The sequence below is a fragment of the Acinonyx jubatus genome, chromosome B3 (genome assembly GCF_027475565.1).
Source record: "Acinonyx jubatus isolate Ajub_Pintada_27869175 chromosome B3, VMU_Ajub_asm_v1.0, whole genome shotgun sequence".
Classification (NCBI taxonomy): Eukaryota; Metazoa; Chordata; class Mammalia; order Carnivora; family Felidae; genus Acinonyx; species Acinonyx jubatus.
The window spans coordinates 11,438,576-11,510,509 of NC_069386.1; the positions used below are offsets into that span (position 1 = coordinate 11,438,576).

A 71,934-nucleotide genomic window follows, 5' to 3' on the forward strand; every position below is an offset into this window, starting at 1 on the left:
CCGCTCTCCCCAGTCCTTCTCTGCCCCCTGAAGACGAAGTTCAAGGCTTTCAGACTCCTGAGTCCCTTGGGTCACCAAGCTGCTTTCAGGAAGCACCTTATGGTGCTTCCCTTTGGTAGCCCCACATTGTGAATCTGAGGTTCTTTATAGATGGGCCCATATCCACTCTCTGCCCCGAGTGCAGTGGCCACACCCTTCCCAGTCGAGACACGGGTCAGGTGTACTGTGACCGCCCCCCCCCCCCCAACACACACACCCTGGCACCCTTGCCTGGACAGGGTGGGAAAACAATGAGGCATAGGTGTAGAAGAAAGAACTGGAAGAAGAGGAGGGGCCTCCTGCTGAGTCTTGCTTAGGGCTCTGGGTGCAGGTAGCCGGGCCTCAGAAGGAGCTTGCCCTCCTGTGGAGGCAAGAGTTGGAATTCCCATAAACTCTAGGACCCCAAGTCTCCTCAAGTGTATGTAGCACGAGGACACTGGACTCCATGACCCCAAGTAACAAATCCCCCCATGTCCTCCTGTTCCGCAGTGCAGGACCCTCTAGCACAGACTTCAGGTGGGACCTAGGACCTAGTACCAGGACAATTACCAACACCATGGAGCTAAGCTAAGCAAAAGCTTTCAACAGAAAACTTTGACATAGAACTTAGTATATACTACCACAGAGGTGACTGTCTCAAGTCAGTGTCTGAGGGACAACTAGATGGAAAACAGGTAAGATGGAATCCCAACCTCACACAACAGCTGTTTTCAGGGCCAGGCAGAGCCCAAGAAGACTGGTGGTTCTGGACCCAGCGTGCACATCAGAACCACCGGGCGCTCCTCATGGGGCGATACCTATAGGGGGACAGGCTGGCGGAGCTCTGAGGGGTTGGGGGCTTCAGCTCACTTTGGCCACAGAGCCCTCCCTGGGCAGGCTCCACGTGGCCGGCAGCTGACCCTCCACAGGCTCCGGTCAGTGAGGCACAGATGGCCACTGAGTGGCCGTCCACCAGGGGAAGGACAGAAGAGGGTCAGGACCACACACAACCCAGTGGTGACTGTGGGCCCGGCAGCGAGCTGAAGCCCCCTGGTCACGCAGAGTTAAGGACGGACAGCGGTGGGTCAAGTTTCACGCTCACACAGGCTTCAGCCTCCTCTTGGCCAGGCTGAAATAGTTGGAAGGGGCATAAAGGGGAGGAAAGAGGAGGAGGAAAGGAAACTAGCCATTATCTGGGCTCCACTTGGGGGCCAGTGCAGACCCCAGAGGCCTCACTCCCTGTACCTGGTGCTGGGGCCTCTCCCCTCCTCAGCCAATGGAGGTTAGGGACAGGGTCACTCGGTGGCAATCCTACAAAATCCAATTCTAAGGCTCCCATTTAAACAATTGTCTTAACTATTTACGAACGCACCGGAAACACTCATCATATTGAGTCTAGGGGCGCCTGGGTGGCTCAGTCGGTTGAGCGTCCAACTTCAGCTCAGGTCACGATCTCACAGTCAAGTGAATTCAAGCCCTGCATCGGGCTCTGTGCTGACAGCTTGGAGCCTGGAGCTGCTTCAGATTCTATGTCTCCCTCTCTCTCTCTGCCCCTCTCCCATTCTTGCGCACATGCTCTCTCTCTCTCTCTCTCAAAAATAAACATTAACATTTTTTAAATAAATAATTGTCTTAAATATTTACAGATGCCAGAAATGCTCATAATAGCAGCACCAAAAATGCTCATAATACTGAGTGCAAAAATCCAGTGCTATGCCACAATGTTGTAAAGAAGAATGTGAAGGTCACCCCCACACAAGTCCAGAGGTCACTCATCATCCAAGCAGAGCTGGTCCCTCCCTTGTCAGGGCTTCTGAGTCCCCACCCCAGCCCCCAGTGCCTGTCACAGCCCTTTCTTCTCCATCATCCCGGAAGTCCTAGATCTGGTCTTTCTCTAGACTCAACTTCTTGAACCTCCCAACTAACACAGAGCCTGGCATAAGTGGGCATTCAGTAAATGTTTGCAAATGATGAGTGGATAAATGATGGATGGAGGGAAGGAAGGAAGGAAGGGAAAGGGAAGAGGGGAGTGAGGAGGGAGGGAGGGGAGAGGAGGAGCCAGAAAGGAATGAAGAGGAGGGTAGAGGAAGGGAAGGAAGGGAAGGGAAAGAGAGAAGGGAAGAAGTGGGGGAGGGGAGGAGACAGGGGTAAATTCAGAGGAAAACACAACCGAAATGTCGAGGGTTACTATTCTCTGGCTAACTTATTTTGCCTCCTTTTCAATTACCTGTCTTCCAAAATGTCACCAATTTTTTTTTAAATCACTTTTATAATAAATCCACTTTTTATCAAAATTCTATTTAAGTCGTTCTGAAATGTTTTCTCATAACATTCCAAGTCCTATTTTAGGTGAGTCGAGAAGACACTGGCGCTAGGTGATGTCTATATGGTGGCCACATGTTCCAGAGCCAATACTGGAAAACATGATCCACAAGTTCCCAAATGCTCAGAAAAGATATGGAACAGAGTAGCTGGATTCTGGGCAAGACCCCCACATCTGAGGAATAGGCATGCCCCTCGAGAAAGAAAGTAGTACCCCTGGGGGCTGTGGGATCCCTTGGGATGATGGACCAGTCTCACCCTGAGGTCGGCTGCCCTGAAAGGCCCATGGCAAGGATGGAGAGAGGGAGACGTTAAGGAAGAAGACACCCTACCCGGGTCCGATCTTCCTTCCAACCTACTTTGCGTCCCCAAGGCTGAACTCATTCTGCTTTTAGGAAATCACTCTCATCCCAGAGGAGGAGCTGGATTTTCCAAGTAAAGACAGACCCTCCAGTCCCCACCCCACCCTCCCTTCTCCCCTCTGCCCAGGTGCTACACCTGTGGACCCCACTGTCCCAAGCATGAGCACCTGTGGCCACGAACGCCCTGCCCAGGGGGAAAGAAAGCGGCCTCAGGAGAGCCCTAGGGGCCCGCACCCTCTCTGGGCCTCTGGAACCGTGTGGCTGCAGCGGGACCTCCAGGCAGCAGGCCCTGGTTGGAACGTGGCCTCCCGGGCTGGGACTGAGACCCAGCACCGGGTAGCGACGCAGCACTTTGCACAGCACTCGGGGCTTTGGACCTGGGCACGTCCACTACCATACTTCGGGTTCCTAGCTTGTGGAGCAGAAAGGATACCAGAAGCTACTTGAGTGGTGCCAGACACATGAACACATTAGTGCTGATGACACGCCCACTTTGCAGCACCCCGAGGAGGCGGGTGCTACTGTGCCCCTTTTACAGATGAGCAGAGGGGCTTGTGGGGAGGTCAGAGCAGTGCCCCCGAGGTCCCGTGGCTGGTAAATATTAGAACCAGGACTCGAGTCTGGCTCCAGAGCCTGAGCTCGCAAGACGGCGTCTAGAAGCTGTTTAAAGCACGACCAATAGTAGCTGATGCTCTGGTGTTGCAGATGTCTTAGTAAAGCAGAGGGTGGCCAAGGTGGGGCTCTGTGTGCCAACCGCTTCCTTCTACTCTACCAGCCTTCCAAGACAGAAGCATGTCTGGACCGTTCACCTCCGTGGCCCAGCAGACCCCCCATCGTGCCTTGTGGCTCCCTGAACACCCGCTGCACAGGTAATACAATGACACATTTATCAGGCACCCACCACATGCACCTTATCTCATTCAAATCTCTCTCTCCCTCCCTCCCCCACCCCTCACACACACACACACACACACACACACACACACACACGGTGTGGGCAGCTGCCTCAGCCAAAGGGTCCAAGCTAGGTGCTGGGCATCCCCAGGCTGGCCTGCCTGACCTTGCAGCCTCTCCACGAGCGAGGGGTGAACGTGGAGGGATTCTCGAGGCAGAGCAATGTGCCCCTGGGGTAGCTTTCAAATGAAAATGAGATGATCCCATTTCTATAGCATACAACTCCGTTGTTCTTCACTTTCTATTCCATAACATGCCCAGCAATTATTTCCACGGATAGTGATTCCAAGTAAAATAAGGAAAGAAAAGTACACAGCTGCCCTCCAAGACCTCGAGGGACTTGGGAGGGAGAGTGAGGGCATCAGAAAACAAGGGCTGATGTCAAGGCCAGCTGAATCAATAATGGTCTCACATCTTATAGTGAGAGAGTCATTATAAAGAAAAACAACGCTATCTCAAAACAGTGGCAATATCAAAGCACAACCCTACTACATCTTTGATTTGATTCCCAAAAAAAAAAAAAAAAGGAGACTGGGAAGATCCCTTGAGAACCCGACTCCAATCTAGCAAATGGTCCATCCTAACGGCACGGGCACCCAGAGCAGCCTCGTCATCACGTGTGGGCGTCCGCTGGTCTCCCCGCCATTGGTTCTCATGTCGCACAACAACGCTCACAACAAGGATGGAGACCACACACACAGTTTTCCCCGATGCACAGCCGGTGTCAGTCCCCCAGACTGGGCCCACCCGCTGCCGACATCTGCTGCATCCAGGTCAGGATTTCAGCAGAGGGTCCCGGCCCCCAGCCTGTTCCCCTTCCCTTGCATCCCTGCCTGGTCTGCATCGTGAGGGGCCCTGTGCACACCTGTGGACACTGCAGCCTGCACACCCCCATCCCTAGCTGCTCAGCCAAGGTGTAGGCACACCAGGGGCCCAGGCAGGATGCCCGGAAGCCAGGGACATTGAGGCAGAGAATTCAACCGTGAGATCTGAAAAGGGAAGGTCATGGGCCCGTGAAGAGGCCACAGACAGAAGGGGGCCTTCCAGAGTGTGGGGTGCCTATTGGGACGTGTGCCTTTCAGTGTTCTTGACCCAGAGTTCAGACGTCTTAGGCCATCCCGCGAGTAAGCTGCAATGGCCTCTGAAGAGAAGCTCCCTGCCTCCTTCCCTCAGGGGAAAGTGCTAGAGAGCCCAGGAGACTCACAGCCCAAGATCTGTCCCCTTTAACCAGCAGACCCCGCAGTGACAAGACCTTCCTGATCCTGGTCCTCTAGAAGACCAAGACCATCCCCAGGCTCCCCACGTGGTTGGCCGCACTCCCAGGCTGTTAAGGCACTAGGCCAACAGGAGACTTGTTTTCCAACGGGGATCCCGGGAGGAGGAGGTGTGGCTCTGGATGGGAACAGCCCAGGGTCCGTGGGAAGGACAGCGGAACCCCAAGTGGGTTCCAGGAAGGACACCTGCAGAAAGGACTCTCCAAAGAACTGAACAAGAGAGTGGATGCAAACGCACCTGGCCCACAGGAGGGACTCGAACGCCTCTGGTGACGTGGCTGGCAGCAGCGACATTGTCTTGAGTGACTCTGTGCCAGGCACCTGCAGTGTGCGCTTTGCTAGATCATTCCTTTGATCACAACAATCAGAGGAGCTTTGCTCTCATATGGCCGTTGAGAGGAGTGAGGCCAGGATCCCCCAGCTGGTCAGCAGCCAGGCCAGGAATCGCACTGGGGTGCGTCCGTCTGCCTCCCAATCCTCCTTCCAGTCCCCAACCCCGCCACACCACGCTCAACGCCTCAGCTGGTCTTCCTGCAGACTGTGAGGAGAACCCCACACACGCCTACCTGCCCCCAGCTCCCAGGACAGGCTGGAGGTTAAACAACGAGGCCAAGACTCCAGGCCCCCTGCTTTGCCAACACCCTAGAGCTCTCTGTGCTCCTGTCCTGTGCGCAAAGCTCCTGGAAAGCCCATCCCCAGGAGGACGGAGCTTGCAGATAAGCCAACCAACCACACCCAGAAAAGACCCAACAGTGTTTCACCTCAGCACGTTTTTTTTTAAGTTTATTTATTTTGAGAGATATGAAGACCACGCGAGTGGGGGAGGGCAGAGAGAGAGGAAAGAGAGAGTCCCAAGCAGGCTCCACACTGTCAGTGCAGAGCCAGATGCGGGGCTCGAACCCGTGAACCTGTGAGATCATGACCTGAGCCAAAACCAAGAGTCTGATGTTTAACCGACCGAGCCACCCAGGCGCCCTTCACCTCACCAGGCACACATTTTGAGTATACTTTACAAGGAGACCCACAGCCAGCTACTTGGTGGACCAAAGACTCGGGTAACAATATAGGGTATGGCTCACAACCACCTGAGTCTGTCTGGTTCCCCAAAATCATGCAAAATAGACCCTGTTTTCACTACTGTGTGTGTGTGCCCTTGAGTCCACATCAAGTGCTCTTGAATTCACTCATAAAATCACAAGAACATTTCAAGATGCCAGCACCACCAGGCCCAAGGTCAGCCCTGGCCCCCACATTTCTCAGCAGGAGCCATCTGGGGGGCTTCCTGGGGGAGACCCTTTGTCTGCACTGGGTGAAGGGGGGGGCTGCAGCAGACACCTCCCCAGGCCCCAGAGCTCACTCACCCCTGGCCCTGGTGGTTTCACAGGATGAAACCACCTAATTGCCTAAGACAAGACCTAACCCCGAGCCCTCAGAAGACCCAGGGAACTGTTAGTGGGGAGAAATGTACGGAATACTGGGTCCTGCAAATTCACGGTTCCGGGGCCCTGGGAAGAGGTGTGCAGGGGGGAAGTGGCTGCAGGCGACTCTACCAGGGAGGACTGCCCGGTGCCGAGTCCCCTCCCCTGCCCTGCCCTCCCCTTTTCTCCAACTCCTTTCTCCCTTCTCCCTCCTCCCTTCTCTCCTCCCCTCCCCTTCCCTCTTCAGGAAATGATACCACCAATGTCCACTCTGCTGACATGGTTGCCACAGTCTCACCGGCAGGTCTGGGGCATGGGCACACCCTATTCCCTCGGATCTTGCTCTTCTGGATCCTCTCCCCCTGATCGCACTTAAATGGTATCCAAACACAGGAATCCCACTGAACAGGGCAGGGAGGGGAGACAAGACTTTCAGGGACGATGTGCCAATTCGTCACAACACGTCATTTTGCAACAACGCCCCAAACTTTCCCGCACACCACCCTCCGCCCCCGGCCCTGGCCACAACGTGAGAACAGCCATATAATGACTACGTTCAGGACAGCACACATGGGCGGTAGAGGGAAGGGGTTGATAATTATGAGTCTCCTTTCCCTTCATGCTTTCTGTAGGTACCGACGGCACACTGGGAAGGGCAGGTTTTCTTTGTGTAGAAGGGGGCGCACTGCGGGGGTTGATCCCCAACTGAATCCCCCAAAATAGAAGGTTAGGTGAGGTGTCGGCCAACCCTGGGGGCCTCCTGCCAACTCTGGAACACGCCTCCTCTCCGCACCCCCAGCCCGGCCCCTCCCTGGGTGCCCACAGGACCCTACCCCACAGGAGACCCTCCGCCACGGCACCTTCCCTGCAGCCCTGCTGGGAGAAAGAACCGCCCCGGACGACTGCAGCTGCAAGAGACGTGAAGAGCAGGGCAGACCACCCCCCCCCCGCCCCAGCTTCTCCAGAACGTCTAAGGACACCACGTGAGGACGGAAGCAAATAGCCAGCTTTCCTTCCCGGCGCTCACTCGGGCAGGCGGACCCAGCCTGGACTTGGCCCGTTCCTGCCCCTCCAAGCCAGGTAGGTAGGAGGCAATAACAAGCCAGCACGTTCTGACACTCTCTTCCCTGGAGACACCCCCAAGATTCTCCAAAATCCCCACGGCAGCTCCCAGGAAATGACCAGATGTGCCTACACGTATGTGCACAAACACCGCACGCCCGCCTCTCCCCCAGCACCATTCCCGTTCTCAGCTTTTCCCTAAACCACCAGCACCAGGTGCCTCCCCCTTAGCCCTCCGCCTCTGCCCTCCTCCAGGCCTTGTGCCCGCGCCCCTGATCACCAGAAGGCACCTCGCTGGCCTCCGGCTTAGAAAACATCCAACGCAACAAACCGACGCATGCATGGGTCATGCCAAAAGGGTCGTTTTTTCGTTTGTTTGTTTTTTAATTTGTTTTTATTTAAAAGCCTGCAGCGCTGCAGCTCTGGAATTTGGAAGGTCATTCCTGGCGGCCACGCCTGCCAGGCCCGGTGAAAGGCACCTGGAAGGCGGCACGAGGGTTTCTGTGTAAGGCGGAAGAATCCGGCTTCCCCGCACAGGGTTCCAGTCCCAAGGTTCAGAGGGCACACAGCTGCTAGGCGCCGGTCCCACTGAGTCACCGCTCTGGCCCTCGAGTACCCTGTGGGGGGAGAGGTGAAGCAGGCCCGCCCCAGGGACAAACAGGGCGGAGAAGAGCAGGAGGAAAGTCAACAAAGGACGTGCGAAAGAGGGAACAGAGGCACAGCTGGTTGTACAGGCAGGCTCTGCACCACGCCCTTGCCCCAGCAGTCTCCCCAGACACCCCCCTCTCTCCTGCAGAGGCCATCGCACCGTCCCGACAGCCAGGGCCTGGGGAACCCTTGGACCCTGACAGCCCTTCTCCGGAAACTGAATAACCTGAGAACAGGCGAGTCAGAAACGGCTACAGTTTTCACCCACAGCAGTGGTACAGGCCATAAGCAGGCCAAGTGCACGAACCCTGCAGAATGCCAGAAGAGAGGGGATAGAAAACGCAAAACCCCTCTCCAGAGAGAACAGAATCCCAGAGCCCCAAAGGCACTGCTCAAGCAGCTAATCTCAACCTCGGGAAAAGAGCAAGACGGAAGGTCTCCATCCACCGGAGAGGTCAGCCCAAGGCCCTGTTTCCGGAAGCCAGCACATGTCTGGGCACACAGCTCTGAAACGAGCCAGCCCCCCCAAAACCCCTGATCCACACCTTCAGGAGGGGCCTTCCTGCTGTCACCTCCTGGGTCCCGGTGGGTGTCCGGTCCAGCCTGGCCTAGAACAACTTCAAACGTGGTCCCCGACACTGTGCCTTTTTCAGGCAACCAAATCCCCATCCCTCTGAATCACCACGGTGATTTTCTAAAATTACATTTCCAAGCCCCAACAGTGTAGAACAGGGCAGAGAAACACACGGAGGATGTTACTAACCAAAGGCTGCCTCGTGCTGTCTTTTCCTCCCAGAAAGGGAGAAGTTATTTCACATGTGCACACGCGTGTGCACACACATGTACGCATACACGCACATACATATAGGTTTTTCCCTGATACACAAAATTCTTTGTGAACTAGCTATGTCTAATTCTGCTGGACCCTTTTTTTGAAAAAGGAGAGAAAAGGAGCCACAAACACCAGTATATTTCTGCTAGGGCTGGCTGGCTCTAAACATTTCAACTTTGAACTTTCACATAGCTGTCACCAAAGGCCAGAACTTGGCCAAGCCCAAAAGACCACTGAAGGGTCAGATGTCTAGAATGTCGTAGATCCAGGAGAGCAGAATATCAGAAATTAGAAGCTGAATATCCTCTAGGCTTTTTTTTTTTTTTTTTAGGTTCCTGTTAACTTCTGATCTCTTTACTTTTGTGAACAGTTGCCTTAAAGTTACTTTTTTTAAGTCAAAATGTTTCTATCCCTTGCCCCATAGCAAGGCAAAAACCCTCTTGAGGAAGACAGGGTGACATTTTAAAGGGGCATCCAGAGGGTAGCAGAGGCGACTCTCCTGCAGTGATATTCTGAGCTGATGTGCGACACACACAACTGTGCCAGAGTTTCATAGTGTTTGTTTTGGTTTCAACATCTCAGACAAGACAGCTTCCAGATCCTTCACATCCCAGGCTGCAGCTGAACAATGTTCCACAGGGTGCCAACATGCTGGATATAGATTTTACCTAAAAGAAAAAGAAGAACCAGTCAATGCTCTCGGCAGAACCCTGCATCCATTCTGACCCTCACAGTCTCCATCCCATAGGCCACACTCACCCAACCACAGGACCTTTGAACATGCTATCTGGAAGGTAACTCCTTCTGTCCCTTCAGCTCCTCGCTCAGGATCCTAGCTCCCCATGCAGACCCCCTAGTACAGAGCTGCTTTTCTCCTTGTACTCCTCCTTCCTAGCAGTGCTACTGGTGTTTACTCCAGGGCTCCACAAAATTTTTCTGTCGAAATCCAGACAGTAAACATTTTCAACTTTGTGGGCCCTACATTCTCTGTGGCAACTACTCAACTCCACCCCTGTGGAACAAAAGCCACTGTGGATAATAGAAACATGCTTGAGCATGGCTGTGCTCCAATAAAACTTTATTTGTGGACACTGAGATTTTATTTGCAAATTTTTACAGGTCATGAAATGGTAGCCTTCTTTTAATTCTTTTTCAACCAGTAAAAATCATTCTTGGCTCACGAGCTGTGCCAAAACCAGGCAGGCAGCCATATTTAGCCCATGGGCCATAGTTTGCAAATCCCTGGTTTATGCAATTATCTGATTCACGTCTGGCTCTTGCTTAGGCTGGGGGCTCCTTGTAGGCAAGACCCATGTCTGAGCTCACTCATCTTTAAACCCCCGGCACCAACCACAATACCAGGAGTGAAAGAAAGCCTGGAAACTAAATCCACTCAAGACATCATCCAAAGAGACTCAGGAGAGGAGGGAAAATCTGTGAGGTCAGAGCCACCAATGTCCTCTGCTCATGTTTGATCATGGGCATCAAAAAATCATACATGTAAAAATAGTGGGGATTTAGGAGAATTTACAAAATAATGAATTTCTTTTCATAATGTTACATGACCCCAAATATAAATATTATCATCATCAGGTAACTATTTTCTAAAAGATAACAAACATCCTATTTTTAGGAAATACACACTTAAGTATTTGCCAGAAAGGAACATGATATATGTAACTTACCCTCAAATGGTTCAGGAAAAAAAAAAATCTGTATGTACACACACACAGAGCCATCATAAGGCGACTGAGGTGAAACATTATACCAGGAAAATTTGGGTAAAGAGTATACTATTTTGGGGAGCACCTGGGTGGCTCAGTCGGTTGAGCATCCGACTTCGGCTCAGGTCATGATCTCACAGAGACTTCAAGTCCCGCATTGGGCTCTGTGCTGACAGCTCAGAGCCTGGAGCCTGCTTCAGATTCTCTGTCTCCCTTGCTCTCTGCCCCTCCCCCACTTGAGTTCTGTCTCTCTCTCCAAAATAAACATTAACAAAAAAATGTTTTAAAAAAGAGTATACTATTTTTGTTTTTGCAACTTTTTTTAGGCTTGAAATTATTTAACAAAAGCTTTCAAGAAAAAAGAAAAAACCAGGGGCTCCTGGGTGGCTAAGTTGGTTAAGCATCTGAGTCTTGATTTCAGCTCAGGTTGTGATCTCACAGTTCACGACTTTGAGCCCCACACTGGGCTCTGTACTGACAGCACAGAGCCTGCTTGGGATTCTCCCTCTCCTCTCTCTCTCTACCTCACCCCCACTGTCTCTCTTAAATAAAAAATACACTTTTAAAAAAAGAAAAAACACAAAGATACACTCATATTGGCCACGAGGATACCCTACGCAGCAGACTGGTGGGCGGAAAAGACAAGTTGCCACAGCCGTGTCCAATCTGTGCAGGGTGGCTTTTTTCCAGCATCCACATGTGCCCTCCTCCCTTGGGCTGGGGAGTGGGAGCTAATCTCCCCCAAGTGACATCCACGGAGCCCAGATGCTCACCCCACTCTGCAGATGCAGACTGAGGACCTCAGATGTAAAGACACCCACCGGGGCTGCCCCCCTCCCACAAGAGTCAGGCTACATCCACCGCGGGTTCAATGTAGGGGGGCCAAGGGACTGGGGACCGAGCTTTCAAAGCTTCCAAAGACCAAGAAAGGGACCCGAGTGAAGGGACTGGATTCCCAATGGCTCCCCCGAAGCGGCCGTGCCTAGGAAGGGGAGCAGACTTGAGCGCTGGCCTGCTGAATCTGGGAGGAGCAGAGCATGAGGAGTCACAGAGGCACGGACTTCACGTAGGGCACACAGGCCGGAGACTCACCTTCTGATCCGGGGACATACATCTCAGGGATGCCGCGAGACCACACCCAGGGTCGTCCGCCAGGCCCCTGTCTGTGCCCACGCCCCCGGGCAGCCGCGAACACCCCTGTACTTATAGAATAAATGTGCTCAAAGGACGGAGTGGGACGGGGCGGGCGCAGGGGGCCCCCCATGAATCACCACGCTCTGCACAACTACTCAGCTCCTCCACAGCACAGTGGGACGGGGGGAAAGGAAACAAGAGTTTACACACACCTCCAGAGGGGAGCAGTCACCCTGGGTGCCTGCGATCGCCCTCAGGGGGGTCACCAGCTCTCCCCATCACAAGTCTGGGCCGTGGGGTTGGCTTCAGACTCTCCGGTGACGCTGTGACTCGGGAAGCTCCAGGGACCGTGGACACGGACACTAGGGCTCTCTGTTTCATCTCCCTGCCTCCCCAAGGCCATGCAGATTTGGGGTTCTCCCCCAGAGGGCCCCGTGGGGTGGGGGATAAGCTCACGGCTACAGCTTCCCTGGCTCTCCCTCCACTCGCGCAAACCCACACACATCACACATGCTGTCGACTCTCCCCCTCACTCCTCCCCGCCCCTCAGTCCGCCTTGGGCTGCTTCCTTTCAAACCCACCATGAGCTTCACCTCCTCTGGAAAGAGCTTCCTGCCCCGGCAAGGTAACCCTCCTGGCTGTCCACAGCACCCCGTTCTTTCCTCCCAGCGGTGCCCAGGTTTCTGGCTGTCCCTCCCCAACCCCTGCCCCGGGCTCAGCACAAGCTCCTGGGGCACAGGCCAGGTTCACCCAACCTCACTCACAGTGAATGGAATTAGCAGGCTCGTGAGCCGGACACACAGAGGTGGGGGATGCGCAGAGATTTCTAGAAGGACTCTCTCAGCCTCTTTCTCTCCCCCAGAACAGCCAAACTGCTAACAACACTCCTGCTTCATCAAGAAGAGAAACCCGGGAGAGTCTCAGAGCTGAGCCCCCCACCCTCCCTGGCAGCTCCCTGAGAAGTGAAGACACATTTGGGCTCCATACCCCATGCTTATTCCTTTCAAACCTCCAAGCATCCTGTGCAACGACACTGGGTTATAACCATCCCGGAGAAGGCGAAGAGCATGTCCCAACCTGTCTGTGTCCTGTGCTTTGTCTGTCAGCAGAAAAAAGCCCTCGGGGCGCCTGGGTGGCTCAGCCAGTGAAGCATCCGACTTCCGGCTCAGGTCATGATCTCAGGGTTTGTGGGTTCGAGTCCTGCATGGGGCTCCGTGCTGACAGCTCAGGGCCTGGAGCCTGCTTCGGACTCTGTGTCTCCCTCTCTCACTGCCCCCACCCCCCAAGAATAAATAACATTTTAAAAAAGAAGAACCCTCAACACACAGGGTGTTGCATCTCTGTACCTGTGAGCACCTAGCAGCCGACCTCTCTGCACAGCGGTCCAGGACACCTCAGGGAGGTGAGGCGAGGACCACCACTGCATGTCAACCGTGCTCCCACTTTCATCCAGGACACCAACCACAGTAAGGAGCAACCAAACAATGTGGCCAGCTTTTGCAAAAACATTGCTAAGATTATTTGTGCTAGGTTTTGGGTTGTTTCGTGGGTTTTTTTTTCCTTTGTTCTTTTCACTTGATTCTTCTGTAGCCCTATAAGCTCTGGTGTGTGTATGTGTGTGTGTGTGTGTGTACATGTGTGTAGGCAGGAGACAAGTCACATTCACTTAGTGGTAAATTCTCATCGCCATGCAAATTCCTGTTGGTATAGGTTCTCTGCTCAGAGACCTAAAACTCAAATAGTTTTACGGTGCATGATACCTTAGCGGAGGACTGCCCCCAGATGGCCAATACTGCTCTTCAAAGAAATAGAAACGTCCTCTGACATGCCCGTCTTTCAGACAGAAGCTCAGCCTGTACAGAAGAGGGCTGGCAGAGCATCGTCCAAGCAGGTAGGGGGGTGACCCCCTGCTGTTGTCTGAGGTCCAGGTAGGTTACTCTGGCATCCTCAGGGGAACCTGTGGGTCGCTGATTCCTTCCCGGCCTCAGAAGCTCACCATACCCCATTGCCCCCACAGCTGCCCACATGTTGATGCTCCTAACAGCTTCGTTCCTCACTCTAGAACCTTCGTTCCAGAAGACGAGGAAGCAGGGAACAGAAGGGCCATTTGAGCCCAACCTTCAAGAAGTCACTGCTCTGGGGCACCTGGGTGGTTCAGTCCATTAAGCATCTGACTTCAGCTCAGGCCATGATCTTACGGTCCATGAGTTTAAGCCCCGCATCGGGCTCTGTGCTGACAGCTAGGAGCCTGGGGCCTGCTTCAGATTCTGTCTCCTTCCCTCTCTCTGTCCTTCCCCAACTCTCTCTCTCTCTCTCTCAAAAATAAGTAAACATTAAAAAAAAACATTTTTTTAAGTCACTACTCTGTGCTTAGCAACTTCCATAAGGTGCCCAGGACTCTGAGCCCCAGGCTCAGTCTAGCACAAGTAAGTCAATCTGCTTTCTCCTGCTCCCAGCCTTGCCTCCAGGGGCCTCTTGCTGCAAACAGCCACCTAATGCCCTTTGTTCCAAAGACAAGATGCCAGGCACAGCGCTTGGCATCCCAGCGGAAAGCTCATGGCTTTCTAATGAGATTCCCACAGGAAGCTCTATTCACAAGAGGGTGGGAGGCGGGCACTTGTAGAATGCATGCCTGGATTCCCACAGGCCACATCTTTTCCAAACCTAAGAAGCAGAGGGACGTAGCATGCAAGCTTGGGCGGGAGGAGCAGTGGGTCTCCCCAGCTCCCAGCACCCACCTTTGCACCCCACGTGTCACAGCCGCCACTACCACCTACAGACAACCTGGAGGAAGGGTGGCACCTGCCTCGCCACCAGGGGACACGCCCAACGGGTGTCACAGGGGTCTCCTGTAGGAAAGTGGGGATGCACAAAGACCCAGAACATCAGCCACAGCCGCACGCCAGGCCAACCAAGCTCAAAGCACACACAGCCAGGGTTCAAACGCCTTTGGAAACATGGAACCATTCCAAAGCCCCAGGGTTCTCTGTACTCCGGTTAGCCGTCATTTATTTCCTCTAATTAGCCTTTTTAAGGACAGAACGGGGAACACATTTCCACAGACTTTGTTTCCCTCCACGCCCCCGCCCCATCTGGCCCTAAACGTTGGAGGTCTTATCTCATGGACTTGAACATCCCAGTTGCCCAGGAGCCTAAAAAGAGGGCTACGCACAGAAGTCAGGAAGCCCTGGCCACCTTCTCTCCATTTCCTGCCTGGCTGATGCGGCCAGGCTCTGCGTCCCAAAATGTCATCAAAGAACAGCACGTGTAATAGTATGGACCAAGTTACTGCTTCACTGCCCTGGGCACCGAAAACACGATTTTCCTCTTTGCAGTCACTCATAAAATAACCCAAGGTCATAATTCAGCTGCATCGATTTAAATGCAGTCTGTTTCCCAGAGGGAACCCCAATATTTCACTGAGCTAGGTCTAAACAGGAAAGACAAGTACTGTGAAGAGATTATCAGGGGCAGACAGAGAAGTTCTCAAAAAACACTAACCCGAACATAAAACTGGTCTTAAAATTCGTGTTCTTTCAAACTTATTGACCTATAAAGTTGTTTGTAACATTCCGTCCAGGTGGAAAACTGTTCCAAAGCAGCACGTGTAACACGGTCCTACTTCTACAAAAAAAGAAAATTCACAGATATGTACTCACACACACTCTAGTGGTTACCGTTAAGTAGTGAGATTACAGCAATCTGATTTTTCCTTTCTCTTCTCTGTAATGTCTATAGCACACATGACATCTGTAATAAGGAAAGCTGTCACTCTCAGTCTTCCTAAATGGTCGGTCATCTCTGGGCCTGAGGGCTAGAGCAGTCTTGTGTCTGGTGACCCAGCTCCAAGTTCGCTCACATCCTGGTATCATTTCAAACACAAACAACACAACCAGGAGCTGCTTGAAGTTCGACAGACAGGAGGATGGGTCCTGGTGATGAGGAAAGCCTGTGGGAGGCAGCTAAAGTAGATTGTTACAGAATAAACACTAGGGCGCCGGGGTGGCTCAGTTGGTTGCATGTCTGACTCTTGATCTCAGCTAAGATCTTGATCTCAGGGTCATGTGTTCAAGCCCCATGTTGGGCTGAAAAACACAAAAAAAAGAAAGAAAGAAAAAGAATGAAAAGGGGACCATGTCTACACGATTCAAAGATTAAAAAGATAGTAAGAGAATGCTGTGAGCAACGTTGGGACAATAATTTGAAAACTCGGATGAAGTGGAAAAAATCCCAGAAATACGACCCATATCAAAACTAACCCAAGAGGAAACAAAGACTATGTAGTCCTATCACTGTTCAAAGGACTGAACATCAATAGGGTTTTTTTTGGTTTTTTTTTTTTTTTTTTTTTACTCTTTGCACACAGAAAACATCAGGATCCGGTGAGTTTCAGCATGTTCTACTAAACATTTAGGAAACAAATAATTCTAATCTGATACAAACTGTTCCAGAGACACGGCAAATAAGGAACCTTCCCTACCTTGCTTTATAAGGAAAACGTGTCTTACTGGTAAAACATTTACCAAAGCCTGACAAAGATATCACAAAGTAGGAAAAGGACAAAGCAATCTTGGTCACTCAGACAACCAAAGAAAGCCCTAAATAACTATCATCAAAATAGAGGCAGCGACGTGCATGACAGGATAACACAATGACAATCACGCTCCTTTTGTTGCACAGACGCAAAGTTGGTTTAATATCAGAAAAATCTAACATAATTTCACCACCTTAACAGATGGAAGGTTAATAAACAGTATGACCGACCCTCTCAACAGAGCTAGAAAAGGCATTAAAATAAAATTTGACATTAGCAAACTAGGGACAGAGGGAACCTTTGCAGGAAAGAAATTCTACGAAACCCTACAGCCACAACCACTCTTAGTGGCCAGCATGGAAAGCACACACTTTAAGGTCAAGAATAAGGCAGAATGTCTATCGCTTCTATTTAACAATGATTTAGAGGCAGAGGCGCCTGGGTGGCTCAGTCCGTTAAGCGTCTGACTCTTGATTTTGGCTCAGGTCGTGATCTCACAGTTCAGGAGACCAAGCCCCGAGTGGGGTCTGTGCTTGGGATTCTCTCTCTCCCTCTCTCTCTCTGCCCCTCCCCTGCTCATGCTCTCTGTCTCAAAATAAATAAAGAAATATCTTTTTAAAAAGTCACCACGTGTTGAGGGGCCCCAAGTACTGCTGTGTCATGTGGAGCTGGAGCCACCCACTATGAAAGTGGCCAATGACCTACTCCAGAGCATATGCTCTGAGACCCTGTTTCTTTTTTTTTTTTTAATTTTATTTATGTTTGTTTATTTTTGAGAGAGAGAGAGAGAGAGAGAGAGAGAGAGAGAGAGAGAGAGCACGAGCTGGGGAGGGGCAGAGAGAGAGAGGGAGACCCAGAATCCGAAGCAGGCTCCAGGCTCCAAGCTGTCAGCACAGAGCCCAATGTGGGGCTTGAACTCAGGAACAAGGAGATCATGACCTGAGCCAAAGTCGGATGCTCAACCGACTGAGCCATCCAGGCACCCCTCAGACCCAGTTTTTTACCTGTTCTTGCCCTTGAAACAAACCAGGGAGCATACTCAGACTTTCGTAAAAGCAAACGTGAGGCTCCCGGGTGGCTCAGTCGGTTGAGCATCCGACTTCGGCTCAGGTCATGATCTCATAGTTCTTGAGTTCGAACCTCGCGTCGGGCTCTGTGCACACAGCTTGGAGCCTGGAGTCTGCTTCAAGTTCTGTGTGTGTCTCTCTCTCTGCCCCTCTCCCCTGCTCACACGTGCTCTTTCTCTCAAAAATAAACATTAAAAAAAAAATGTATTATCTGTTACCTAACACCTACCAGGGGGTTCAATTTAATCATCTGCTTTTAGAAACAAAATCACTATGCCGAAGACATACCTGCCTTCCTATGTTTACTGCAGCATTATTTATGACAGCCGAGACATGGAAACAACCAAAGTGTCCATCGACAGATGAAAAGATAAAGAAAATGTAGTGGGTATATATATATATGTAATGGAATATTATTCAGCATAAAAAAGAAAGAAATCCTGCCATTTGCAACAACATGGATGGACCTTGAGGGCATTATGCTAAGTAAAATATGCCAGACAGCGAAAGACGAATACAACATGATCTTACTCATATGTGGAATCTCAAAAAAAAACACCATACTCATAAGAAAAAGAGACCAGATTTGTAGTTAGCAGAGGTGGAGGGTTGGGGGTGGGGGACTCGGGTGAAGATGGTCAAAAGGTGCAAGCATCCAGTTAAGAGATAATACGTACTGGGGATAGCTGTGGCTAACACTGCCTTATGGTGTACCTGGAAATTGCTAACAAAGTACCAATGTCAATTCAGCGCGTACGGTCAGCCTAGAAGAGGCACTTGCTCCATTGTTTGAAGTACTAAGATGAGCCGTGGAATTTTCTTAATCTGACAGTGGTTTCAATACTTCTTTTCATGAAACCAGACACAATACCAATCCAGCAGTCTTTAAGCCACAATAATACTTGTGTCCATGTGCTCAGGAAAGGGCCCCTTTGGGGATGCCCAGGTGGCTCAGTGGTTAAGCATCCTACTCTTGGTTTCAGCTCAGGTCATGATGTCACAGTTCATGGGTTCGAGCCCCACATTGGGCTCTGCGCTTAAGAATGCAGAGCCTGCTTGGGATTCTCTGTCTCTCCTTCTCTCTCTGCCCCTCCCCCGCTCACCCTCTCCTTCTCTCTCTCTCAAAATAAACATTTAAAAAAATGTTAAAAAAAATAAAAGAAAGAAAGGGCCCCTTTTCCTACCTTACACTAAAGTACAAGCCTAAAGATAGACTATCTGGACAGATTGATTGATGCATTTCTTTGTTAGGGTCTTTTCCTATTTAGTGAGATGCAAGGCTTCCACAGCTAGTTCAGTCATGAAGTATGGATGAGATTCTATTTAAGTGTCTCAGCATCAAAACAGTACATTGAGCCCCGTAAGCCCACAAGGGCTCCCTACTGTATAATACTTCCAGGCCTGCAGGACACAGCAAACCCTCTTCATTGTGACTAATAACGAGGACACAGTTTTCTTCACGTTATGTTTTATTTCTGTGCATTGAACATGAGACAGATGAAATGGCTAAGCAATAAAACCAGTACGACCACGAACTTTCTTACGTGTATATTATGTGATAGTATGAATGAACATCACTGATTGTTCCCATTCTACTCAAAGGGCTACTATTTACCTAACATGCAAATTATAGCTAATGGTTTTGCTCTGCTATCTACTATAATCAATCCATGCTTTAATGTTTGTGTATTCTTAATAAAATGTAGGTGTGATTTTTTTTAATGTTTATTTGGGGGGTGGGAAATGTGAGCATGAGTGGGGGAGGGGCAGAAAGAAAGGGAGAGACAGGATCTGAAGCAGGATCCATGCTGACGGCAGACAGCCCGATGCAGGGGTCAAACTCACAAACCATGATATCGTGACCTGAGCCAAAGTCAGAGCCAAAGTTAAGAAACCGGCTGAGCCACCCAAGCACCCCCAAGAAAATAGCATTTTTTTAAGTTAAAAATACATACATATATTTGTAAAACACCTGGCAATATACGTAACAGAAACTTCTAAAACATTTATGGAGACATTTTTGAAAGTACTGAAAGACATTTTTCTTTAAATACCTAAGTAAATGGAAAGTCATCCCATATTCATGGACTGAAGGATTCTCACAAAGGGGCTGATTTCCCCCTAAACTGATGCATGGAGTCAAAATCCCAAACATGCTTTTGTTGAATCTGACAACTGATTTATAAAGAAGGGCCAAGAACAGCTGTGCTGACAAAGAACAAGTCAGGAGAGGTTGCGGAAGACTGGCCTTCTCAGGAATGGAAACGCTGCATGTGCTGGTTAATCTGACATGTCAACTTGACAAGAGTCACAAGGTGCCCTGACATTTGGTAAAACATTCTGAGTGTGTCTGTGAGGGTGTTTCTAGAGATTAACAATTTTATCAGTAGACCAAATGAAGTAGATTGCCTTGTCTGATGTGGGTGGGCCTCATCCAATCAGTTGGAGGCCGGAATAGAACAAAAGGCGGGTAAGAGGGAATTCACTCTCCCTGCTGACTGTTTTCAAGCTGGGCCACTGGTCTCCTCCCTCACTTGGAATAGGACTTACATCCCTGGCTCTCCTGGTTCTCAGACCTTCAGACTTGGACCTTTATAATAAATCTTTCTTTATGTAGATACATATCCTATTGGTTCTGTTTCTCTGGAGAGCTGTCCAGGGAAAACTCCAGCCTGGAGTTTGGGTCCAGCCTGGACCTGTATTCCCCTTTGTCGGCAATAACTGGAAACTTAAGCAAACAACTTCCTCTTCTCTGAGGCTTTGAGCCCTCGTCTCTAATCTACGCTCACCCCCGTCCTTACATTGAGAATCTCATACATCCAAAGAGCACACTCCAAAAGAATCCAAAACGCAAACTACAATCCTGAAGTCATAGAGTCATTCTGACTTTCCTACAGGCTCCCTTTCTCATCGGTAAATTCCAGCCAAGGAGTAACCCTCGCCCCACTCCACGCTCTCAGCCATCGGTTTTAGAGTGGCTGAAAGACAAGTGTCCACTTGTGGGCAGTCTGTGGCACAGGCAGCTGCCGGAACCAGATCCCCGCAGACAGTGCGCGACAAGCTCGTCGTCTGATATTCAGTCCCCCTTTTCTTCACGCAAAGCTGATTCCTCCAGCGTTCGCATTTGGGGAAAGTGGGAATAACCATTTCTCTGCCAGCTTGCTGGGTGCTGTGCATTCTAGGAAGGGATCAAAGCGGTTCCCCCCATAAGCAGAACGCCCCAAGGTCAAACACATAACCAAAGAACAAGGACACATGGACGCCACACCTGGCTTTGCGTTGTTTTCCAAGGTGAACCGTCCCACCACCCCAACACCCAAGGGCCCAAGGAGGAAGCTGCTGCCCTCCCCCCCCAACCCCCGTACCTGTATTTGATGTCAAATACTGTGGAGTCCTCATCCTCATCATCTTCTTCGTTCAGCGGGGCCATTTCCACTCGCTCGGCTGGAGTAGTGATGATGTCATACTTGCGGGTCTTCTTCAACCTCTTTCCCGACCTGGAGGAAGGGAGGCACGTTCCTGAGAACTCTATGATGCCCAGAGGTAAGTGACGTTGCCCCCTCCCGCTTGCTCCGGGCAGCCCTGGCAGACGTCCCAGCTCCTTCCCTTTCGGCCATGGGAACTCTTACAGATTCTGGACCTCGCCAATCCTCTTGGTCCTCACCTGCAAAGTGGAGATGATCATGCCTGCCCTGAGCACTGAAAAGCACAGTGAGCAAATAAATAGTACCCCAATGCAATATTTTTAAAAGGGCAAAATTAATGCAAAGAAAATCTGCGATGAGCCGAAGATGAAAATGTTCAATGAAGACAGGATCCAGCCCTGGGTGTGCATGGGCGTAACACATCTGTCCCCTTGCCCCCTCCCCCGACCTCCCCAAGCATAGATGTCACAGGTGGCACCGACAGGCCAACCAGGTGGGATCTGGGTCAAGGCTCAGGCACTCTCCACCTGTGTGATCTCAGGCAAGTCGGTTAATCTCCCTAAGCCTCAGTTTCCTCCTAAATAAAATAGGATACAGACAGTATTTGCCCCTCACAGCCAAGAGAGAATTAAATGAGATGGTGAATTCAAGGAGCCTACACACAGGAGGCTCTCAGCAAAAATTACTGTTAGTAAAAATAATAAACAAACAGAAGTGCTATAGCCTCTCTCAGATGACAAGGGCTTGTAAAAAGAACAAGTCAATATCATTTCCAGCATGAGGATTTATGGGGACAGTGAGTTATAACACGAAGCTTTTACCTCTGGGATGGTAAAGGGTCACCGCGAGCCACCGGGAAAGTGCTAAGACACGTCCTTCCGTCTCTGGCGTTAGTCACTCTGCACGAAGGATGCTACATTTATCAGGGCAGGGCTGAAAGTTTATAATGCCACTGGGAATGATACTATTATCATGACTACTGATGCTCTTTGCATTTATTTCTCCACTATCTTGACTATTTTCCCAAATGCCTTGTATTCTACGGTGTCTCTCCGTTTTGACTACATCTGATACTGTCTATGAGAAGCCAGACAACCTCCCCCTGCAAATAATCATAAATGGGGCACTGAAGAATCGTACACTCTGCACATTCCTCCTGCAGACTGTCAGCTCTTCCCAGGTGGTGACCACATCCAGGATACACGCAAGACCTCTTTGTCCCCCACATGCAGAAATTCTTTGCTCAGTTTGTAAAATGATGAAATAAGAAATTCACTTTAAGGTTTCTTTTTTGTATATCATTTTTTAAGTTTATTTCTTTATTACTGAGAGAGACAGAGCACGAGCAGGGGAGGGGCAATAGAGAGAGAGGGAGACACAGAATCCGAAGCAGGCTCCAGGCTGTCAGCGGTCAGCACAGAGCCCAATGCGAGGCTCGAACCCACGAACCATGAGATCATGACCTGAGCCGAAGTCAGATGCTTAACTGACTGAACCCCCCAGGCGCCCCAACTGTCAGGTTTCTCATAATTTCTTAGCAACAGCAAATTGTTCTTGTCTTACCTGGTATGATTTACCAAAAACATGAAAGTGTCACTTACGTAGAAAAAGTAGATATTTATCTGTATGTGTACCTGTATCTTCGGCATAAAGCACCCTATACAACCTCTAGTACCTCCTCCTTGTGGTTTTTCAGGGAGAGACTTCGAGAGACAGGGAGAAACCAGCTATAAATTCTGATGATTGGGGCACCTGGGTGGCTCAGTCGGCTAAGCATCCGACTTTGGCTCAGGTCATGATCTCGCGGTTCATGAGTTTGAGTCCCACATCGGGCTCACTGCTGTCAGCCTGTCAGCACAGAGCCCACTTCGAATCCTCTGTCCCCACCCCTCTCTGCCCCTCCCCCATTTGCCTTCTCTCAAAAAGATATGAAACATTAAAAATAAAAAGTCTGCTGATCACCACACCCTACCATAAAGCTATCTGCCCTCCCTGGACAGACACACACACACACACACACACACACACACACACACACACAGAGGCATGGGTGTGATTGCTTGTATTTCAAATGTGAGATGAGGCATGGTACCAGTACCAAGCTTGGGGGGTAAGAGGGGCACAGCCAGTCGCCTCCCCAGTGGTCCTGGACAATGGCATTTTAGAAGGAGGCTTTATGCAAGAGTATAAACACTAACCTTGTAAACACCACTAGTCCTACATTCTCAACCCTCAACAGACTCTTCTTTTCTATCCACCTCCCCCCAAAGGAGTAAAATAAGTCTCTGCCTTCTGCCCTAGCTGACTCATAATCTTTGACCAACTCCATCTCCAATACTGGACAGGGGAGATTAGAAACAGCTCCAGATGCCACAAGCCACCCAAGACAAAGGCACAAGGAACCACCCATCCCCAAGCCCTGAAGACGGGTCAACATCCCCATCTATGCAGACCCTCACACCACACCTTTGTCAGGAAAACAGCCCCACATCTCCACCCAGATGACTCACAGCTGTTCAGAGCTCTCTGCAAAGCCTGGCTTTGCAAAGGTTTTTGCCCAAAGAGACTGACAGCCTGATGGTTTCGGGCTGAGGAATCACAGTGCTGTTTGTAGCTCTTTTTCGGGTACAAGGAAGCCTAGAAAATGCGAAATCTGATCTGAAAACCTCGTTGTACACTCGGAACTTGAAACCTAATTTAGTCATCGGCCCTGGAGCAGGACTGACTGCTGACTCTGGAAGAAGGTTCTGGAGGCTCTGACTTTAGCTCTGCTTCATGGGAGTGGATCCCTATCACCCCTAAAATCACCTCCCTTCTTCCTGATGGTTTATAGAGTCTCGTCATGAGAAAATTAACTTAGCTAGTTTAAAGTAAGACCCTTGAACAGTTACCCAGGGGAGAAACTGGAAAACACCACCAGCTTCTAGAATGTCACGGCCTACTTGGTTTAATGCCACCCATTCCAACCATGTGACCTCAGCAAATAATTTTAAACCCCAAGATTACACCAAAGGTGTAATGGTTAATTCTATATGTTAATTCTGTATGTCAACTGCCACAAGGCGTTCAGGCATTTCATCAAACATTACTTCTGGGTGTTTCTGTGAGGGTATTTCTGGATAAGATTAACATCTGAATTGACAGACTAAGTAACAGACTGCTCTCCTCGGTGTGGTGGGCCTCATCCAATCAGCTGAAGGTCTGACCAAAACATAAAGACTGACCTCCCTGCCTGACTGCCTTTGAGCTGGGACATTGTTTTTTGTTTGTTTCTTCCCTATGTTGACAATTAAGCTGAAAAGCTAGCTTTTCTTGGGTTTCAGGCCTGCCAGCCTTGGGATGGGAACTTACACCACTGCAAGCTCTTGGGTTTCTAGATTGCACGTTCTCCTTGCAAATCTTGGAACTTGTCAGCCTCCTTAATCTTGTAAGCCAATTACTTAAAAAAAAAAAATTATATATATATATATATATATGTATATGTATACATGTATATATACATATATATATATATATATAAATCTATTGACTGATTATATACAAGTGATTAATGTTTTAACAGTATAATTCAGGTGTTACATATTGATATATGTTCCATGGCTCTTAGAAAGATAGATCGATCCATCCATCCACCCATTGACCCTCTTGGTCCTGTTTCACTAGGAGGACCCTGACTAGGGACAAGAGGCCACTAACAAGGGCCCTCGTGCATGCTTTAAATGCCAGTTCTGACGTAATGAGCTGAAGAAATTACATTTCAAATGATCAGCTCTCTGAGACACAGAAACATCACAAACAAGGAGCGATGTCACTGTTCCATGGCTGGATGTGTTAACAGGGAAACTGGGACCCAGTGAGAGGTTGAAGAGACCCAGACGCATGGACAGAGGCCTCCAGGGACAAGTGCCTTCGGTGGAGGGGGGCGGTCACAGTCAATGCACAAGCTACGCACGCATTCAGGTGGGGCGGGATGGGAGGCTCCCCACATATTTGTCACCGGAGGAGGCGAACCCCTCCTTTCCTAGCAGTGCCCAAGTCAGAAGCAGAGAAACGCGTGAACAGTCAGTGAGCATTTCCCGCAGACTCCAAGGGTCCTGGGGCTGGAGAACAGTGTCATCCTGCTTCAGGGAGGGAGAACGGGAGAAAACAGAAAATGGATAGTTCTCCAGCCCGAATAACTTCACCCAGTCCTGCTCTGTCTTCTCTGAGTGTGGACACTCTAACATGTCTTTTCTAATTAATACCAGTCCACGACAGGTGAGCTCTTGCTGGGCTAAGTCATTTACACATACGATCACGTGTCACAGCTCATCAAGCACTCTATAAGGTGCCGCCGCCTGCCTCACAACTGAGGAAAAGGGGGCTCAGAGAGGTTGATGTTCCCACGGCCAAGGCCAAAGGCTGCCCCAGAACAAAGCTCCCTGGCGGTCACCTTGAACCACCCGTGCCTGCCAGGAGGCAAGGCACCAGCTGTCTCTAGATACTTCCTGCTCACTCTCAAACGCAAGCCCACTCTGCACCCCCACCAGACTCCACCCCCACTCCATGTTAACACCAAGAAACTCTCTGCCCTTCTAGAACCTGCCACTTAACAGAGCTCGCACATTCCTACTCCAAATTGATCTGCACACACTCCTAATGAACTCGCTCTAAATCGTGGACCCTCAGGACGTGAGTCAGTTCAAAGCAGGCCAGTTTCCATTTCCTCCCTCCTTTCGGCGTCTACATCTTCAGGGGCCTGGGTGAGTCCCCTTCCCACGTAGTCCCCGCGGTTGAGGGGACCTGGTCACCTACCACACCCCCAGTTCCAGGAGTAGCTGTGGGACTGAAGCCCGAGCCAATCAGTGTGTTGCAATCCCCAGGCCACGGCAAGAGGGGCGGGACCGGGGACCAATCAGAGCCAATGGCCTTTTGCTAGGAAGGCTGGACCGGGGGCAGTAAATGCTCCATCCACTGGTCTTGAGACCCAAATGAAGCAAGCCATCTTGCCACCTTCTGGAAATGGAAAGTAAAGGGGTGCCTGGGCAGCTCAGTTGGTTAAGAGTCAGAGTTTGGCTCAGGTCATGATCTCACAATTCAGGGGTCAAGCCCCACGTCCGGATCTGTACCTAGAGTGTGGAGCCTGCTTGGGATTCTCTCTCTCTCTCTCTCTCTCTCTGCCCCTCCCCCACTCATGCTTTTTTCCTGTCTCTCTCTCAAAATAAACAAATAAACTTAAAAAGAAAAAAAAGAAATGGAAAATAAAGCCCATATGGCAGAAGGCAGATTGGGAGGGAGAGAGATCAAGTTCCAAATCTACTATAAAGCCAGCCCTCCTTGGGGCGCCTGGGTGGGTCAGTTGGTTGAGCATCTAACTTCAGCTCAAGTAACAATCTCACCATTCATGAGTTCAAGCCCCACGTCGGACTCTGTGCTGACAGCTCAGAGCCTGGAGCCTGCTTCGGATTCTGTGTCTCCCTCTCTCTCTGGCCCTCCCCCACTTGCACGCACGTGCTCTCTCTCTCTCTCTCTCTCTCTCTCTCTCTCCATCTCTCTTTCAAAAATAAACATTAAAAAAATTAAAAATAAATGAATAAATAAATAAAATAAAGCCAGCCCTCCTTGACAGCTACCAAAGCCAGCCTGGGCTGAGGTTTCTGTCACACACCACATGGAGAATCCAAACAGTCACAGGATTCTGACGGAACGAAGGCAGGCACAGCATGAAGTGAAACCATCGCTGTAACAATACAAACCATCTTGGGATTTTCCTACCTGCTAACGGTAAAACTTCCACATGTACATACAATTTCATTTCTTCTAACCCTTCAAAACCCCAGGACTCATCCCTGCTCTAGAAAGAAAGAACCCATACATACAAAGTGCCTCAGTGACAATATCCTAAACATTTCTGCTTAGAGCCACCGGGGAACAGGTTTTCCAAGAACACAAACATCCTGGTGACTCCTTCCCACAGGGATGTTTTATAAGCACACTGGCCTGCGAAAAAGGCCAAGGCCACATGGCCACAAAGACTCTGAAGTCCCCTGAGTCTCTCCAGGGGACAGTGCGTCAGCTTGTGGGCACAGCCCTCATCTCGGTCACCAACCTGAGGAAGAAAGTTCTAGACACCTGGTTCTAGAGCCCAGGTGCAGAGTCAGATCTGAGTTCATAACCCAGCAATTCTATACACAGGCCTGTTTCCACAGTCATATACAGGGGTGGGGGTGGGGGGGCAGGCAGGGGAGGAGCCTGCCAAAACTGTCAGGCATACAGCTTCCAGCTAAAGAAGATTCGAGAATCAAAGAAGGGAAAAGATGCAGCTGGCCTGTGCTCTACAGCATGGCCCCGTTGACACCATTTCTCTTCAGTGAATGAGGTCCCTTTATTATTTTATTTATCCATTTTTTGAGAGAGAAAGAGAGAGAGAGACAGAGTGCTTGGAGGAGGGGCAGAGGGGGGGGGAGAGAAAATCCCAAGCAGGCTCCGTGCTGTCAGTGCAGAGCCCCACCCGAGGCTTGGAACCATGAGATCATGACCTGAGCCGAAATCAGGAGTTCGACACTTAACTGACTAAGCCACCCAGGCGCCCGTGGAACAAGGTCCCTTTGAACCAGATGGCCTCAACGAAGAGATGGCAAGCGGTGGCTTTAAGTAAATGTTCACATTGTGTTTCACAGGAAGAGGCAAGACCAGAGAAGTTCTAAGAGACAAATGATCCTTCCACAGGAGCCAAAACACACATTTCTAACAAGGCAGAGGAGAAGTTCAAGATTCTTTTACTCTGAAATGTGATCCTAAAGCCAGAGGATTTGTTTACGCAGAGGCCCTGTCAGCAGCTGCCCAGAAGCGGGTTTCCCAGTGAGGGGGGGCTGTTCCGCTTATGCAAACACAGAGGCCGGGGAGCAGAGCATCGGGGCTCAGCGGGCCAACGTGGAGGGGGGCCTTCCGTCCCTGCCCTTCCCCGCGAGGAGGAACAAAACTAAACCAACCCTTAAGGGTTAGTTTGTTATGAGAAATCCAGCTGGGGGTGCAGCAGTCAGATCCATAGACTGCACATCCAGAGATGGGGTTTGGACCTTGGCTCCCCAATTCCTCTGTTATGTGCCTCCGGATGACTCACTCCCCTGAATCTTTAAAAAAAAATTTAAACTTTAATGTTTATTTATTTTTGGGAGACAGAGAGAAACAGAGTGCAAGCAGGAGAGGGGCAGAGAGAGAGGGAGACACAGAATCCGCAGCAGGCTCCAGGCTCCGGGCCGTCAGCACAGAGCCCGACGCGGGGCTCGAACTCATGAACGGAGAGATCATGACCCGAGCCGAAGTCAGATGCTTAACTGACTGAGCCACGCAGGCGCCCCTGAATCTTAATCTCATGTCCATTGGTACCGCTGGCCAGGCTCAGTTGGGGTTCTGGTGATGGAGCCTCATGGTGCCTCCCACCTCACCCACTCCATGGGCCACAGCACGCCCGTTTCCCCCACGAGGCCTTCCCAGGACACCCCACAGAGGTCAGGTTTCCTGCTGCCTCAGATTTCTGTGATCTCCACTCGCAGACACTGCCCCCGCTGTGGGGCACCATCCGCATGTGACTCTGAACCACGTGTGGCCCTCTTGCATCACTGTTCCGCTCGGGTGACAGTAATAGCAGCCACCACAATGGGGCAATACTCAGTGCCAGGCATCACCTGCGTACTCCTAGTGGAGCCTCCGGCCATCATGGAGTCAAGGAAACAAAAGCCAGGAGGTACTGAGCGACCTGCCCCGCGAGTGGGGCTCAAAGCTACGTCTACCACATTCCAGAACCCAGGCTCTTCACACTCCAACAGAGAGCAGGAGACGCACCGGGGACACCGGGGATCCCCACAATGTCAGACAGCAAGAATGCAATTGCAAATTCTTGTCGTCGCCCCCTGCCTCCTCCACCACCGAAAAACAACCGACGGAGGACCGTGCCAGCAAAGGGAGGGTGCGCCGTGCTTCCGACGACAAAGTGTCCACGCCAATGTCATGCCTCTCATGTTAATCTACAAGTTTAACGAAATCCAATAAAATACAGACAGATTTTTGTTGGGGGATCTAGATGAGTTAGTCCCAAAGCTCAGAGAAGGGGGAAAAATGGATAACAAGAATAGCTAGGAAAATTCTGGAAAAGAGGAGTTTGAAGGGAACCTGATCCTAAATAGGGTTTACCTAAGCCTGGGGGTTGGGAGGGAGATGGGGGTTCTGCTAATGGGCTCAGAGTTTCTTTCTGGGGTGATGAAAATCTTCTAAATTGATTGGGGTAATGGTGCGCAAGTCTGTGCATGCACTAAAAACCATGAATTGGACAATTTAAATGGGTGAATTGTGGGATATGAGAATTATCTTATAAAGCTGTTACTAACGACAGGGAAAGACAGGGGCACCTGGGTGGCTCAGTTGGTTAAGAGTCTGACTTCAGCTCAGGTTATAATCTTGTGGTTCATGAGTTCAAGCCCCACGTCTAGCTCTGTGCTGACAGCTACGAGCCTGGAGCCTGCTTCAGATTCTGTGTCTCCCTCTCTCTCTGCCCCTCCCTGGTTCGCACACTCTGTCTCTCTCAAAAATAAACAAACATTTAAAAAAAATTTTTTAACGTAAACATGGGGTGCCTGGGTGGGTCAGTCAGTTAAGCATGACTGCTGATTTCAGCTCAGGTCTTGATCTCACAGATTGTGGGTTTGAGCCCCACATCAGGCTCTGAGCTGACAGCACGGAGCCCGCTTGGGATTCTCTCTCTCCCCCTCTCTCTCTGTCCCTCCCCCACCACACACACACACACACCCTCTCTCTCTCAAAAAATAAACATTTTTAAAAAATAGGGAAAGATATGTATTTATTTACATGTGTCTGTACATACATTACACTCATTTCTCTACTTTTAAAACCTCCCAGGAAAGAGACACAGGAAATTGATGGCAAGCAGAGAAGAAAGCGTGGTGGCTGAGGGGACAAGAGGTAAGAAGGACATTATTCACAATATATTCTTTGGCTCCTCAGGAATTTTGAACCATGTGAACATACGATCTATTTTTAAAAGGAACAAACGAGGAAGTAAAATTCAAAGTCAGTAATTAAAAAAATACTTTAAATGCATCAGGCCTGCTCTCCCCTTGGAGCTGGCCCAGGGGCCCCTCTGCTCCGCCCAGAGGCCTCATGTTGCCTCCCCTCATCTGGGGACTTTAGGAGCCAAACCCAGCAACCGAACCTTTCCTGCACCCTGGCTGATTTCATTTTTAAGCCCATTAAAGTAGGTCTGTAGCTCAAGGACCAGCTTGCTGCAGAAACCACACTACTTGTCACAAAGAGCATGTCACCTCTGACATTTAGAAAAATTAACAGGGGCCCCTGGGTGGCTCAGCTGTTGAGCATCCGACTTTGGCTCAGGTCATGATCTCACGGTTCATGGTTTCAAGTCCCACATGGAGTGAGCACGAGCCCCGCCTCAGGTGAGCTCAAGCCCCACTTTGGGTGAATTCCACTTCTCTCTCCCTCTCCCTCCCTCTCTCCCTCTCTCTCTACTCCCTGTCCCCCGCCGTCGTAGGATTCTCTCTCTCTCTCCACCCTCGCCCACCTGCGCCCTCTCTCCCTCAATAAAAATAAAATATTTAAAAACAAAAAAAATTAATAAAGAAAATAAGAACGAAATGGGGTGGGGGACAGAACCAAGAAGCTGCTGGGAGCTGGCTGAGATGCCACACAGCCTTAATGCCTAGTGGGGCTTCTGCTCTGGGGTCAGGGGCTTTTCCCATTTTTCCCTCTGACCTTGACCCCTGCACCTCCAACCTCAGAGCGTAAGACATAACTACTGAGGCTTCCCTAGAAAACTAAGTAACCTCGGGGTGCCCAGGTGGCTCAGTCAGTTGAGCGTCTGACTCTCGATTTCGGTTCAGGTCATGATTCCAGGGTCATGAGATCAAGTCCTGCATCAGGAAGATTCTCTCTGCCCCTCTCCCCTTCTCTCTCTCTCAAAATAAATAAATAAATAAATAAATAAATAAATAAATAAATAAATAAATAAATATTTTTTAAATTAAAATAAAGAAAACTAAGGCGCCTGGATGGCTCAGGTGATTAAGCCTCCAACTTTGGCTCAGGTCTTGATCTTGCAGTTCACGAGTTTGAGCCCCACGTTGAGCTCTGTGCTGACAGCTCAGAGCCTGGGACCTGCTTCGGATTCTGTGTCTCCCTCTCTCTCTGCCCCTCCCCTGCTCACGCATGTACACGTGCTCTCTCTCTCTCTCTCAAAAATAAATAAAAACATTTTTTAAAAATTAAAAAAAAAGAAAACTAAGTAAAGAACTAAGTTCTTTCTGAAGAAAGAACCCAATTCCAAAACCCACCTTCAAGCTTCCCTGCAGGAAGGAACAACAGTGCTGTCCCTGGAGAATAGGTCTAGGATTAGCCCCCAGCTCAGGAGGCAAGGCCAGCGCCACTGCTCACCAAGGCCGGTGGCCAGGATACAATTCCCAAGTACAACCCTCCTTCCTGGGGCCTGGCCCCTGCGCCCCACCCAAAACCTTCCTTTTAAAGCAGTTGAAACAAGCCACTGAAGGAGGTAAACACGCTAAGCTCCAACAGGAACCTCATCGCGCTAAGCTCCAGATGGGCACCTGGGGACTGATGGTCAGGTCCATGAGACAAAGCTTTTCCTCCAGCACAGTGTGAGCTTCAAGGTCTCCAGCGGCCCAGCTCTACCATGGCTCCAGTCAGGCCCTCCTGAACACTGGTGTTCGAGAGCCTTCCAGATGCACCCAGAAGCAAGCACCTCCACGCCTTTCTCTGTCCTTGGGCTGCACCCTCCCCACCATGCCAGGGCTCCTCGGCTCCGGCACCCGGCTCCCGGTCAAGTGCAGTGACTCAAAGCACTGCGTCAAAAACGCAAATGCCACAGAGCCCCGCAGGCACAGGAAACCAGTGAAGCAGGCCTGGTGCGACACCAACATCGGAACGAACGGGATGACAAACGGCGGCGACCAACACTCTTTGACTCAGAGACGCAAGGTGTTCACAGCCCTGGCCGAGAGCGATGGCTGCGACCCAGCGCCTACCTGCGACTGTCACCTGGAACAGAGGCCCTATGTTTCCAGGGATTCTCGTCTGTCGAGAAAAGCAGACCTCGATTCTCACATGAAGACTTCCAATTTGTAAGTGTCCTCAACCATCTCAGTTGTCAAAAACACCACGCAGATCAAAACAAAACAAAACAAAACAAGAAACGTATCTGCGGACCGTCAGTTTGCAACCTCTAGCTCCTGGCCATGGTCATGGATGCCAAGCAGGAGTGATACTCAATAACTCAACGAAAAAATCATGAGCCCAGAAAGATGGAATGACTCGCATGTTCAACCAAGGCCTTCCTCATACCTGCTCCCCAGCAGTTCAGTTGTTATTCACACAACCTAGCTGCCTCCCTCCCTCTTGGGCACCATCCCCTTGGGGTTCACGGAAGTGGTGTCATTTCTGACGGAGCCCAATGCCTACACCCGGCACACATTGCGCGTTGTGCCCCGGGGGTGCGTACAGTTCATATAAACACGGATCATACAAAACGGGCCACAGGACCCCAAAGAGCTTGATCATAAGCCTTAGGGCTTTTCTTCGTAACACCACAGCTTCTGGCCTCCGTCTGCTCTCCACACTTGTTTGTCTGTCGCTCCCTGGGGACTGTCTCCAACTTTCATTCTTCCAAGACAAAAAATAAGCACACCACCGGCTTTAACCAGTTGGAGGAGTCACGTGCGGTACGGCAACAGCCAACGCACCAAGCAAGACCTGTTCCTCCAGCTGCCAGGTGTTTGCAAAGGGTTGGGTCCGCCTTGTTTTTTTTTATTTTTTTTTTAACGTTTATTTATTTTTGAGAGACAGAGAGAGACAGAGAATCAGCAGGGGAGGAAGAGAGAGAGAGGGAGACACAGAATATGAAGCAGGCTCCAGGCTCGGAGCTGTCAGTACAGAGCCCGACGCGGGCTCAAACCAATGATCCGTGAGATCATGACCTGAGCCGAAGTCAGTTGCTTAGCCAACTGAGCCACCCAGGTGCCCCTAGGTCCGCCTTATTTTTATACGAGGTACCAGGTGAGGGAGGCGAGGCATAAACGCGACGCAGGCAGCCTCCAGGGGCGGCTCCATGGGTTTCAAGGGCAGTGGCGAGATGACGGAGAGGGACTCTTTTGATGGACCCAACGGACCCAACTACAGCCTGGAAACTGTGAAGTCACTGTGCTTTGGGACACATGTCATGAGTGACCCTTTCAGCACCCACTTGTCCCTGCCACGTGGTAGGGGAGGCGTGGGAATGTCACTCCTTGCCACCCGCACCTCACTTCAGGGGCAGTCACTTCTCACAGAAGCTCAGCCCAGATGTCCAGATGTGTGGGATAGAATTTCTGTGAGCAAGTGTCACCTATACAGCACCTTCTGTTTTTTTTTTTTTTAAGTTTATTTATTTGAGAGAAAGAGTGTGTGTGTGTGTGCAAGTAGGGTAGGGGCAGAGAGAGAGGGAAAGAGAGTTCCAAGCAGGCTCCACACTGACACAGTGCAGAGCCCGACACAGGGTTCAAACCCACAAACCATGAGACCATGACCTGAGCCGGAAATCAAGAGTCAAATGCTTAACCGACTGAGCCACCCAGGTGCCCCTGCATCATCTTCTTTCTCCCCTTCTCCCCTGCCTGACCCCACCATGACCCCTTTCTCCAGGTCCTTCAGGGCCTCCTGACACTCTCCTCCCCCTCTTCCTCGTCATAGGCTCAGACCTCCAACCCTCCCTACTGGTCCTTCCAGCCCCTTCCATGGGTCTCCACAACCATCCTGAGTCCCCACTGTAGCCACATCACTATTCACTCAGTCACTCAGCAAATACTTACTAAGCACCTAGCCTGGGTCAGCATTAAAGCAGCACTTTATTTCATTCCATATGATTCTCCCATCCACTACAATTCCCCAAATCCTCCAGCTAGAATTGGCGTCTTCCAAAATCTGGCTGCGAGAAGGCAAGGGCAGAGAACCCTGGCTCGGAAGTCAGATTCCAGCCCTTCACCAGCGGCGTGGCCGTGAGCAAGACTACATCACTCTGTGCCTTGATTTACTCATCTGCAAACTGGGCGCTCTGGCCTCACACCAATCGGAGGAATGAGGAAACACAGAAAATGTTTAGCACAGAGCCTGGCACACAGTGAGGGCTTCATGGATATTAGTTGCTACTATTATTGTCATCATCATGATTTCCAAGGGATTGTTTTCTCACACCCCCCCCCCACGACAAAATCCTCTTCCTCCCCACTTGCCTTCCCAGACCATTCGGTCTGGGGCCAAAGCCCCTGGGGCCAACCTTCTGCAGTGTATGCTTTTGCTTGTGAGTGTGGCTTTTGTTATATCATTCCTCAGTGAACTGGATTCTTTCTTCTCTACCCAGTAGAATCATCCAGGGGCATCAGCCTATCTCCTGGATTGCACTAGAAGCTCCTTGGACAGCACGGTCCCACTGATGCTGACAGTGGGCCTCGGTAAATACACTGGGAAGAAGAATGCTCCATCCATTCAACCATGGTTTCTCCTGGGTCCTTGGCCGAATATGCTGGGGAGACACAGCAGGACCAGACCAAAACCCAGCCCACCACAGACTGGAGGCCCAGAAAGGACCAAGCTGAGCATCAGGACTCCTTGCACTTAAGTTCTGTTTTTCCTACAGACTCACTGGATGACCTCAGTAAACCCTCCCCTCTTGTGGCCCTCAGTTTTCTCATCCGTATGAAGGGAGGGAGGTCAAGGGAGCTCTCTGTTGCCACAGCCTCTCCCCTGCACCACACCTGCCAATAAACGTGGATTTCCTGTCCCCTGCACCCTGAGGAAAATAAAGTCTGGGTTCCTGGCAGATCACCCTTAGATTAAGTACGGATTTTTTTTAAGTGAAACCATGACAACATGATTCCAAATGCATGGTTGCGGAAATTACCTCTGCAAATAGTTAGCACCAAAGCATCAGCCATAAAACTAAAATACCAGCTCAACCCCTCAAGCGTTCTCTGCTTAAAGCTAGGAGGGTGCTACACAGACACTAACACTGGAGACCCCGCCCACCCCACCCCTGCCTCATGTGTCAGGAGGGACCTGAGTTTGCAAAGCCCACCCCCACAACCAATGCATACGTGCGCATGAAAGTTTATAGGTAAAGTTATATAAGGCAAAGGGCTCAGGGTTAAATTAAAGAGGGATTTTTCTCCCTTTCGGATTTGAGAGAAGAAATCATTGGCAGGTGCCCAGTCCTCACAGACACATTGGATAAGCAGCCATGAGACACTTCCTCCACTCAGGGTCTTGTGTGTCCAGGGAGGCTCACGCACGTTAGAGTCACCAATTACATCTGAAAGAGGCTCTCAGAGGCAGATGCACCTGCCTGATTACTTTGGCCATATGGCTGTGTCCGCATTTACAGGCAGAAGCAGGACCAAAAGGTTCGATATAAATTACATCTGTTTTCAGAATCGGATTTTTAAATACAAGAGGATACTTCGCTATTGAAAGGGGAGCCAGGGACTTGGTCGACTTGATGTCATTCTAAATATCCCCACAGGCCTTGGAGGCGTGTACTCCAATGAATGCCCAGAAAGGCCCAATAAACTGCTCACGTAAGGCGACCAACAGCCTCCCAGCCTAGACTGTCAGGGAACCTCAGCACTACTGACGTCTCAGGCTATCCTTTGTTAAGGGGCTGTCCTGTGCTATAGGAGGATTCTGGGACATCCTTGGACTCGAAATACCACAGGACACTAGCATCCCTCTCTCCAAGTCATGACAATCAAAAATATCTCCAGGGGCACCTGGGTGGCTCAGATGGTTAAGTGCCAGACTTCAGCTCAGCTCATGATCTCACGGTTCATGGGTTCAAGCCCCGCATCAGGCTCTGTGCTGACAGCTCAGAGCCTGGAGCCTGCTTCAGATTCTGTGTCTCCCTCTCTCTCTGCTCCTCCCCCGCTCACACTATCTCTGTGTGTGTGTGTGTGTGTGTCTCTCTCAAAAATAAATAAACATTTAAAAAATTTAATCTGAATTTTTGCTGTATTATTTAGCACTCTTTCTTCACTGTGGTATATAAAATTAAACGGGAGAAGCGGGGAGCGGGAGATTGGATGAAAATGGCCCAAGGATGCAAACTTCCAGTTAGAAGACAAGTTCTGGAAGGTATAATGTTAACCTGATGATGACCGTGGCTCACACTGTGGTACAGTGCTTCTGAGAATGGCTAAGCGAGTAGATCCCAAAAGTTCTCGTCATAAAGAAGAAAACAAAAACCTTTTTTTTCTTTTTTTTTTTTGTTTGGTATCTGTGTGAGGTGATAGATAGTAAGTAAACTTATTGTGCTAATCATTTCACAATATACGTAATCCAAACCATTCGGCTGTATACCCTCAGCTTACAGGGCTGTATGTCGATTTTATCACAATGAAACTGAAAAGGAAACAGAAAATCCAGTAAAAAATTAAGATTAAATTAGGATAAATATGTTTCACTTCTATAGCTTTTCCCCCCAATTCAAAAACTTTGGTCAAACAATCAAAAATTACCTGATGCAAAACAAACTGCATGATCTCTCTCAAAGTCATAAAAAGGGGCTTAACTTTCTCACCATGCTCTGCCTACAGCCCCAGTTTATTAAAAGAATATTCCTACGCTAACGAGCAATAACTAAAAACATGTCAGAACGGTTAAGTTTCCCCAAATCCCAAAAGTATGAAGCTGCTATGTTTTCTCTTAAATAACATTTGTTCTTATTATAAATGTAAATACACAGACGATGGGAAATTTGGGGAATCTGGGGTAAGCAGAAAAGTCTTCATTCCTTTTCAAAGACCTGGGTTAGATTTTTTTTTAATTTTTTAATGTTTATTTATTTTTGAGAGAGAGAGTGTGTGATTGCGGCGGGGGGGGGGGGGGGGGGGGGCGGGACACAGAATCCGAAGCAGGCTCCAGGCTCCCAGCTGCCAGCACAGAGCTTGATGTGAGGCTTGAACCCACAAACTGTGAGATCATGACGTGAGCTGAAGTTGGACCCTCAACCGACTAAGCCACCCAGGCACCCCTACCTGGGTTAGTAAATTCACAGAGCTTCTGGGGTCCCAACGTCTTCAGGACGTGGCGGCACGCACCTCTGCCACTGTGGCAAATGTGACAGCCGGGCAGTGTCAGACCACCGAGGATTCATCTTCCTCCCCCGTCCTCCAGGAAGCACCAAAACCCTCCTTCCAACATAAGAGGATTTTGCAAAGCTTTTGAAATAAGAAATGGCTGGGAATGCAGCCAGCAGAGATCTGGGAGAAATGTGGCCTGGGCAGTGGAGCTCGGAGACTCGCCAAGATGGGGAAAGGATCCCCATGAGGACAGGAAAGTCGTGGCTGAGGTGGTAGTTTCTCTGCCTCGTCTCCACCCCGGTCATAAGACACCGGAGAGGAGAGCCAGATTCCTCCCAGATTGCAAAGGGTAAATGCCAGACCTGAGAGAGCATGTGGGGCACAATACTGGCTTCAGTTGTGTTATCCCTGACTCCATGCAACCCACCAGATCTTTCCAAACATCCACAAGTTAGAGGAATTGCTGTTTTCTACTTCCTAGACAGCCTCCTTGTTGCTTCTCTTCTAGCTCTCAGAAACAGATCAAGAGACCTGGGGAGGCAGCCCCACTACCAGCTGGGCAGAACTGCACGTGTGGACACACACACACACACACACACACACACAGAGTGAACGTACCCTGCATCCACACTGCCTTTCTCTCCTTCCAATTTTGTCTCATCTTAAAACAGTGTTGCTTAATGATTCAAACACATGAACAAGGTGTCAATGATTCTGCAGATGGCAGGATCGGCTCGATTCATAAGTCCAGGAAGAGGGAGCTGTTCAACCTCAGTAGAAAATGGAAAAATGCAAAACAAACCAATGAGATTCCAATTACACCCACCTAATTGGAACAGTGAGAAAGCCAAATGGTACTAATACTCGATAGGATGGCAGAACCCTCAGGCACTACAGGCGGAAGGGCAAACTGGTACATACTCCAGAGAATCATCTATGAGTCACCCTGGGGCCCAGAAACCCCACGTGCACACCCCAGATGCCCCCACACAGGTCCTCGAGAAGACATGTCCCAAGCCCCAGCAATGAGCTGAGTGCACAGACAAGGGACAGCTGAAAAGAACATATGTCTGTTGTAAGGAAACTCAGAGCATGTAAAAATTTTTATTTTTCAGGTTATGTAAAAACATGACCTGCAAAATAATAATCACCCACATCCATAAATGTGCACACACACAGATTTCTTTGCACACTCATTGTATGTATATAATTTATGATTTAAATGCCATCGTACTATCCATACTATTTTGTAACCCGTCCCACTCAATAATAGCTATTAGATCAATGCCATCATTTTTTTTCACCTGTTTCCTTTTTTTTTTAATTTTTTTGAATCTTTAATATGCCATCATTTTTAACAGCTGTACCGTATTCCACATGTTCCATAAATTATTTAACCAAGACCCAGTTGTTAAATACCGAGGTTATTTAAATCCTTTTACTACCAAACAGAACTGCTCTGAACCTTCCTGCCCATGGACCTTCGCTGCTTCTTCTAATTAATAAAAGTGGAAGAAAGACGGATCACAGTGAAAAATGTGTGTACCCTGGGAATGGAATGGCTTCATTAAAGGTATCTGTATATTTCACTACAATATACATTCTGTGTTTTCCTTTTCTTTTTTTAAATTTTTTTAATGTTTACTCATTTTTGAGAGACAGCATAAGTAAGCAGGGGAGGGGCAGAGAGAGAGGGAGACACAGAACCCGAAGCAGGCTCCGGGCTCTGAGCTGTCAGCACAGAGCCCGAGGCAGGGCTCGAACTCACGAACCACGAGATCGTGACCTGAGCCGAAGTCAGATGCTTAATAGACTGAGCCACCCAGGTGCCCCTCTGTGCTTTCCATTTTAACAGTTTCCTTGGCTCCACATTTTTCCTGCTGTCTGGCCAGGTGGCTCCTTCAGGGAAAACACACAAAGGGGCTAGCACTGCTGCTTGGTAAGCAATACCCTGACTATACTCTTCCTCCCTTGTCTGCGTTGTTAAGGAAATGGAGAGTCTCCATCCAAATATATTCCTACCTCGCAGGCTTCTGGCATGAGCCAGGCATCTGGGCGCAGAGGACATTTTGAGAAACAGCAGTAATATAAAATACTTAGAGGAGTTCAACATTCATTTGCTAACAACATCTTCATTAGATGCCAGCTTGTGCTTGGAGGCTACCTGGTGCCAGAGTCCCCAGGCTGGAAAGCAGAGGGTCACGTTCAGTGACTGTCTCAACTCCATGTAGGAATTTCCAAACTCCAGAGGTGCTCAGGGAGCCCTGGAGGGCCCTGTTGGAGGAGGTTTCTCAGAGGAGGCAACAGAGGAGGGCAAAGAGCCATGAGCTGGCCGTGTAGTCTCGGTGGCAGAAGGGACTCCAGGCAGAGGGTCAGAGTGGAGCAAGGCATGCAGGTCCCAGGCCACGTGGCACCTCTGGAGAACCTCTGGGAGCCCCGCGGGGCTCGAGCAGTGGGCAGAGCTGACACAGGGACTCGAGAGAGAGGCAGGGCCCTGTTCATGAAGAGCCAACATAGTCTGCAGCCTAAGGAGCTTGTTTTGCGGGGGAGGGGGGGAACAGGTGGGCAGAGGAAGGACAAGACCAGAGAGGGAGGATGGACAGGGCGGGGACAAGGCTGGCAGCAGGGGCACCAGTGTGAAGGCTACTGCTGTGACTTAGAGACAAGGTAGGGAGGCAAGTCCAGCAGAAGTGCTGGCAGGAAGGGGCGCCTGGGTGGCTTAGTCGGTGAAGCGTTAGACTTCAGGTCATGAAGCTCAGGTCATAATCTCACAGTTGGTGAGTTCAATCCCCACATCGGGCTGTCTGCTGTCAGCACAGAACCGGCTTTGGATCCTTTGTCTCCCTCTCTCTGCCCTAACCCCGCTTGCTCTGTCTCTCTCTCTCGTTCTCTCTCTCAAAAATAAACATTAAAAAAAGAAGAAGAAGAGGAAGAGGAAGAAGGAGGAGGAGGAGGAGGAGGAGGAGGAGGAGGAGGAGGAGGAGAAGTAGTAGTACTGGCAGGTGGAGAAGCTCCATGGGGGAAGAAGGGATGTGGGCACAGGCGAGATAGCCTCAGGGTCACTCGAAGGGTGGAATGGCCACGACTCAGTGACTACACGCTAAGGATCTGAGAGAGGGAGCACATAAAGCATGACACCCGGCTGGGACAGCAGGTGGTCAGGGAGGCCCGACGAACCAAGCCTGCCAAGGGCTGTAGAGAGGAGGAAAGCTCACGGTATAGACCATGAGCAAGATGGGGCGCTGGCGCTGCCTCAGCCACAGATTTATAGCACATTCTAGAATCTAGTGGGCAACTCACTCTACTCCCTGGAATGTGACTTTCTCGTCTGCAAAGGACCACATGGGGACTGTGTACCACTAAGACCCTTCCCAGCTGTAAAATGCTTTAAGCTCCTGTCGGCATCAGAAACCGGGATGCCAGTGGTCCACCTGCAAACTCACCCCAAGAAAGACACCTTCCATGGATGAAGAGGCAAGTCATATATGACCAGCTTCTATAAAATCAGAACCTTCTTCCTACACGAAGCAAACAAGCAGACGAGGCCTGGGCAACAGGCAGCTCACATCTGGCCACATGCTGACTGCCTTTCTCCCCCACCCCTTGGTAATAAGGAGCAGACTAGCAAAATAGTTCAAATGCCTTCTTAAAAAGCACACTGCCTTGTAGGCTCAGAGGCCTATTTTGAGCAAAATGTTTCAAACCTCTGTGCTCAGAGCCAGTCTAGGCATCAACAGCTCACTCCAGCTGAACGATCAGGGAGTCAGTGAAGGACTCTGGTGCATCCACTGGATGCCAGGCCAGCATCCGGCACTGAGATACGAGGGGGGACTGGACATCCCTGTCTCCCAGGTCTGTCTGCTCAGAATGGGAGCTTGACAGCAAACCCAGCCACCCAGCCCTGCGCAAGAAGGCTTGTACGGAGGATGCGCAAGGCTAGCGCTGGGGGAAGCCAGAAAAGGAAGTGGACCTCACTCGAATGTCCAGAAAACTACTCAGAGGAAGGAGCATGGGAGCTTGATGCAGACCTGGAAGGTGTGCCGCAGGAGCTGGCCCAGCAGTGGGAAGGCACAGGCCAACCATGGAGCATAACGAAATAAGCAAGGGACGGAGAAAAGCTCAGAAGGGCTGGCTGATGGCCACTGGGTGGGCTGGGGCCAGTCTGTAAGAGCCCTAAGGCCACACCCAGGTAGCAGTACAGGGAGCCACCGAAGTTTGCGAGCAGAGGAGCGAAGGCAGTGGAAAGGATGGGGTGAAGAGGGGCAATTCAATGACCAAAGTACATCAAGGGGACCAGCACAGTGAGGAACAACATGGCCGGGACCAGGGCAGGGGACAGAGTGGGGGTGGATGTGGGAACACTATTCCCCTTTCTCCATTTTCTCAGGACCACTGGCATTTAATCCTACAGACCCGCAAGGAAACACTTGGACGCAGAGTTGCAGAGCACCAACAGCAAACCTCAACAGACAGCCCGACCCTGCCTTTCCAGGACTGGTTTCCACTCCTGTGCTGAAAATGCTCCCCGGAGGAGAGTCAGCCCCTGGCCCCAACCCTCCAACAGCTGATCAAACAGCAAAGCACACTGTGTACACTTAGAAGGGGGGTGGGGTGGGCACGGAATAACTCACTCACACACACACACCCAGATTTCCAGGTGGCCCGCCTGAGCAACAGGACACATTTGCATCATTTCCTGCAAAAACAGGATTTCCCAGGCATTCAGAGAAAATGTCCCCCTTGCATTCCCTGTGGTCTTCTCCATCTCTGCTCCAAGGACCCAGGGTCCTCCTTCCTTATTTCCCATACACTTTCCCCCTGAACTTGAGCAACCTACAAAAGCCTCCCCCAGACCCTCATGCCCCAGTAAGTCTTCACTGGGGCAGCCCCGTCAGGCAGGAGCACAGGAGAGCCATTTGTATCCCCCAAGAGAAAGTCCCTCAGACCACCAAGGGCCGCCAAGCACCCACCCGGGTGCCCAGCTCCAATTCCTGGTGCAAAGTCACCTCCAACACACGCCCTGGGCGCATTCCATCCTCGATGCTTTTGTTGTTGTTGTTGTTTTTCTTTTTGGTAGCACAAGGAAGGAAAAGGAAAAGGGCAGGTGGAGCACTGGGGAACCTCCGAAGCCAAAAAAGGAAAGAACAGCAAGATGGGTAAAGTTGACGGCAGACGGACTTGGGCTCAAATTCTACCTCCACCACTGAGTTTACCTGGATAAACCACCCCGCTTTTCTGGAGGATTTTTCCCCCATCTGTGAAATGGGTGTAAAAATAAATTCCGTGTAAAAATAAATACTGAATTAATTACCAGAACTGGAGCGCTACTGTTAGCTTAAGTGCTAGCAGAGAGTTCAAAGGAATCCAGTATTCACGACAGCTATCGTTAAAGGGGGGAGAAAATTTATAAAACGTTTGGGGGGTGCGGGGCGGTCGGCAGAGCGCACGCCCGCCGGGTAGGGCCGGAGACGCTCGGCTGGGCTGGCTGGAGCGCACCGAGGCCCCGAGCGGAGCCGCGCGCCCGGAGCAGCCGTGCGCGCGGGGGTGGCGGGCGCGCGGTGACAGCAGGTTGGCGGGGCAGGTTGGCCCGCGGGGGAACGACAGCGAGCGTGCGGACCCACCTGAAGACGCGCAGCAGCAGGCAGGCGATGAGCAGCGCGGTGAAGGCGCACGCCACTATCACGGCCGCCTTCAGGGTGGGCAGGTCGCGGAGCAGGCTGGAGATGCGGGTCACCAGGGCGTCGCCGCTGCTGTTGGAGCTGCCGCCGCCGCCTCCCGCCGCCGCCGCCGCGGCCCCAGACCCCGTCCGGGTAGCGTTGCCGGGCCCCGGGCCGGGCGACGGCCGCGGCTGGCGCTCGGCTTGGGGCTGCGGCGCCGGGGAGGACTCGGCTCTGCGGGCGCGGGCGGCGGGCGCGGCCAGGAGCGCGAGCAGCAGCAGCAGCAGCGGCAGGAGCGGCGCGGGCGGCGGCGCGGCGCGCATCGTGCGGTCGGGCGGCGCCGGGCCCCGCGGGGCGCGCGCGCGGCGGAGCCCCGGTCCCGCACCGGCGCCGAGGCCTGCACCCGGGGCTTCCGCGGCGGAGGCGGCTGCGCGGTGCTCGGCAGGAAGCTGCGGCGCCCGGAAGAGCCCGAGCCGCAGCCGCCGCCGCTGCCACCAACACGTTGCACGGAGTCATTCGACGGGCCGCGGCCCCACGTGGGCGGAGCAGGCCACCCGGGCCCCGGTGCGGGCTGCGCCCCGCTCACCGGCGGCTTCAATCACCCCCGCCAACCCCACCCCGGGGAGCCCGGGACCCCTGCGTGGAAACAATCACGGTCAGGCTCACTATTGCGCCGCCTCTGTGCTTCGGAGTTTACGTTTTATTTATTTCATTTAATCCTAAAGCCCCTTTAGGAGGCAGGTAATTCTTTATCCTCATTTAATCGTTGATTTAGGATCCAGAGAGCCAGCTCACAGTAACCCAGATTCTGTCAGACTAAGAACCAAAGCCTATGGGACGTAGAGGTAAACCCCCATTTTACAGATGAGGAAACAGACCTCCAGAGTGAAGGGTTTGCCCCATGCCCTATGCATTGCAGTATATTTTAGTATCTCCCCAATTTCCCTCTGTGTCTCGTTTCTTATGTTACCAGTTTTCAGACATTTTGCACCTCTGCTTATGAACTGGATTGGGAAGTGCGTTCCTGCCTTGAAAACTTTGCTGTGGAACAGTAGTTGGGGGCATTGACAGGCTTCCTCCAAGACCAAAGTTTTAGGCTCCAAAAGTAATTGGCTGCCTCTGGTTTGGAAGCTACATGATGCGGAAGTGGAGAAAGATCATTGTGGAGGGTCCAGTGTGAAGCCCAAAGGTGGGAACTGAGGGCTTTCCTGGAGCATTAGAAACTACACTGAGGACCTGCCACCTTTCACTTTGAGGACCGAACGTGGCAGTAAACTCTCTAATGGCGGTTGAACAGGTAAGGACACACGACAAGGATTCACTGACCTTAAACAGCTCTCTCCTGGTCCTGCTAGAGAAAGAGACAGATAAAGATAATACAGTGTATCAGTTAGCTGTTGCTACCTAACAAATTACCTCAAAACTTTGAGGCTTAAAACAGCACACATGTATTATCTCACAGTCTGTGTAGGCTAGGAATCTGAGCATAGCTTAACAGAGACCTCTGTTTTAGGATCTCTCAGGGGTATATGCAGGTTAGCAGGTGCTGGGGTCTTATCTGAAGGCTCAAGTGGAGAGGGACCTTCTTCCAAGCTCCATCAGTGGTTGTTGGCCAGAAGCAACTCTTCACAGACTGTTGGACTGACAGCCTCAGTTCCCTACTGACGATGGCCTGAGGCTGCCCTCAGTTCCTTACCATGTGGGCCCTTCCAGTATGGCAGCTTGCTTCATCAAAATGTACAAGCTTGGAAGCCAATTGGAGTCTACTACCAAGCCAGAAGTCACTATCTTATGAAACCTTATCATAGAAGCAACATCCCAGCACCTTTGCTGTATTCTGTTGGTTACAGGCAAGTTACCAATCTTGTCCACACTCAGGAGGAAGAGATTACACAGGGGTGTGAAAGTCAGGAAGCAGGGATTATCGAGGCCATCCATGAAGATGCCTGCCACTGTATGTGATACATTTTGATTCAGTGGGATGAACAGTAATCGGGTTATCACCCAGCAAATACTATTTGAAATGTATGTTGAGTATTTTGGCGTGCCCCAGTGGTGATAAATTTGGACAGATCACATGATTCAGGTCTCTTCCATCTCTAAAATGCCACGTTATGGCATGTCAGAAATGTTGCTTTGGTAGAAAGCCAACATTATCATATCAGCATGACAGAATTTATAAAAAGAATTTCCTTAAAGAGCTTACTCTGACACCCATGACTTTACAGCACAGCATTCAAGGGCATAAACCTTAGACATCACAGGTTCATATTTTTGTCCTTATCCGAAATTCCTGTGTAGTGGAGCAGGGAGGTCCTGAGCTCTGGAGTCTCTCAGCCAGGATGAGAGGTTTAAGCACGGAGTGGCCTCGGTCAAGGTGTTTAACCATCAAATCCAAGTTATTTTTAATGTCTACAATAAAGACAATAATACTTACCTCGGTAAGGTCACTGGAAGTATTCATAGGAAAGGAGAAAATATTAGTACCTTATCCTTCTTTTACTATAATTCCTGGACCTGTGTAGACTTATTTTGATTATTTAACATTGACTTACCACCAAGGATGTAAAAAGTATAAATGTTAGATATTTTTAGTAAAGTGAAACTTTAGAATCTTTCATTCCTCCTATTTGCTGCACAAATCATCATAACAAAGGACTTACTTATAAATTGCCCTAAATTAGAGTTCCTTAAACACTTAGATTAAACCATCCATAGACAGTGACATTTTTAACATGGAACACAGATGACCGGCAACAGAAAACTCTGGCTGATTTCAGAAAAGGGGAGTTTATTGGAAGCATGTTGGGTTGCTTCTAGAATCAACTGGTAACTAGAGCAGAAGTTCTAAAAGTGTGGTCTGTGGACCCCTCAAGTCTCTGAGATCCTTTCAAGGAATTTCACTGATGGAGTGAAGATTAATGCCATAATAATACTAAAATATTATTTGACTTTTTCACTGAGTTAACATTTGCACTAATATTGCAAAAACAATGGTGATAAAAACTGATGGTGTCTCACTTCCCCAAAGAAGACAACCAGATGGCCAACAGACACACAAAAAGATGCTCATCCTCACTTATCAGGGAAATGCAAATCAAAACTACAATGAGCTATCACTTCACACCGGTCAGAATGGCTAAAGTCAACAACACAAGAAATGACAAGCGTTGGTGAGGATGTGGAGAGAGAGGAACCCTTGAGCACTGTTGGTGGGAATTCAGCCACTGTGGAAAATAGTGTGGAGTTTCCTCAAAAAGTTAAAAACAGAATTACCCTACGATTCAGCAATCACACTATTTTTTTTAACCCAAAGAATACAAAAACACTAACTAAAGGGATACATGGACCCGTATGTTTATAGCAGCATTATCTATAACAGCCAAGATATGGAAGCAGCCCAAATGTCTATCAATTGATGAATGGATAAAGAAGATGTGAGAGTGTGTGTATATATACACACACACAAGAAGATGTGATATATATAAGATGATGTGATATATATATAAAAGAAGATGTGATATATATAATATTATAATGGAATGTTTTATATGTATATGATGTGAAATGTTTTCAGCCATTAAAAGGAATGAAATCTTGCCATTTTCAAGGACGTGGATGGAGCTCAAGAGTACAATGCTAAGTGAGATAAGTCAGTCAAAGACAAATACCATATGATTTCACTCATCTGTGGAATTTAAGGAACAAAACAAATGAACAAAGGGGAAAAAAAAGAGACAAACCAAAAAAAACTCTAGGGAACAAACTGATGGTTACCAGAGTGAGGTGGGTGGGGGGTGAGTAAAAAAAGTGAGGAAGATTAAGAGTACTTTGATTATGATGAGCGTGGAGTAATGTATGGAATTGTTGAATCACTACATTGTACATATAACACTAATAGAACACTGCACATCAAGTAACTAAAATTAAAAAACTTAAAAAAAAAGACAACTGATGGTGTCTTATCATGTATCAACACAAACTATACCCATAGTAATTGAATTCTTCACAACCATGCATGATAGGGGGGAAAAAAAAGCTATAGCCATGAAATTATTCAATCTTGACCCTTGGGAACAGAGCATTTTAATATTACATGTGATGAAATGGAAAGTATGAATAAGTCACTTCTGCTGCACACTGAAGCATGATGTTTGTCTTAAGAAAAAGCACATGTGCCATTCTTAAGAGTTGCAAACTGAACAGGCCACTTTTTTCATGGAATACCATTTCCAATCAAAAGAGTGCTTTTAACCTGGTTTTTGGCAGGCATTTTCTCAAAAATGAACGAGATGAGCCTGTCACTTCACAGATAATAACTGACTGCATTGTAGCCAATGATAAAATTCAAACCTTCGAGTGAAAATTTGAATTCTTAGAAAACTTGTCAATTAGGATGCTCTCTGCAGTGAGCTAGACCGCTTCCCAATCCTTCAAGACTTTTCTGATTAGCTTTCGAATTTAGATGTTATATAATGATATATGTCAACATTTAGAAGCTCTGCATAAATCAGTAAACCAATTTTTCTAAACGGCCAATGTGCAATGTTACAAAATCATGCATGGGGTGGGGGTGGGGGTGGGGGAATCATGTGTGGGTAACAGATCCATTCAAAGTGCAAGGTAAACAAACAGATTTTGAGGAAACAAAGTGCAGTAGTCCATTGTCATGGTTTTAGATTTCACATTGTAACTGATGTTTAAGAACAACTAGTTGTGGGGAGCCTGGGTGGCTCAGTCGGTGGAGAGTCCAACTCTTGGTGTTAGCTCAGGTCATGACCTCGAGGTTGGTGAGATCGAGCCCAGCATCAGGCTCTGTGCTGACAGTGTGCAGCCTGCTTGGGTTCTCTCTCCCTCTTTCTGCCCCTGCCCCACTCATGTGCACACGCTCTCTCTCTCTCTCTCTCTCTCTCTCTTTCTAAGTAAATAAATAAACATTAAAAAAAAAACTACTAGTTGCAAGTTCGGATGCAGTATCAAAGAAGAATGTCTATACTGTTTGAAGACTATTAAAATTCTCCTCCCTTGTCTGAGCACATATCTGGGTAAGGCTAGATTTCCTTCATATTCTTCAGATTCGCAACAGATTGAAAGCAAAAGCAAATATAAAGATCCATTTATCTTCTATTAAGTCAGATATTAAAAATATCTACAAAAATAAAAAGGTTGGGGCGCCTAGGTGGCTCAGTGGGTTAAGCATCTGACTTCGGCTCAGGTCATAATCTCACAGTTTGTGAGTTCAAGGCCCGCATCAGGCTCTGTGCTTACAGCTCAGAGCCTGGAGCCTGCTTTGGATTCTTTCTCTCCCTCTCTCTGTCCCTCCTCTGCTCACGCTCTGTCTCTCTCTCTCTCCTTTAAAAATAAACATTAAAAAAATTAAAAAACAAAAAGTTAAACAATGCCACTCTTCTATTTTTTGAGAAAACTTTTGAGAAAACAGTTATTTTTCCATAACAATGTTATCAATGTTAACATATTAATGTATTTGTAATTTTGTTTTTAAAATGAGTTAATAGGGGCACTTGGGTGGCTCAGTCAGTTAACTGTCCCACTCTTGGTTTTGGCTCATGTCATGATCTCACGGCTTCGTGGGTTCAAGCCCCAGATCAGGCTCTGCGCTGACAGGACAGAGCCTGCACGGGATTCTCTCTCTCCCTCTCTCTGGCCCTCCCCCACTTGCGCTGTCTCTCTCAAAATAAATAAATAAACTTTAAAAATTTTTAAATGAATTAATAAGTATTTTTAAGTTTTCTCCATTTTAAATTTCTAACGTGGTATGTGACTGGCTCACTCAGTGGAGCGTACAATTCTTGGTCTCCGGGTCATGAGTTCGAGCCCCAGCCTGGGGTAGAAATTACTTAACATAAAACAAATTGCTTAAAAATGTTTAAACAATAAACTTCTAATACAGTAAATATCAATGGGTATAACCTAAGGTCCTTCATCTTTATTAAGACTAGAAATCAAGAAGGAACCAAAACATTCAGAGACTAAAACTCTATTTGAGAAATGCTGAGCTTAGAGAATCAGGTCTGGAGGAGAAAAGAAGTGAATCAGTTAGGATACTTTCTGCTATGGGAAACCGAAAACTCCATTTGGGGGCACCTGGGTGGCTCAGTTGGTTAAGTGTCTGACTTTGGCTCAGGTCACGATCTCCCGGTTCATGAGTTTGAGCCCCGCATCAGAGTGAGAGAGCCTAAAGCCTGCTTCGTATTGTCTCCCTCTCTCTGCCCCTCCCCCAATCATACCCTTTCTCTCTCCCTCTCTCTCTCTCTCTCTCAAAAATAAATAAGCATTAAAGAAAAGAAACTCAATTTGAACTGATTTAAAGGAAAAGGAAATCTCTTCTCTCACATGAAGAAAGTCCCAGATGGGGCTGCTCCAAGGTTAGTTGACTCAGCAGCTACATCACATCAAGGACCCTGGACCCTTCCACTCCTCTGCTCTGCTGCCCACAGCTTTGGCTTCAACCCTAGGAAGGTGGTCACAAGATCATGACAGTGACAATCAGAGTGGCATGTCTTCTTGTCCACATACAGCAGAGAGAAACAAGAAAGAGAAAACCTTCTGCTGCCCACAGAATATAAACCCTCCTGTTGGTCTGACCAGTCCATCATGAGTTAGCACCCACCAGGGGAATGCCATGCACTGATCTGACTGGACCTGCCTTGGAGCTGAGGTCTGGACAGCCCCTTGAGGAAAACTAAAGGAGAGGGAAGGTTCTTAGGAGGAAGGGAAGAAGTAGATGCCACATAGGCTGCAACTCTCATTCCAACGGGCAGGAAAACAGAGACGTGAGTCTGGCTGGGCTGCTAGTGCCAAGGTCAAAATCAGACCCCAGGAAGGATCCAGCTAGCAAGCTACTAACCAATGGCTCTGTCCAGCAGATGTTCTGCTGGTTCCACCACAACTACTATCTCCTTTGTCACTGGACCATAGATGCCACTACCATTACCGCTGCTGCAAAAGTGACCTTGAATTGCATCACTTGAATCCAAAGTCCCGGGCTGGAGCATCAGACTGGTTTACCTAAGCCGCATGTCACTGTCAGGAGCAGGAGAGGGGATGTCCCACCCCCTTCAGCTCCCACAGGAGAGGCGTGGCCCTTCCACCAAGATTCACAGCCCTGGAGGAAAGCCACCCAAATAAGGACATCTGGATGCAGGTGGCCAAAAATGACAAGTACTTCCTTTGAACAGATGAAAATTTTTCAGAAATAACTCAGATCAAACAAGGATAGATAGGTAGGTAGATGATGGATAGAGAGACAGACAGACACAGATGAGATTCTTATATACACATACTTTGGGGCGCCTGGGTGGCTCAGTCGGTTGAGCGTCCGACTTCGGCTGAGGTCATGATCTCACGGCCCGTGAGTTCGAGCTCTACGTCAGGCTCTGTGCTGATGGCTCAGAGCCTGGAGCCTGTTTCGGATTCGGTGTCTCCCTCTCTCTCTGTCCCTCCCCTGTTCATGCTCTATCTCTGTCTCAAAAATAAATAAACATTAAAAAAAATTTATATACACATACTTTATATATACATACAAAGCTATGCTTATTTACTTACTTATTTATTCATATCAAGCACAAGAGAAGTCATTTAATTCCAGTATACTGTTTACTAGCTGTGTGCCCTTGCTTAAACCTGCTATGTCTCTGTTTGCTATCTGTAATACAGGGATAATAAGAAAACCTACCTCATGAGAATATTGCAGAGACTAAAATATTTGTAACATGCTTAGCACAATGTCTAGAAATGTTCGTTATTAATACCAGAGCAGTGAAGAAGGAACATTGACATGGCAGAAAATATTTTTAAATTTTTAAGTTTATTTATTTATTTAGAGAGGGAAGGGGCAGAGAGAGGGGGAGAGAGAGAATCCCAAGGCTCCACACTGTCAGTATAGAGCCTGATGTGGGGTTCAAACTCAGGAACCTCGAGATCATTACCTGAGACGAAATCAAGAGTCAGACCCTTAACCGACTGAGCCACCTAGGCGCGCTGACATAGTAGAATATATTTAACTGAAAATTGTTTTCTCGACCTTCAAGGCTCACCAATAGCCAAGGAGGGGAGTTTCTGATTTCCTGCTGGGGACACCTCCAGGGTCAGGGGCTAAGAAGCAAAACTAGTTATCTTAGGTAACAGCATGGATGCCACCTTTGACCTCAGAGCAAGACAACTTCTGGACGTGTCTCACCTATTTGCTCTCACCTATTTCCCTATCAGCCCAGAGGCAGTGAGTCTCAGGCAAGTACCCTAAACCTTCAGAAGACAGATCTCAGTCCTCAGGCCACCAGAGAGAAAAGTTTGAAGGAAAATATACATCTATATAATTTTTAACCAACATATTAATAGTAACTATCCCTAAGGGTGTTGTCATGGGGCGTTTGTATTTTCTTCCTTTCCGTACCAGAATTTTCTAGTCTCTAAAATAAATACATATTAATTTTGTTATCTTTATGTGTAATAATATATAATTATGTATTCATATATTATTTATTACATTTAAAATATACACTATATATTTTAATGATTTTGTCTAAAACTGATCAAGACATCACTCTTTTTTTTTTAACGTTTATTTATTTTTTGAGAGACAGAGAGAGACAAAGCATGAGCAGGGGAGGGGCAGAGAGAAAGAGAGAGTCACAGAATCCAAAGCAGGCTCCAGGCTCCCAGCTGTCAGCACAGAGCCCGGCACGGGGCTCGAACTCACAAACCGTGAGATCGTGACCTGAGCTGAAGTCAGAGGCTTAACCGATGGAGCCACCCAGGCGCCCCTCAATCATTCTTTTTAATATGACTTTGGGAACACGTGTATGCAGATGACCTGAGATCACACTTCAGAGTGTGTGTATGAGGAAAACGTGAAAGGTGGGCTTGGGAACCTCAGGGCTGCTCAACCCCCAACACTCTTTAGTGAAAATAATTTTTCTCTCTTTTTTCAAGGTTTTATTTTTAGGTAATCTCTATACCCAACACAGGCCTTGAATTTACAACCCTGAGATTAAGAGTCACATGCTCCACCGACTGAGCCAGCCAGGTGCCTGTTAGTGAAAATAAGTTTTTTTATGTTTATGTTTGAGAGAGAGAAAGAGCGAGAGCAGAGGAGGGACAAGGAAGGGGTGGACGGAGGATCAGAAGCGGGCTCTATGCTGACAGCAGACAGCCTGACGTGGGGCTCGAACTCACAAACCACGAGATCACAACCTGAGCCGACGTCAGATGCTTAACAGACTGAGCCACCCAGGTGCACTGAAAATAATTTTTAACAAAAGACTTCATGAGGATAAAGAAGTTCCAGATAATAATGGCCACTGTTTATTGAGCTTTGCATGCATGACTGCACCGAACCATCCAACCCCAGGGGTAAATAAGCATTGGCACCCCTGTTTTACAGATGAAGAACCCGGGGCTCATCTGCCTTCTCAATTTAGGGACTCGAGAGGGACACATGTTCTCGGGCAGTAGGAGAAAGGTCTGGTCTGGTGAGGGGTCCCCTGTAGGCTGGGGAAGCAGCGACCAGCTACCCTCCTGAAGGGCACTCATAGCAAAGGACTGGAGAAGGGCCGGCGCTCCTCGGCCAGAAACCCAGGGGAGCAGTCCATGCTGTCTCGGCCAGTCTTTCACTTTTCCTTATTCCATCAGCAGAGCTCATGTCATCTGGAAGCTTCTTTCCATGGCAATGGATTTTTTTGCGTGTGCTCCTGTTATGAGCTAGGCGCTGCAGGGAGCGAAGAAGCATGTGACACGTGGCCTTTGGCCTTAATGAAAGCCATTCCGATTCGCAGACAAGACCTATCGGCCACTAATCTAATCACTAGTGAACAAAGTTTCCAGACCTCAGAGAAAGGGGTCAGGGAGAGTCGATAAATAGGTTTTGGCTGTACTACACAATCACTGCTAGGGAAGTTTGGACAGGAAACTCATTTACAGAGTGCTCGCTGCGTGCCAGACCCACTTCACACACTCCCTCTTTCCATCCTCGCAGCAACCTCTGTGGCCTGTGGTCCCCCTGGGGACCTGAAGCCCTGAGGGGTCCGACGACTGTCTGAAGCCACACCAGTTGGTACCAAGGGGCAGAGCCCGATCCCTACCCCCGGTCTGTCCGACTCCTAATCAAGTCTGAGACCCCCTCCAGATGTCTGTTACTCAATTAGAAATGTCCTATGAGCCTCCAACGTGCTGTGAGTATCAGAGTGCATTTAGGAGAGTAATGCTGGTGTGGTGGGAGAAGCTTCTGGAACCCGGTTGCACAGGCCTCAGCCAATGGTATAAAACACACGCCTGGAATACCAGTAAATGTCACGCTCAAATCAGAGTCAACAATAAGCTCTTTTATGCACAGTTTCGTCACCCATGTGATAAAAGGGATCATACTTCTCTCACCGTTGAGTTCTTGCGGTTTCCTCCCGCTTCTCGTGGGTGGGTTAGGAGGCCTGGGGGGCCTGCTGGGGGACAGGGAGCTGGCTTCACAGCCATTCTGTCCCTGTGCCCCACAACCAAGTGGCCGGGAGGGACGGAGGGGCATGCAAGGTGGCTCTCCCCCTCCCCTCCACTTGCCAGGCAGTCAGTGTCCTCGTCACCAGGAGGACAGGTGGCCACATGTGTGCCACAGCTCTGGCACTGCCACACTCTCCAGCTGAGAAGAGAGGGCACATAAAAGTGGGCATCCAAACTAACGCAGGAGGGTGACCAGCTCTCCAGGGCACCGGCATCTCAGAGAGCACTCAGCAGGCAGGATTTTGCCTTTTAAAGTCAAGCTAGTCCCGGACAAACCAAGAAAAGTTGGTCACCTCACCCAACCTCTCCTAATGTGACCTCCTGCTCTTGTCTTTCCCAGCCACGTGAATGCCCCATTCCATGTGGTCCCCGGAGGGTAGGCTTTGCTAACAGCTAACACCCTCATCACTGTTTCCTCGGGCTCAGGCACTTAATGTAGTTGTGTCATTTAAACCTCGGCACAGGACCAGGGAGAAATTACAATGATCACCTCCTTTCACAGATGAGGAAACTGAGGTTGAGACAGGTAAACAACGCATATACAAATAGCTCCATAAAACAGCTTCTGCCCACCACCAAGTTTACTCTGCTTTCTGAAGTTTGCCAGAGTGACAGGGAGGGAGGGTGAAAGTCAAGAAGGATTCAAGAAGGAAATTAGGAAGGAAGGAAGGAAGGAAGGAAGGAAGGAAGGAAGGAAGGAAGGAAGGAAGGAAGGAAAGGGAGGGAGGGAGGGAGGGAGGTAGGGAGGGAGGGAGGGAGGGAGAAGGAGGGAGGGAGGAAGGAAGGAAGGAAGGAAAGGAAAGAAGTTTGGACAGAAGGAAGGGAGGGAAGAGAAGAGGGAAGGAAGGGGGAGAACAGATGTAAGAAAGATGGAGAGAAGAAGGAGGGTGAGAGAGAGAGAGCAGGAGTGAGTTGGGAGACTTGATCATCCTCCCGGAGAACATGCTGCATCTGGGCAACCCCTTCCGAAGCAGGCACTCGGTCCCCATCCTCAACTTGCTCCCCACTCAGCTCTCCGGGGGAGCTGACAGAGCACCAGCTGCAGCTCATTTTACTCCCCGCTAGAAATGAGGATATTATCATAGGATATTCATGCCTATTTTTATAAATAATTCATCTTTTTTTTGCACGAAAAGTTAAACAGCCTGAAGCCAGAACATTTAAAAGGAACGTTGGTGCCTTATTCATAAAATAATAATGTGCTGGTTTGCCAGACAGTTTGTGAAAGTCCCAAAGCTAAAATACACCGAGTTCTGGGGCTATTTTTAGCCTGGAAAAGGCCTTCCGATGTCTTTCTCAGTTCACACTTGATAAGGGCAGTGTTATGCTTTCTCTGAATGCGGGCTTTCCCAAATCAGTTACATTCACAGAGGGAAATCTAAAAGACAACTTGGCAAATAGCATATTTATAAAATCCAGGCCCCCGGTACACAAATGCTTTTTTTAACTCCACAAAAAAATAAATCATAAACAAAAGGATAATGGAGTCTAGGGTCAGCCACAGCTATGGAAAATGGGGCCACAGATTGTTAATGTTTACGTGAGCCTTTTTCCCAAGGCTGACAGGGAGAGTTCTTTTGCAGAGACAGCATTTCCAGAGCTGGAAACGCTTAGAAACAACTGGCAGACAATAAGATTTGGGCGTCCGTGTGACCATGGGTCCTCCCTTCCCCTTGACATCATGTCTTTTACAAGATCTTTATTTTTGCCACCTGTGATGATCTTTCAACTACTAAGATTACTCTTGCCATATTATCTTCAGGGGAACACACAAAGACTCATAATGTCGGTTGCCTGTGACACAGGGTAACCAACAACTTGGTTGGTGACTGAGGGTTTTCCTGGAACGCGGGACTCTCAGGGCTAAGCCAGAGAGTCCCAGGCAAAGCAGAACCAGTTGGACATCCCACCTATGCTGAGGGACTCTGCATCACTGGGACCCTGGGCGAGGGAGAAGATGGTGACAATATACCCTTACACACATTTGGAATACTGAACCATGTGAGTTTATTACTTGTTCCAAAAAATAAGTTAAAAATGTTTTGTTAAGAACTAATCACCATCCTGTGTTTTACAGCAAGGTGACACTCTCGAGCCTGCCCAAAGGAGTACAAACCATTAAACTCCATCCCATGGTATATGCTCCATTGATCAAGTTTAATCCACACAACTAGGTAGGACTAAAACGCAGCACCACAAAAAAGCAACTGAGCTGACGGATACCTACTGAAGCCATTGTCTCTAAATCTGACGACAGGTGAAACATCTCAAATGTTACATGATTTCACCTCTTGGAATTTGTGGTAAGGAAATAAGAATGAGCTTGGGTATTTAGCAACCAAAACATCTGTGGCAGTATTGTTAGTGATTGTAAAAAGACAGAAACGACGTAAATATCTAACAATAGCAGCTTGCAAACATAAATAATAATGTCCAGACAGTAGAATAATATGTAACAATTTTAAAGATTTTATTTTTTTAAGTAATTGCTATACCCAATGGGACTCGAACTCACAACCCCAAGGTCACGACTCACATGCTCTGCCAACAGAAGCCAGCCAGGTGCCCGAAATGATGCTGTAGAGGAATCTTTTATCCTGAACTATGTTCCTGATATATTAAGGGATACATTAAATAATAAATATATTAAAAGCAGGTTACAAACTATGCATGTTTTGATCTCACTTTTATTTAAAAAGAAACAGAAAACAATCTAAAATACTAAAGTGCTGGGGTGCCTGGGTGGCTCAGTCAGTGAAGCATCCGACTTCGACTCAAGTCATGATCTCACGGTTCGTGGGTTCACGCCCCACGTCGGGCTCTGTGCTGACAGCTCAGAGCCTGGAGCCTGCTTAGGATTCTGTGTCTCCCTCTCTCTCTCTGCCCTTCCCCCACTCACACTGTCTCTCTCTCTCTCTCTCTCTCTCTCAAAAATAAATAAACATAATTTTTTTTTAAAGTATCTTTGTTTCTTGTCTGCATTTTCTGATCTTTCTGAAATGGGTATGTATTGCCTTGTAACAATAAAAATGATACATTTTGAAAATGAAAGTATAGGCCTGGATCTATTAAGTATTATGGAAACGAATGAAGCAAAGGTTATTTCACATCCAACTTTCCCCCACACAGCAGTCTGTGCTACCAGGACGTGCGATAAAAATGTTTTAATAGCACGTTTAAAAATGTGCTGTTACTATCAGGTGAGAGGGCTCTTTACTAAAATGAGTTAGACCTCTACAAACGGCCAACGATAGTTTACGAGACCCGTGCAAAATTAACATTATTACATTTAAGTTCTGCTTCGTTTATTATTCCGTTAGTTCCTGAAATATATACTCCAAGGGACTTTACCATGATTCACCCAAAGAACTCAAAATTGTGCAAACTTCTGTAATACTCACTCTCACAACACCGGAAGGTAAGTGGGGCTCTCGTGGTTGTTCCATTTCAAAGATTAGAGGGGCGCCTGGTTGGTTCAGTCGGTTAAGCGTCGGGCTTTGGCTCAGCTCACGATGTCACAGATCGTGAGTTCAAGCCCTGTGTCAGGTTCTATGCTGACAGCTCAGAGCCTGGAGCCTGCTTCAGATTCTGTGTCTCCCTCTCTCTCTGCCCCTCCCCGACTCGTGCTCTGTCTCTCTCTCTCTCTCTCAAAAATAAACAGTAAAAAAAAGAGAGAGAGAACGGAGGCCTGATGAGGTCATGTAACTTGCCCGGGGCTGGACACAAGTGCCTGCGGGCCTTCTCTCCCCGAGGCCGGCCTCTCCTTTGCTGGCCTCCATCTGGTTAGTATTGTCAAACCATGGAAACGGTGGGCCGTTGCCAAAGAGAAATATTTCTATCAAAGTTTCTCCAGTGTCCCCTAGGAGACCCCCCAACAACCGGTGATGACATAACATTGGCTGATGGCGCCCTCCCGGCCAATCACGCTGCAGCAGAAGGTACCACGCAGTGAGGAACTTTCTATGGGATTTCAACAGGACACAAAGCCCTGGGGGCGTGATGTGGGGGGGGCCCCCACCTCTGAGCCCGGGCTGCACCGTCTGTCCACGGCTCGTCTTGCACTGCCGTGCTGGTCTCATACACGTCAAGGTCACATCCATTCGCTTTCTTCTCAAAATGAAGATTCTGAGAGGGGAAGACCAGCTGGGCAGAACTAAACAAGCCACAGACTTCTTTCTCCAGCCAAGTGGAGGGTGAGGAGGGGGGCAGCTCACCCTCTGGGGGGGCTGTTTATAAAATAAATAGCGAACATCGTGAGGCCAACTCCAGCCTGCTTGACGAGAACACATCAGCTATTGTCTCTGTGTTTCAGGGTCTGCGCTTTCAAGCGGGAGCCACCCCCCCACCAACCCACCCACCTGTGTCCAGAGACACCCCTCCAGGCCTGTCCTGCTGTGATTCCCACAACTGGCATCATCAGCCTCCCGCCGGAGGCCCGAATTAGGTTGCACGTTTGCGAAAGTTCATGTTTTGATTCCCAGGCAGAGCTCTTTGAAGGACTGGGGCAGAGAAGTGGTAAGTTTTGAGATGGTCCCGGGCGGCATCTCTCCCAAACCCCACACTGCGAATTCCCAACCTGCAGCCCTCTGTGGACGCCTCCCCGGCTCCACTCTGGACCCTTCTTTCTCCAAAATGACTTTGCCACCTGCTTCCCAAGAAGGGCTACTCCGCATCCTTCTCCACCTTTCCGGGCTCCCCTGGGGTCTCAGGGCTGTGGCCCGCCTCCACCTTGACCCTGGATCCCGTCTCCTCTGTGTCCTCGAAGGCTTTTGTTCCACCAACCGCCTCTACTTTCTCCAGGATCTTCAGTCCTCTGCTAGACACCCCTGCTTTCGAAAAAAAAAAAAAAAAAATCCCTGAACTTTGCTTGTCTCCTTCATCCCTCAATATCTCTTGCTATTCCTCCCCCGAACCTCTAGGTGGCCTTTAATGATGCTGGGGCTTCCTGCCTTGGAAGTCTCTGCTCCCTGGAGGGCGTGGCCTTCTTTCTCTCCGGGTGTCCCATCTTCCCTGTGACCTTCTGTCTCCCTCTCTGCATCCGGCACCTCTGCCTGTAGCTCAGTCCTCAGGGCTTCCACCCGAGACTTCTCCTCATTCCGCACCCTCTCCCTGGGTCCTCAACCATGGCCCCGGCTTTAAACCACCCTCTCCGTGTGCCCCATGACCATTCTTAAGATCTTCTGATTCCAGGGGCACCTGGGTGACTCAGTCTGTTAAGGGTCTGACTCTTGATTTGGGCTCAGATCATGATCTCGCAGTTCATGAGTTCAAGTCCCACGTTGGGCTCCGAGCTGATGGTGTGGAGTCTTTTTGAGATTCTCTCTCTCTCCCTCTCTCTCTGCCCCTCCCCACTCACTCATGCTCCCTCTCTCCCTCTCTCTCAAAATAACTAAACTTAAAAAAATAAAATAAAAGATCTTCTGATTCCAGAAACCTCAAAAATGTGCAAAATTGGATTCTCATCTTCCCACCCCCAACCTCTCCTGCCTCCGGAACGCCCTACCTCTACTGGCAACCTGGGGGGCTCCCATACTCCTCCCCCTGCTCACTGCCACATTGCCAAACCCTGTCTCTACTCCCTCAAAATGAAGTTCCAAAGCCACCCACATTCATCTGCTTATCTCTCTTCCCAACACACACACACACACACACATATGCAATAGCCATCAAATCAGAACTGACTGTTTTGTTCACAGCTATATCCCCACCAGACAGAAATATGCCTGGCACAGAGTGAATATTCAGTAAATGTCACTCCACTGAATGAACAAATACATAATGACTGAGTTTATGTCAGGTAACACCGTGGTTAAGCATATCTATTTAAATTCAGAAGGCAAGAGTTTGAGTCTTGGTTCTGCCATTTACTCTTTGTGTGACTTTTTAAACTGAATTGACTTACCCTGAGTCTGAATTTCCTGATCTCTAATGTGGGCATAAAAATAGCAGATGACTCAAGAGTTCATTGTCAGGATGAAATGAGAAAACACATGTAAAGAGCTCATCCCGGTGCCAGGTACACGTGAAGGCATCAGTAGGCGTTAGATATGATTGTTGTCATTCTTTCCTGTCTTCAGATCCCACCTGTGTCATATCATCTCCCAAACTGGTCCCTCAGAGTCCAGACTCCTCCCCTCAGGTGAGTCCTCAACCCTACTCTCAGAACCAGAGTTATCTTCACAAATGCAAAATCGAGCATAATACTCCTTTGCTGAAACCCTGTAGGTGAACTCCGCCTCTAGAGACCAAATCCCATAGCCTGGCCTCAGCTTTCCCACCCCCAGCTTCATCTACCCTCAACCCCATGGACCCTAAACTCTACTAAACCACTTGCTGTCCCTCCCCTCCAGGCTATTGTCTGAGCTATTCTCTAGTTCTAGGAGAAATGTTCTCTACCCTTCTCCCCTCCTAATCATTCTACAAATAAGACATAGACTCCTCTGTGAAGCTTTTCCTCATCTCTCATTCACACACACACCCCCCCCCCCACCATCCCATGCAAACTTACTACAGCCCAGTTACACCCCTCTATGGCAGCTAGGGTGATCAACCTTCCCAGCTCACCCAGGACTGAGGGGTTTTGAAGAATGCAGGACTTTTAGTGCGAAAACCAGAGAGTCCTACGCAAATGGGGCGTTTGGTCACCCTAATAGCATCGATCACATTGTTTAGGAATTAGCTGTCTTTCTGATAAGATTGTAGAGCACAAATTTTGTCTTGCTTATCTTCATATCCCCAACATCTAGACTAGTGACAGGCACATTTATAATTTTATTGTCCATATTCAATAAATATTTGCTAAACGTATTCACTGACATAACAGTTAATTGGGGCAGCAGAAGAGCTATTGGCCATGGCTCAAATCCTGTCCCCCTTCCTGCATGACCTTGGGCAAGTTATTACTTTCATTTATATATTTATTTGTTTGTCCCCAAATGATTCAGGGCAAATTTCTTGGTCTCGCTGAGCCTCTGTTTGCTCATTTGTACAATGGAAGATAATAATATCCATTTCATAGAGATGTTGCAAAGATTAAATGGATGTAAAGTGGTTCAAATAACTCCCGGCACATAACCAGCTTTCAGTAAGTGCTAACTGCTATTACTATTGTCCTATGTATTATTATTTAAAGAGTTAACACAGTGCGTTCAATAAAGGCTGCTCCCTTCGTGCCATTAAATAAATGAATGCAGGTGGCCTTAAGTGTAATTATGCCACAGAAAAAAAAAGCAGCCCTTAAAACAGTGGTCAGCCACCTTGGCTGCACATTAGGACCCCCTAGGGAACTTTTTACAAAGACTGATGCCCAACCCCTTACCAATTAATTCAAATCTCCAGTGATGAATCTGCACATCAGCCCCTTTAAAGGGCTCCCCTGGAGGTTCTAATAGGCGGCCAGGTTGGGAAGTTCTGCCTTAGGGCACCAGGTTCCTCACTCTTTAACTCTTAATTGCTGGGCTGAGTCTTTCCAAATAGTTATCCCTAATGTAGCTGTTGTCAGCAGTCAAAAGGGCTTAATTCCCTTTGTCCCCCTCCCTTGTCCTCAGGGCAAGAACTGGAGAATTTCCAGCTGACCTGAGGGGAGCAGGCGTTGGCATCTCCCGTTACCCATCCCAGGCTGGTACCCTACCTGGTTCTAAAGCCTTGGCCTGGCCCCTGCTGCTCCCTTCCCCTCAGCCTCCTCACAGCTTCATGATCTCTCAGGAACAGAAAGAAATGAAAAGAGGTCACTTTATCTGTGTCTACCCTAAGGGTACAGATGGTTTTCTTCTCCAGCTAGCATTTCTCAAAAGGAGTTCCACAGACATCTTCTCAGGGACCAACCAGTTTGGCGTGAGAAAAGCTTTGTTGGCTTTTTCGACTTGCTGATAATCCAAAATGTGACTACTGCACATCCTCTGGTCGGCCCGTCTTAAGAGACCCACTGCAGGAACTGAGTGCCCGGGTTTGTGCTTTGTAACATAAAGGCCGTGCACACACACAGATTCCGAATAGTCTTAACAGAGGGAGCAAGGCAGAAAACTGTGTCCTGCTATGGCACCAGGCAGTAGAAGCAAAACAGACTCAAAGTGACCAGAAAGTAGCCTTAGTGTCAAATTAGCTGTAGAAACAAAGCCAGTTTGTGTGTGGCTTTTCATAATGTTCACAGCGGCTAATTAGCACTGAAGATACATTTAGGATACTTTTTTTCCCATTCCAAAACCCTAGGTAGAGAAACCCCATTTAGTTTTCTCATTAATGTTTATTTTTAAGAGAGAGACAGGCAGAGCACGAGTGGAGGAGACAACAGAATCTGAAGCAGGCTCCAGGCTCTGAGCTGTCAGCACAGAGCCTGACGTGGGGCTCGACCGCATGAACCGTGAGATCGTGACCTGAGCCGAAGTCAGACGCTTAACTGACTGAGCCACCCAGGCGCCCCTCCCATTTAAAGCAGATTTTAGGGGGGCGCCTGGGTGGCTCAGTCGGTTGAGCGTCCGACTTCGGCTCAGGTCACAATCTCACGGTCCGTGAGTTCGAGCCCCGTGTCGGGCTCTGGGCTGACGGCTAGGAGCCTGGAGCCTGCTTCCGATTCTGTGTCTCCCTCTCTCTCTGCCCCTCCCCCGTTCATGCTCTGTCTCTCTCTGTCTCAAAAATAAATAAAAACGTCAAAAAAAAATTAAAGTAGATTTTAGGGCTTCTGGGTGGCTCAGTGGGTTGAGCATCTGACTCTTGATTTCGGCTCAGTTCATGATCCCAGGGTCGTGGGATCGAGCCCCACATCAGGCTCTGAGCTGAGCAGGGAGCCTGCTTAAGATGCTCTCTCTCTGCCCCTCTCCCCAGCTCATGCCCTCTCTCTCTAAAATAAAATAGACTTTAGTAAGGCTAACCATATCTTTTAGTGAACGTGAGTGATCTACAGATCATTAAAATAATGATTCACTTCATTAAAACCTCATTACCATCAGCAATTGAGAATTGCTCACTGGCTCACTGGTGGTTATACAGTGTCTGATTGTCCAGCACTAGCAAATACAGCTTGGGTGCGACTGATACCATTTGTGACTTATTCTTATGAGAAGAGAGAGTCTCTGCATTGGGAATATGAAGTGGAAATACAGAAACTAGACCCGAGGCTACATCTTTCCATTATTAGGCCAGCAATCGTGATTTATTTTTAGTAGAGCCTGACCATAAATCCCATCAAAATAATACCGTTTATTTAGATATTGTGCCTATGCACTTTCTTTTGCTTTTAATTTATAACTTTGGAGCGGGGTGGGGGAGGTTATAGGTGTATAAGAGCTGTAAGCATAAACAGTTTTATCTAGTTTTATTTTATACCTAATTAAGAGACGACAAAAATCATTCCAGTCTTTGTTGTCTGTCCTCCATGATCTTTTCCTTCCTGGTTTGGAAACTTGTGGTGATAGATCAGAATCATCTGGGGGCACTGTCAGGTCCTGCCCTGGTCATACAGAGGTCAGCAACAGCAGTTTGGAGTGGGGGACACTCCCTGGGCTCCAAGTCTGCTTTGTCAACACAGGTAGAGACTACTTTGTCACTTAACAGCTATGGGTCCTTGGCCAAGTCACTTCATCACTACTGAGCCCTCTCTCCTCCCCTCCCCCCCACCCATCCCCAGCAGACCTCACCTTCCTGAGGTCTACCATCCTCTGACTCCACCTTCCAGTGGCTCTGTGATCCTCTCACAACAACTCTAGGTAGGGGATGAAGCCCAGAAGGGTTTGGGGGCAGACCCGACTGAGAATTCTGATCCAGGCACTGACCTTGAACACAGGCTCTCTGAGCTTCAGGTTCCTTAATGCAGAACAGAGAGAAGAAGGCTGTTGTCATGAGGTGTTTCTTAGACTAAACAAGATGAGAACTCTCTAGGAGGCACAGAACATGCCCCTTCCCGAGGACTGCTCAGGGAACATTCCATGCCGCCATTAGAGTTCCCACAAATCCCCCCAGGGGGCTCTGGGCCAGCCGGGAAGGAGAATGTTTTTTGGGCTTTGGTTTTTAACCTCAGCCCATAACCTCTTTTCGTCCATATAAGGTCATCCTGAATGTTCTCTAGATTTCTGAATAGCTCACCACAGGATGCACAAGGGGAGATGGGGAACCTTGGGGAACAGAGCAAGAGGGGTCAGGCTGAGGCTGGGGAATGGTGGGGCCCAGGGCTGGCCCTGTTGCTGCACAGAGAGACAGCATGCTCCCCTCAGGAATAGGGACTTCTCCCATCACAAGGCCATTGGAGGTGAGGCCCTCCTTTCCTGTGCACTTTTTAGCTAGTTGTAACTAAGCAAACTAGATTTGCATTTTTATTTCAGTAAGGTATAAATGACTAATCAAACGTACACACGTCTGCCATGCTTGTTTACCTATGTGAAACTAATTAGTGGACTCCAATCCCACCCAGGAAACGTGGGCGGGGAGAGCAATATTTACTGGGTCCCTCCCACGTAAGGTCAGCCCTCGACTGGGGAGAAGCCCCTTGCTCCTACGCTCCCAGCAAGGAGAGGCAACTCCCACTCTGGAAAGCAAGAGGCTGCCCCAGCCTTAAGCCCAGAGATGCCAGATTTTTCCAAGCCCAGGTTCCCAGTACCTGGTGGGTGTGTGGGAGGGGGCTTCTCATTCAGCCAGGATTCACAGGACCCCCAGAATGTGAGCCCTCCTCCCTGGCAGAGAGTTCCTGTCACCTGCACCCCTGAGGGGACCCAGTGGGTCTGGAATATCAAACCCCATTTTCTGTTCTCCTCACCTCCTCCGAGCTGCTCCAAGAAATCCTGCATAAAAGATCAGCTCTTCTCAGTTCTGTCTGATATTATATTAGTTCACTGTTGTATCACAGCAGCACAGAGTGGGAGGCTTCGACAGCAGAAATGTACTGTCTCACAGTCTGGAGGCCAGAAGTCCAATGTCAAGTGTCAGCAGGCCTGGTTTCTTCTGAGGCTGCTCTCCTTCGCTGGCAGATGGCTGCCTCCTCACTTTGTATTCACTTTGGGGTTCAGTTGTTCCTCTGTGCGTGCACAGGTCTTTTCCAAATCCTTTCATAACGACACCGGTCATAATGAATTAGGACCCACCCTAAAGACCTCATTTTAACTAAATTACCTCTTTAAAGACATTCTTTCCAAGTACGGTTAGAGATAATGAGGTACAGGAGGTTAGGACTTCAACATATGAGTTGGGGCTGGAGGGGCAGGGACACAACTCAGCCTATAACAGCCTATATTACTTTTTAAAAAGATTTGTTAGCGTTTATTTTTGAGAGAGAGAGAGAGAGAGCGTGAGCAGGGGAGGGGCAGAGAGAGAGAGAGAGAGAGAGAATCCGAAGCAGGCTCCAGGCTCTGAGCTGTCAGCACAGAGCCTGATGCGGGGCTAGAACTCACTAACCGTGAGATCATGACCTGAGCCAAAGTCAGACGCTGAACTGACTGAGCCACCCAGGTGCCCCATGATGGTTACTTTTACACATCAACTTGACTAGGCTATGGCGTCCAGCTGTTCGGCCATACATCCGTTTAGATGTTGCTGTGAAGGTATTAGATGCGATTAACATTTATTATTTTTTTTAATGTTTATTTTTGAGAGACAGTGTGAGCGGGGGAGGGGCAGAGAGAGAGTGAGACACAGAATCTGAAGCAGGCTCCAGGCTCTGAGCTGTCAGCACAGAGCCCAACATAGAGCTCAAACCCATGAACTGTGAGATCATGACCTGAGCTGAAGTTGGATACTTAACCGACTGAGCCACCCAGGCACCCCTAGGTGAGATTAACATTTAAATCGGTAGATTTTGAGTAAGATGCATTAACCTTCATAGTGTGGGCCTCATCCAACCAGTTGAAGACCTTAAGTCCAGACTGAGGTCCCCCAAAGAAAAGGAATTCTGCCTCCATAGTGCAACACAAAAATTCCCCGAGTTTCCAGCCTTGGACTCAAGACTGCAACATCAACTCTTGCCTCAACATCCAGCCTTCCAGCTTGCCCTGCAAATGTCAGACTTTTCAGCCACCACAATGTCATGAGCCAGTTCCTTACAACAAATCTGTCTCCCTTGCCCTATTCAACAGGAAAGATATATGTCTCATCTTAATTTCTCAGAAGAATCCTAATACAGATATTCATTTCCAATACTCCCTGTATTGCAATAATTATGATTACATTAGCATGGGATTATATCCACAGTCAGTTTTCTTTTATAAGTAGTCCAGTAGCAAGTGACAGCAGTTCCCTCGCTCAGGGAGGGAACGTGTCACCATTGAGATCCCACTCTGTCTCCTACCTCTGCTTTCCTGCACACTGGATGCATTCTCTGGCAGGTTCTCTCCGCATATCATGGTGGCAAGATGGTGGGCCAAAGCCCCAGCGTCAAACTGGGAGATCCTACCCTCTCAGCAACCCTAATGGAAAGAGCAATTCTTTAGTACCCAAGAGCTCTAACACAAGTCCCCAAATTGTATCTCATTAGATAAACATAGGTCACACGCCCATTCCTAAAATAATCATGGCCAGTATTCTCTTTTTCCAGCAATTGGTTTAAATGTGAGCACATGATCTAGTTCTGGCAAGGCCGTTGAAGATTTCCCAGAAAGGTTTCTCTCCCTCCGTGATAACAGAGGGGCTTGTGAGAAAAAAAAAAACTATTGACCCCTTCTCTGACATCTTGCTTTAGAGGCTCTCAGGTGAGACTGGGACACCAGAAGGTATAATGGGAGACTAGCCTAGGACACGAGCTCTTACACTGAGGACAGCAGTGGAAAGACAGAGACAGTGTCTTTGATGATCTTGTTGGGCCTCTGAGCAATCTTGAGACTACCTACTTCTAGAAATCTTGCTAATGAAATTTAAAATGTCCTGTGGGTCCAAGCCACTGGTACCTGTCGCTAAAACCAATCCTAAGTGAAAAAGACATTTTCCCAAACTCAATTTTCTCACCTATAAAATAGGAGCAAACATTAGCACCTTCTGTGGTTAGTGTCAGCATTAAATGAAATAATGCCTAGTAGTGCCTGACATGCAGAAAATAGTCAAGGAACTTTGGTTTCATTTCCTATGGCCAGTCCCTCTGGCTCTTTTAAATTCTAAGTATTCCTCAATGGATTAATTGATTGCTTTGTCAGACCTTCCTCATCTCAGATATTATATTGCTAAGCTTCTCCTTTCCAGAGTAGTTGGTTCCCTACTTGTCTGGGTCAAGGCCTTTCTCCATCTGGTCTCAAAGATCTGAGCCTGTAACTAGAGAAATGCCCTCTGGTTCCCCAGTTAAGATGTACTATCATCACGGATTAGTGCAAAACCCTTTCTTGTTTTGTTTTTTCCTTTTTGATCCCTTTTCCTACTTAAACACACTTGCACACACACCTCTGCCGCTCTTAACCACTCTAATGTTTTTTTACGTATGTGAATTCTTTTTGAGAGAGAGAGAGAGAGAGAGAGAGTATACAAGCATGGCAGAGAGAGAAAGGGATATAGAGAATCCCAAGCAGGCTCCACACTGTCAGCATAGAGCCTGTTCCGGGGCTCGAACTCACAAACCATGAGATCATGACCTGAGTCAAAATCAAGAGTCAGATGCTTAACCGAATGAGCCACCCAGGCACCCCCCCCACCACCATTGATTTCTTTTAAGTGATCTCATATCCAGCAAAATCTTGCTGAGTCTACTTATTACTTCTACTGGTTGATCCTGTTGGATTATTTAAGTAGATATTTAGATCATATGTGAACAGTTTTATTTCTTCCTTTCCAATCCTTTCTTCTCTTATTTCCTTTTCACCCTGATGGGTAGCTTCTCTGTGTCAAACAACAGCAGCATAGGAGTATCTTACAATAATGTCTCTGGCCACTTTAGCAGTGAAATCTTGGGCAAATTTCCTCTCCTTTCCTGACCCTCCATTTCCCTCGCCAATAAACCGTCCCCATGGACTTGTGAGGATCACGATAATAAACCCAAAGTTCCTGGCACCCAGTCGGTGCTAAAAGCATAGAATGTAGCTTTACTAATGCCCCTAATAAACATATGAATCGTCCATTTCTTTGTATGCTGTGTATCCCACTGTTACAGGGGGTTGTACCATTTAAAATATACAGGATATCTAGGGGCACCTGGGTGGCTCAGTCGGCTAAGCATCCGACTTTGGCTCAGGTCATGATCTCACAGTTGATGAGTTTGAGCCCCGCATCGGGCTCTGTGCTGACAGCTGAGAGCCTGGAGGCCCCTCCCCCACTCATCTCTCTCTCTCTCTCTCTCTCTCTCTCTCTCTCTCTCTCTCTCTCTCAAAAATAAATAAACATTAAAAAATTTTAATACATAGGATATCTAAAGTAGAGAGATGGTAATTTTTATTTGAATCTACAATGGAGGGCTCGGTCGGTTAAATATCCGACTCTTGATTTCGGCTGAGATCATGATCTCGGGGTTCATGGGTTCCCGCCCCATGTCAGGCTCTGCATTGACAGTCTGGAGCCTGCTTGGGATTTTTCTCTCTCTCTGCCCCTCCCCTACTCACTCTCTCTCTCTCTCTCTCTCAAAATAAATAAACTTTTAAAACTTTTTTTTAATAAAATGAATTATTTTTAAGACTGGTGGAAAGGATTTCAGCTCCCTACCAACTGCAAAGTTGTCCACTGGAAGTATTAACCAAGTATAACCAGAGCAAGTTAGCAGTATCAGCACCAGATGCATAGATCACCCCAACTTTTCACTCTGATTTCATAAAGTTAATGTGTCAGCAAACTTGTTATCAACATGTTCTAAAACAAGCTCTCATGATGAGCATGATGGTGGTGGTAGAGACCCTGGAATAAACTGAATTTCATACGTTCTAAACAGACGGGCGATGATTAAAACAGGAAAAAAAAAAAAATAACAGCATGTCAACTTTTTTATTCAACCCAAATATTCTGGTGAGGAAAACACGATCACCTATTACTTATCACATCTCAGGTTTTATTTCCATATAGTAGGTCAGGGCTTAAAATACGATAATGTAAAGGCATAAATAAATTCTAAGTTTTATCCAATCTTTAAAAAAGGTACAAGCCGTCAGACAACTTTCCTTATTAAGTCAGATTTTTTAATTAACTTAAGAAAAAGTAGTAGCTCCACTAAGTGTTGATACGGGCTTGTGCTGGTTGGCTGGTCTTTCCCCCTTCAGACGCATATTGAAATGCTGATAAGTGGATTGCTAACAGTAATTATAAATATTCTGGGGAACGTGATTTCCAAGCTCTGATTTTCAGGAAATTGCCGAGTCTTTGCTCTATTTGGGTGAAAGCATGTTTGTGTAACAGCCTAGCAATAAAAACCATCTCTGAAAACTATTCTATTCTTTGATGTGACTGCAGGGAATTTCTCACGGCTGATGACGAGGATTTTAAACAACATTTGCACCACTTGGACAGCTTTTCTATTCTGCTTGGAACTGGGTGGTTTTGCAATCCCCCTTAGTGACATCACGGTGAACTGAACAGCAAGAAATACAATTCCCTCCCAGTGTGCTCATACCTCACCGTGGCTGACGGGTGGTTACCGCCGTGGAAATGGGAGTTTGATTTCCCTACATTGACTGTCCTGATTCTCTGATCTCAGCACTTTTGCCCTGTGATCCTAAGCTGGAAAATTGTTTTGTATATGAGCTACCACAGTGCATTTCAAGTGGAACTGTAGAATTGACGTTTTAGAAATTGCCTGTCCTATCAACTATCTCTATCCCTACCCCATACACCATCTCCACAAAACATGTCACGGATGAGGCATATGAAGACTTGGTAGATATTTCAAAGTTTCAGCACCTACTTCAGCAAAGTATTCAGCACCTACTGTATACCTACCTCACTGAAAGGGGACGTAGCATCATTGTATCATTAATTCTCCTGTGAGATACTAGAAAACATATACTGGTCTCTGCCCCTGTTCCTGGCACAGGGTCTTAAAACCCTTATAATTTCCTGGGTGATAAGAGGAGTGTCTTTTGTTCTAACCAGGTTAACTTTGGGTGAACTCCTGGATGGCACCTGGGTGGAGGCTGGTCACTGGAAAGACCCAGCCATGATTAGAAGAGCTTGCAATTTTCATTCTCTTGAGAAGGCGGAGGGAGGGAAAATGAGAGTCAAATGATACCTATGTGATGAAGCCACGGTCAAACCCCAAAAGCACAAGGTTCAGAGAGCTTCCAGACTGGCGAACACATCCACATGGGTGGGCGGTGCACCCCAAATCCACCGGGACAGAGTTCCTGTGCCCTGGACCCTCCCAGACCTTGCCCTTTGTGTCTCTTCATCTGGCTGTTCATCTGTTTCCTTTATCATGTCCTTTAATAAACTGGTACCCATTAGTGTTTCCCTGAGTTCTGTGAGCCACTCTCGCCAACAATCAAATCCGAGGAGGGAGGAGGCCTCTGGCTGGTAGCTAAGTCAGGCAGAAGTTGTGGGTAACCTGGGACATACCACTTTCTTATTTATTTTTTATTTGAGAGAGAGTGTGCGTGACAGTGTGAGCAAGGGAGAAGGGCAGAGGCAGAGGGAAAGAGAGAATCTTAAGCAGACTCCACATTGAGTGCAGAGCCCAATTTGGGGCTCCATCTCACAACTGTGAGATCATGACCTGAGCTAAAACCAAGAGTCAGACGCTAAACCAGTTGAGCCAGCCGGGCACCCCAGCACTTACTACTTTCGCTTGGCATCTGAAGTGGGGGGCAGTCTTGTAAGACTGAGCCCTTGACCCGTGGGATCTGTCTCTAGATGTACAGAGTCAGGATTGAGTTGCATCGTAGACACCCCACTGGGGTCACAGAGACTTGCTTGGTGGAGGGAACCCCATACATCTGGTGTCAGAAATGCTGTGAGTGCGGTGTTTTGTGGGAGTGCAGGAGAAACACATGGAGGACAGGGTTTCCCCACGACATCTCCTAGGGGCCCTGAAGATGGCTAACAGCAATAACAATGCCAAACTCACCGATAATGGCTACTGAGAAAGCACATCACAGTAGCTGAGAGTATAGTCTGGAGTCAGAAACCCTGCCTCAAACCTCAGCTCTGGGGCTCCTGGGTGGCTCCGTGAGTTAAGCATCTGACTCTTGATTTTGGCTCAGGTCAGGATCTCACGGTCTGTGGGTTCGAGCCCCACATCAGGATCTGTGCTGCCAGTGCAGCCTGCTTGGGATTACCTCTCTCTCTCAAATAAATTTTTTACAAAATCCCAGCTCTGCCACTTTAGCGTGTCACCCTCGCTCCTCAGCCTCTCTGTGCTTTGGTCTCCTTGTCTGTAAAACAGGAATAACAGCACTACCTCAAAAGGCCTCATGGAAATTAAGTGAGATGATGTAGGTGACACTCTCTGTGGGTTACAAATTGTCTTCGTCTGGGAACAACACATAAGGTTGTACTTTCCTCATGCAAAGAAACACCCAGAGGGGGGCGCCCTCTGGCACTGGCTCAGCAGCTTGAGGGTGCTGGGACTGAGGTCCTGAGGGGCCACTGCTGCTGTCCAGCAGTCATGGTCAGATTCCCGGCAGGGAGTAGGAAGGTGGGCGAAGGCAGGACAAAAGCACCTGGCCTCACTCTAGTCACACACCCTCCGTGCAACTTTCCAGAATCTTCTCAGTGTCTGGGCTCCTCACCTCCCACATAGGTCTGGCCCATCCCCTCACTGACATGGGTTCTTTCTCAGCTTACTCATGACTCCGCATGGCTACATTTAGCAGACATTTTTCATTCCTCATCTTTCCTGACCTCTCTCTCTCCCAGTGGAGCGAGATCCCCTCCTTGAAATATGTTCTTCCTGTGGCGTCCGTGACACCCTGCTCTCTGCTCCTCTTCCTGTATCTCTGGTGGCTCCTTCTGTCCCCTGAGCATATTCCTTCTCCTCAACCCAACCCCAAAGTGCAGGTGTCCTCAGGCTGGGCTCAGACCCTCTGCTGACTCACCCAATCTCTCTCGTCAGGCGGCCTCAGCCATGCCCGCAGCTTAATTTCCACCTGCACCCTCCTGATGCCTAACTTCCCCTCTGCAGCCCAGACCTCTCCTCTGACTCCAGACCTGAGCATCGAGTCACCACCCAAATTTTCATGGCTTGTTCCAAAGGCTTCTTGCACTCAAAATATCCCAGAGAGTGCCCACAGTCTCCTAGGCCCTAAGCACTCCCCTCCATGCCACCAGACTTCAAGCCTGGCCCTCGCCACACGGTGTCTTGCCCAGGGAATGGCCCGTCCACTATCCAATCTGGTATACTAAATACCTGGGTATCATCCTTGATTGCTCCCTCACTCTTTCTTTCCATTTTCAAACGAGCAAAAGGCCCCAGAGCCTTAATCTCCTAAAAATCCCCCACATTCACCAACTTGTCTCTATCCTGCCCCAAGCCACCCTCATCTCTCACTGGGATATGGCAATAGCTTCCTCACTGACCAGCCTGTGTCTGTCTGTCTTGTTCCAGACATGGTGTCTTATTCTCTACATGGTGGTGTGAAACTAAATAAAGGAAACTTCATTTAAATGAAGTCAGGAGCACATCCAATAAAGTATCCAAAATATATAAAGGGTTTATAAAGCTCAACACCAAAAAAAATCAAACAACCCAATTAAAAAATGGGCAGAAGACATGAACAGACATTTTTCCAAAGAAGACATCCAGATACATGAAAAGATACTCAACATCACTCATCATCAAGAAAAGGCGAGTCAAAACCATACCACCTCATACCTGTCAGAATGGCTAAAATCAAAAACACAGGAAACAACAAGTGTTGGCAAAGATGTGGAGAAAAAGGAACACTCTTGCACTGTTGGTGGGAATGCAAACTGGTGCAGCCATGCAGCCACTGTGGAAAAGAGTATGTGAGTTCCTCAAAAAATTAAAAATAGAAATACCATATGATCCAG

At 48.7% G+C, this 71,934-nt stretch overlaps 1 protein-coding gene across 1 annotated transcript; it reads right to left on the reverse strand.

Annotated features, from left to right (window-relative positions):
• Positions 1–8,969: 8,969 nt before the first annotated feature.
• Positions 8,970–43,039, reverse strand: FAM174B (family with sequence similarity 174 member B). The gene is made up of 3 exons (XM_053223595.1): positions 42,526–43,039; positions 20,715–20,846; positions 8,970–9,558 (listed from the first exon to the last, which is right to left on the reverse strand). The coding sequence occupies exons 1-3, from the start codon at positions 42,882–42,884 to the stop codon at positions 9,555–9,557; spliced, it is 495 nt and encodes a 164-aa protein (XP_053079570.1). The 5' UTR covers positions 42,885–43,039; the 3' UTR covers positions 8,970–9,554.
• Between the last annotated feature and the right edge of the window lie 28,895 nt (positions 43,040–71,934).

What these genes read in the sequence shown, in the direction of transcription:
- FAM174B (XM_053223595.1), bottom strand. Translation starts at nt 42,884, where the DNA reads ATGCGCGCCGCGCCGCCGCCCGCGCCGCTCCTGCCGCTGCTGCTGCTG. An exon ending in CTGCTGCTGCGCGTCTTCAG is followed by an intron (nt 20,847 to 42,525) that starts GTGGGTCCGCAC and finishes CCCTTCCTCCAG; the next exon opens with GTCGGGAAAGAGGTTGAAGA.